Source organism: Myotis nattereri (genome assembly GCF_964212035.1).
Source record: "Myotis nattereri genome assembly, chromosome: 3".
NCBI lineage: Eukaryota > Metazoa > Chordata > Mammalia > Chiroptera > Vespertilionidae > Myotis > Myotis nattereri.
Genome location: NC_138077.1, coordinates 61656987 through 61729075, shown reverse-complemented (window position 1 = coordinate 61729075; position 72089 = coordinate 61656987).

Sequence of the window (72089 nt, the reverse complement as noted above, 5' to 3'; positions counted from 1 at the left end):
AGGCTGGGGGTGACTAAAGCTCCCAACCGCTCCTTTTTTTCTTTTTTTTTTTTTTTTATTCTGGGCCAGCTTTAGCTTTGAGGCTTGGCCCCAGCTCTTAGGCCTCCGCTGCTGAAAGTAGGTTTCTGGCCTTTGCTTACAATGTTGCGATCCTGCTGGCTGAAGCCCAGAGGACTAAAGCAGGTTTCTGTGGTTTTGTTTAGGTTCTATATTTGTTACATAGTTGCTTAGAGTTGCAGCTCAGAGGCCTGCAGCTTCAGGCAGGGAATGTTGGAGTCCTCCGTCACTGAAGCAAGCAAGCCTCATGTTAGTTTCAAGCTGCCTGGCTGCTGGCCGCCATTTGGCTGGCAGTTAATTTGCATATCTCCCTGATTAGCCAATGGAAAGGGTAGTGGTTGTATGCTAATTACCATGTTTCTCTTTTGTTAGATAGGATTTCCCTGATTCTTGATTCCTAGGTTTCCAAAGATTTAGATTTTTTAAAAATAAAAAATGGGTGTTGACTTTTGTCAAATGCTTTTTCTATATATATTGAAAATTAATAATTTTTCACCGTAATCTCTCAGCTTGAATATAATGTACATAATGTATTACCTTTTTATATAGTACTATATTCTTAGGTTTTGCTTTTGCTATTATTTTATTTGCCTTTCTAGTCCATGATTAGTGTTGAACTTTAAATTTATAGTCTAGTCCTCAGAAGTTTTCAAAAATTTAGTACAGTGTAAAATATATACACTAATAAGTACATTTTGTTCAATGCATGTAAATGTGTGTGTATATTTATACAGTGAAAGACACACACAGGCTATTGTACTGTCACTACAATTAAGTTTGTGAACATACCCATTACCCTGAAAATTACTCTCTTGTCCCTTCAAAATGTCTTTCTTCAACCCATCCTTAATCTCACTTTTAATTCCCTGGCAAACACTGAACTACTTTCTGTCACTATAGATTACTTTGCATTGTCTAAATTTTATATAATTTGAATTATAAAATCAGTATGTACTTTTCATGATCTGGATGCTTTCACTCAATAGTATTACTTTGATATTCATCAATGCTCTACATATCAATGTTTGATATTTATACTGCTGAAAAATATTTCATTATATTGATATGCCACAATTTGTTTATTCATTCACTTCTTGATGGGCATTTGGGTTGTGTAGAGTTTTTTACTATTACACATAAAGCTACTCTGAATATTGGTGCGTGTGTATGAATATAAATAAATATTTGAATTTCTCTAGGGTAAATACCTAAAACTCTAAAGTTGGGGTCATATGTAGGTATACATTAAATATCTAAGAAATTGCCAAATTAGTTTTCAAAATAGTTGTACAATTTGACTTTCCCACCAACAGTATACAAGAGTTCAGTTGTTTTATACTCTTGCCAATACTTGGTTATTGTTAGACTTTTTAGCATGTCATTATAATAGGTGTGAGTATATATCCTTGGTATATATTTTTTACAGAGAGAAGGGAGAGGGAGAGAGAGAAACAGCGATGTAAGAGCGAAACATTGATTGGCTGCCTCCTGCTTGCCTCCTATTGGGTATTGTACCTGCAACCCAGGCATGTACCTTGACAGGGAATCGAACCAACAAATTTTTGGTGTATGGGATGACAACCAACCAACTGAGCCACACTGGCCAGGGCTATTCTTGGTGTTTTAATTTGTCTTTCCCTAATGGCTAAAGATGATGAGCATATTTTCACGTGCTTATTTGCAATCTATATATCACTTTATAAAATATCTTTTCAAATATTCCTCCACTATTTTTATTGAGTTTATTAAATAAACTAGAGTGGAGGGGTCCCTCAGCCTGGCCTGTACCCTCTCCAATCTGGGGCCCTTCGGGGGATGTCCGACTGTCCGGCAGTCAGATATCCCTCTCACAATCCAAGACCATTGGCTCCTAACCGCTTACCTGCCGACGAGCCTGATCACCCATAACCACTCTGCTTGCCTGCCTGATCACCCCTCACCTCCTCTGCATGCCTGCCTGATACCCCTAACTGCTCCGCTGCCGGCCTGGTCATCCCTAACTGCTCTCCCATGCCAGCCTGATCGCTCCTCACTGCTCTTCCCTGCTGAACTGATTACCTCTAACCACCCTCCCCTGCTGGCCTGATCGCCCCTCACTACTCTCTCTTGCTGGCCTGATTGCCCCTAACTGCCTCTGCCTTGGCATCCAACACCATGGCTTTGTCTGGAAGGACATCCGAAACGACGTCCAGAAGACATTTGGTCTAATTAGCATATTACCCTTTTTATTAGTATAGACTAGAGACCCAGTGCATGAAATTTGTGCATGGGGGGTCCCCTCAGCCCTGCCTGAACCCTCTCCAATCTGGGACCCCTCAGAGGATATCTGACTGCTAGTTTAGGCCCGATCCCCAGGATTTGGCCTAAACTGGCAGTCAGACATCCCTCTCACAATCCAGGACTGCTGGCTCCTAACTGCTCACCCTGTCTGCCTGCCTGATCGCCCCTAACTGCTGCCTCCCCCATGCTAGCCTGATCACCCCTAACCACCTCTGCCTGTTGGCCTGATCACCCCTAACTGCCCCTCCCCTGCCTTCCTGGTCGCCGCACACAGCCTGCTGTTCAGTTGTTTGGTTGTCCCCAACTGTACCCCCTGCTGACCTGGTCGCCCCATGCAGCTTGCTGTTCAGTTGTTTGGCTGTCCCTCACTAACTCCCCTGACTGCCTTGTCGCCCATGCAGCTTGCTGTTTGGTTGTTATGGCATCCCAGACAATTTGCATATTCCTCTATTATTAGTATATATATTTATTAAATTAATATTTATGTATATATTTGCAGGTCTATTCTGTACTCAGTGAGTTTCTATTTATCTATTTGTTGATTTTCATCCCTAAACAATCTATCTTGATTACTATAGCTATAAAGTAAATCAGAATACAACTCTACTGCTTTATTTTCAATTTTGTTTTGTCTACTCTAGATACTTTACATCTCAATGTGAATGTTAAAATCAGCTTGTCAAAGAATTCCTTCTGAGATTTTGATTACTATGACACTGACTCCTTAGACTAATTTAAAGAAAAATGACAGGTTAACAATATTGAGTCATATAGTCTATGGACATTGTATCTTCATTGTTTTAGGGCTGAATTCCTCCCAGCATTTTATGTTTTTTCTTATAAAGGCTCTGTACATTTTTTGTTAAATTTATCTCTAAGTATTTAATATTATTGATGCTACTGCAAATAGTATTTTTAGTATTTCAATTACTGATTGCTAATACATAGCAAACAAATTAATTCTGTATGTTGATCTTATATCCCACAACTCTGCTAACCTTACATATTAGATTTAGTGGGTTATTTATTTTGGATTGCATAAGGTATTTTACATAAACAATTGTGCTTTCTGAAAATAAAGACAATTTCACTTCTTCCTTTCAATGTCATTTAACTTTTTTGTTTTGTTTTGTTTTGTTTTGTTTTGTTTTTACCTTAGTGGACTGATTGGAACCTCCACTAGAATGTGAAATAGAAATTGTGTGAGTGAATATCCTTACTTTGTTCATGATCTTAGGAGGAAATATTCTTTTTTTCCCAACCATTAAGAATGATGTCAGCTGAAAGTTTTTCATAGATGACATTTATCAGATTAAGGACATCTATTCCTTGCTTTCTGGGAACCTTTTATCAGTAATGGATGTTGGGTTTTGTTAAATGCTTTCCTTTTATCTGCTGAGACTATCACTTCATTTTGTTATTGTATGTGTGTGTGTATGTGTGTGTATGTGTGTGTGTGTGTGTGTGTGTTTAGTCTGTAAATAACATGAATTACATGAATTGGTATTTAAATGTCAAGCCAATATTGCTTTCCTGAGATAAATCCAAATTGGGCATAATATGTTATCTTTTTATATATCGTTGGGTATGATTTACTAAAATTCTGTTGAAAATATTTACATGTATGTTCATGAGAGATATTGTTTTATTGTTTTCTTTTCTGTTGGTCTGGTTTTGCTATCAGAGTAACGCCAGTCATATAAATTGTATTACAAAATAGTTTCTTTAATATTCTGGAAGAGTTTTTGTTTAGACATGTGCTAAATACTTATAAATGATCTGTGCATAGTTAAAATTAATGTACATTTTTCAGTTGTTGAGTCAATTTTGTTAATGATGCTTTTTAAAAAATTTATATCCTGATATTTTTAAATGCTTTTCTATCACTTTCTAAGATAAAACTGTTGAATTTTCTGACTTTAGAAGTTTATCAATTCTTCATTATATTTCTGTCAGTTTTTGGTTTGAATAATTTGAGGTTTTGCAAATAAAGACATACAATTTTAAAATTGCTATATCATTCTGGTCATTGTATATTTTATCATTTTTAATGATTCCTTTTAATTTTACTAATTCTATTTGCCTTAAAGTCTCTTTTTCTTCTTATGAATATAACTAGAAGCCCGGTGCACGAAATTTGTGCATGGGGGGGGGGGGAGTCTCCTCAGCTCAGCCTGCACCCTCTCCAATCCGGGACCCCTAGGGGTATGTCGGACTTCCAGTTTAGGCCCGATCCTGGAGATCCCTCTCACAATCCTGGACCATGGCTCCTAATTGTTCATCTGCCTGCCTGCCTGATCACCCCTAACTGCCCCCCACTACCAGCCTGGTTGCCCCTAATCCCCGCCCCCCCCCCCCCCCCGCTGGCCAGGTCCCCTCATATTGCCCCCCCGCTGGCCTGGTCGCCCCATGCAGCCTGTTGTTCAGTCGTTTGGTCATCCCTCACTAACACCCCTGCCAGCCTGGTCGTAGGCAGCCATCTTATGAGGGTGTGATGGTCAATTTGCATATTGCCTCTTTATTATATAGGATTATATCAAATTCTTAAAACTAGAACTTAATGACATCATTTTCATCCATTGACTTAACACTTTCTTTATCCATGTATTTTAGGCTTATTTCTTGTAAACAGTACAAACTTTTTGTTCCAAGTCAGATTCTCTCTGTTTTTGTAAACTAGAGCATTTACTCCATTTGTATTCAGAATACTGACTGGTATATTTGGATGCCTTTATACTATCATATAACACTTCCTGTTTGTCATCTTTGTTTTTATCTCTTTTCTTTTTTATTTATTGAATATTGAATATTTTAATAATGTTTTCATCCATTATTATTATAAAATTTCATCCCTCTGTCTCCACTCTTATTGTGGTAATATTAGAAGTTGTAACATGCACAATGATCTTATTAAAGTTCATAATTATTTAATTCTTTTAACCTCTTCCTTGAAAATGTATTTGAAATTTTACCCCATTAATTACACCCATTCCAATATATAGCTTATAGTTCTGTGATTTTTTTTTGTTATCTGAAATTTTAAATTATTTTTTCTATTTATATGACACCCCCAAGATGTTATTATTTTTATTTTATAGATTCAGTGCTCATTTATATTGACCCCACATTTGTACTTTCTTTGATCTTCATTTTTTTTCTTGCAATTCAACCATTTTATCAGAGATCACTATCTTTGACCTGAAAATTATTTTTTTTAGATTTTTCAAAAACTAATAGTCTTCTGGTGACTAATTATTCCAATATTTATTTTAGTAAGCATGTCTTTACTTAATCTTTTTTAAAATTGACATTTTGCTGAGCATAGAATTGTAATCTTGCAGTTATCCATGAGACTATATTCTCTTTCTTCATAGCATTTAAAATTTGTAACTCTGTATTTATTTTTTTCAATGTCTGTATTCCCAACTAGGATACTGGTCCATAAATTTTATGTGTATGAGGACTATGCCCACGTTAGACACTAATGGATATTTAAACCTAGTATATAGGGCCTGAAATATAAAGGTTAAACAATATAGATTTAAATCCTATATAATAAAAGCCTAATATGCTAAATGTCCAGTTGACTGGTTGGCCATTCAACCAATAAAGTGTAATATGCTAATGATATGCTAAGGCTGCTCAACCGCTCGCTATAACATCCACTGACCACCAGGGGGCAGGCACTCCAACCAGTAAGTTAGCTTGTTGATGGGGTTCAGCCAATTTGGACTGAGCGATATGGGCTGGACACACCCTGGAGCCCTCCCACAGTCCCTTCCTAGCTGGACAATCTCCTGCATCCCTCCTTGGCCCCGATCATGCACCAGTGAGGGTCCCTTGGCCTGGCCTGTGCTCTCTCGCCATCCAGGACCCCTGGAGGGATGTTGGAGAGCCAGTTTCAACCAGATCCCACAAGCCATGCTGAGGGAGGGACCCCACGGGTGCATGAATTCATGCACTGGGCCTCTAGTAAATGAATAATAGAATAAATTAATTAATAAGTATAATCCTTGCATTTGTAGTATTTAAAGGCTGGTGGATGTCTATCAAAAATCCAAATATTGTTCTTGGTGATCTGATAATTCAGGCCTGTTTGTCTGATTCCCACCATTAAAAAAAATAAATAAATAAAAACATGGACTCAGGAGGATCAAATTCAAGGTTGCCTATGATACTGCTAGACCCTTAATTGGCCTTAATGTCAGGTATCATATCCAAAGAACATAATGAAATCATGAAGATAACAGCAGATATTTAAGGTGAGATTTGAAGGGTCAACGTCTGGGTATATTTCTGAAGCTGACTAGTATACAATTATGACTTTTATGATCTTAAAGATGTAGGTGAATCTGGTCCTGAGAAATTTAACAGAACAACTTAAATGTAAACTTTCTCTTTGTCTAACTTGGACTTTGCTCATATATGCATATCATTGCCTACTCCCTCACCTACCTTAGGGCACATTAATACTTCTTAGTACAAGAATGGTATATCTCTATATTTCCCCAGCAAATGTCTCTTCATCCAAATTGCATTACTTGGTGAAAGTCAAGCTCACATGCATGATCCCTTTTGACATACTCATAGAGCAGATCTAGGAAACAGTGTTAGCAATGGTATTACTTGTATCCATCACAATTTTCACTGTGTACTGTATTTCTTCCAACTCATTGGGGTGAATTGATGGTTTATAGAGACAGTGGCATTCTCAGTGTGCTAAGCATATAAAAGAGTTATGAAAAAAGTTTGAGGGCACTTGGAAGGGGTGGTTGAATTTGAAACTCTGAAGCTTGATGGCCTTTTTCATCAGCAGCAATTACAAGATATATAACAACAGATACTGACATATGCATTTGACTTTTACTGGGGCAATGATTACATGTCACCTACCATTTGAGAATCACCCCCAGAGTTACTGTCTCTTCTTGCTATTTGGCATACCTCTGAATGTATTTTAGTCTATTTTTTCAGCAATAAGTCTTTTTTTATTAAATTTTTTAAAAGTCAACACTATTGCAGATGTCCCCATTCTTTCCCCTTTGCTTGCCTCCACCTATCCTTGCCTCCCCTTTCCTTGGCCTTCACCATACTATTGCCTGTGCCCAAAGGGTATGCATATATGTTCTTTAGCTAATACATTTATCTTCTTTATTCTGTCACCCGACCTGCCCTCCCTTTTGGCACCCAACAGTCTGGTCTACATGTCCATGCTTCTGTTTTCTTTTGTTCATCAGTTTATTTTGTTCATTAGATTTCACATATTAGTGAGATCACATAGTATTTGTCTTTCTCTGACTAGCTTATTTTGCTTAGCATAATACTCTTCAGGTCCATCCATCCTGTTGCAAAGGGTAAGAGTTGCTTCTTTATAACATCTGCATAGTATTCCATTATGTAAATGTACCACAGTTTTTTTATCCACTTATCTGGTTATGGCCATTTGGGCTGTCCCAAGATCTTGGCTATTGCAAATAATGTTGCTATAAACATAGGGGTGCATATGTTTTTTTTATGATTGGTGTTCTGGGATTCTTAAGATATATTCCCAGAAGTGGGATTGCTGGGTCAAAAACCAGTTCCAATTTAAATTTTTTGAGGAAATTCTATACTGTTTTCCAGAGTGGCTGCACCCGTCTGCATTCCCACCAACAGTCACTAGGATTCTCTTTTCTCCACATCTTCGCCAACACTTGTGGTTTATCTTATATAATAAAGAGGTAATATGCAAATTGACCATCATGACCTTGCACAAGATGGCCACCCCAATGTGGTCACAAGATGGCCTCCACAAGATGGCCAGCAGGGGATGGCAGTTAGGAGCGATCAGGCCAGCAGGGGAGGGGTTAGGGTTGACCGGGCCAGCAGGGGAGGGCAGTTGGGGGGAACCAGGCCTGCAGGGGAGGGCAGTTGGGAGTGACCATGCCAGCAGGGGAGGGCAGTTAGGGGCGATCAGGCCTGCAGGGGAGCAGTTAGGCATTGATCAGGCTGGCAAAGGAATAGTTAGGGGGTGATCAGGCAGGCAGGTGAGTGGTTGGGAGCCAGCAGTCCCAGATTGTGAGAGGAATGTCCGACTGCCGGTTTAGGGATCTGGCCTATATTGGCAGTTGGACATCCCCTGAGGGGTCCCAGATTAGAGACAGTGCAGGCTGGGCTGAGGGACTCTTCCACCCCCCCCCCCCCCCCCCTGCGCTCGGCACCAGTGCACAAATTTCATGCAGCAGGCCTCTAGTCAACAATAAGTCTTAAAATATGCAAGACACTTTGCTATTAGTTGGTTGTAGAATGTGAGTAAACACTGCCTTTATGAAAATCATGGAATATTCAAGGAGGCAAAGAAGTAAAATAACCAATTATACTACAATGTGACAAGTACCATAAATAGGAAAATGACAGACATTTAAGTGGAACTGGTGTTGAAATAATACAAAGGGGATCCCTTTGTATTTTTTCTGAGATACCTTCTCTGATCATCTACATCTTGGTTAGATATGACACTCCTAAGTAGTCAGTGTAAGTATCATATTGCTCAACTCCATCAGAGACATTCATATTACCATGCAAATGGTATCTCCTGGAATGTTCAGCGTATACTACATGCAGTTCAGCTATCATAGGGAAAAAGCATCCATGATTATTTTGAAAAGGCCATTTCTCAAGGAGAAGACTGAGTTGTTATAATTGACCTAAATTATGGGGAGAAATTTCATCAGTAGGAGGTAGTTTTCCAGCTTTTGGTGGGTAGCTGTCCCATCAATCAGAGAGTAATATCCTGGAGACAGGAACTCCAAAGGTCTTACGTAGTGCTGCCAAATCAAGACATAAAATGGTGCCAGACCATGATGACTTAGTAATCCTTTAAGGAAAGGGTGGTGATGGAATAACTTCTAGATATTCATGAGGTTGTAGACTTCTGAAGAATGCTATCCATAGGTCAGTACTTCAAATCTACTTCAGAAGATCAATAGAGGTAGGAACAAACAGTCATGGAGGTGACAATTTGAGGCCAAAGCAGTCCTGGCAGAAGTTATTTCTAATGAAGCTGGTGTCCTAGCAGTGGGAGTAAGGTCCTTAAAAAGCCCCACTTCAATGCGCCACCTGTCTATTGCACAGATGTCTGTATTTTGTATGCTAGAGAAAGCACCTCCTCACCTGAAAGCAACTCACTCTAGACAGCTCTGTGTCCATAATCCAGGACACAGGAGTGACAGACATGATAGCATATGGCAGGAGTTACAGAGATTACTGTAGAGCTGACGATAATATTCTCCAGTCAAAGTCAAGGGCACTTTGTACAACTGAGCTTATTACTCACAAGTTTCTCAAAATGTAATCAATGCATTGGCACCTCTTTTTTTTTTTAAATCCTCATCTGAGGATATAATTAAAAAACATTGATGTGAGAGAAATTCATGGATCAGTTGCCTCCCCTATGTGCCCCAACTGGGAATCTAACCCTCAACCTGAGTATGTGCCCTGACAGGAAATCAAACCCACAACACTTTGGTGCATGATGGGAGGATGTGCCATCTAACTAAGCCACACCAGCCAGGGCCATGGTGCCCCTCCATAATGCAGCCTAGAGGGCCAGCCTCCTAGCCGGAAGCCATGCCCTGAGGCACATGCCAGTGTGCAGCAGGACCACGGACTTTCCTCTGGTAAACCTACCCCTCTTGGATTCTCGTCTAGCTCTGATATTCGTACACTCTTTTAAGATAAGGAGTATTTGGAAATTTTATTAAGCAAAATATGCCATCTGTCAATCATTTTTTCTTTAATTTAGTTCCAAAATTTTTTGGAGAAAAAAAAAATTATAGTTTTTTAGCAAGAACTTAACACACATTGCAAAATAGCTATTTACCAGTTATGTGTCGTCAGTAAGTTTACCTATGAAAAATTAAATATGAATATAAGAGCTCTCACTGTTAGAGAGAGGTCATTTCTTTTGGAAAATCCACCATAAATTGTTCTGGGTGCTTAGTGTTTGCTTAATCATGAGTCATCTCCTTCTTTTGATGAAGTAATTCATATCTGAATGCTTTCATCACAAAAATAAGAGCCCACTCCAAATTCTCTTTATAAGAAAGTGTGCTTTGGACATGAGATGATCATTTCTTTTGAGGAAATAGCAGTAAGAAAATTAAAACTTGCATTTAGCACAGAAATTGCACTCTAAATTTGTTTAAATGTGTTGTTTTCGATTTCAATTTCTGTGTCAAATGCAATTGTGAGAAGAATTTTTAACGTTATAGGTGATCTGGGAAACAATGCTATCATACATTGGGACCACAACAAAATGGAAATGCTGTGCCTTTTTAAATGTACCTCTAATTTGAGTAAAAAATATATTTGAACTTAAAGACTTACAAAAAGCTATATTTTTAATATAAATTGTAAGATATGATTTAGAACATTCTAATATGAAGCCAATGAGTTGGAAACTTGGGAATTTAGACAAGAGCTGAAGAGATACTGAAGATGAGGCTTATTTCCTGGGCCAACTAACTTCATTTTTCCCCTCTTTTTTGATGTATGGATGCCTCTTCCCCCCTTTAAAAATGTTACCAAATGATATGTAAAATTCTGTTAACAATAGTTATCTTTGGAGGAGGGGCAGGTGAGCAGAAGAGGAAGGCTCTCATTATAAACTTTTTGAACATTTATTTAAATGTTGCAATAATGTGCATGGCTTACTTTTTAAATGTCAATAGGGCCTGGCTGGTGTGGCTCAGTTGTTGAGCATCAACTAGTGAACCAAGAGGTTGCCAATTTGATTTCTGGTCAGGGCACATACATGGGTTGCTGTCTCAATCCCCAGTAGGGGGCATGAGGAGGCAGCCAATCGATGCTTCTCTCCCATCAGTGCTTCTATCTTTGTATCCCTCTCTCTAAAGATCAATTAAAAATACTTAAAAAATATCAATAGGTATTTTCTACTGGGAGAGATTGTGAACCATATATGTTTTCTTTTTCATAGTTTGTATTCTAAAAGCACTAATACTGTTTTTCAGGTATACTCATATATTCATTCCTTGTTGAAAATTAGAAATTACTGGTAAACAAAATAATACTACTGAAACATTTTCAAAATCAGTGATCCATTCAAATACAATAGTTAGTTTTTAGTTGTTTAGTGTTTCAGGTTGTGTTCTCAACTAGATTATGCTCATTTAAGACCTAATATATCACTTTCTACATTACTTAATATATTTCTGTATCACTATTTTAAGGACCACATTTAATGTACCATAATTTATTTAATGAATTTATTATAGTTGGAATCATAGACTTTATGATTTGAATTCATCTATTCTCCCTTCATATTTGTGCATTTGCGTCATTATTTCTCAGGGTAAATTTCTAGAAGAACATTGCTGGCCCTCCCAAAAAGGCTTATATTTAAGGCATTTGATAGAGTTGCCAAATTGCCCTTCAGTAAAGTTGGACCAATTTAGATTACCATTAGCAGTGTAGCAGTGTTTCTTTTAACCCATGCTGACACTCAATTTGTCTGTTATTTTAGAATTTGTCAATGTAATAGACTAAAAATTAAATCTTATTAAATCTTCATTTATTTGAAGATTATATATATATATATATATATATATATATATATATATATATTACTGATATGTGTGAATTAGCTGTTATTACCCTGATTACTTTTTTATTGTGATGTTTAATAATTTGTTTATAAGTTAAAACTCTTTTTATGATAAGTATATTAGCATGTTATTATATGTCATCATATGTTTTATAATTATTTTTCACAGTCCAATATTCTTTTCAACTTTGTTTATTCTTTGTGTGTGTTGTTCCCATAGATAGGGGAGTTTTACATTTTGTTTCAAATCTATTGAGAGATTGAATATACAAACAGACAATGGTCTGACCATACATAAAAACAGAAGTTTGATCCACAACCTGCAGCAGCCTACTCAGGAAACCAACTGTAATCTATAATCAACAACCCAGGAAGTCAGCCTGCTATAAGTCAAACTTGTAGAAACAGAGATTGCTATCTCTAGTGGCAATCCTAGAAGCTAAACAAAGATTTCTGTAACAATTGGCCTAAAATGGCCAGGGCTTGAATAAAAACTGATAGCTTCCCTAATTTGTCTCCACGTTCAATTTAGACCCAACCAGAAAAAGCCAAAAAATGTAACCCTAGCCAATCACATAGGTTGTTCAACTTCTAGTTAGCCTGCTTATGTCATCCCTATGTCAACAGCTTCCAATCAGGCCAAACATAAAGCCTTCCCTTTTATCCATTATAAATATTTCTCACTCACATTATACATTTTGTGATCTCTTTCCTCCACCTTTTTCTACTCTCTGAAGTTGAAGTCAACTCCCACCCACCTGCACCTCACCCCCAACACTATCTGAAGAATATAACCCTATAACCAGACGAAATGCCTGAGCTAATATTGCAGAATATAGACTCTTGGTTCACACCCTTATTAGTTGTATAATCTTTCTATGATCCAGTTTTCCCAATATGTAAAATTGGGATAAAAGTAATATCTACCTTATAGGTAGATACATTGCAAACTCAACCAATTTATAGGTTGAGTTTAATTATATAAAGTATACTTGGTACAAGGAACATAAAAAGTGCTTAATAAATGTCAATTATTATCATTGTCATTCCAATTGAGACACCATGTTAAGATATCTCCACAGTTAACACAGTTGTTTTGTTCATTTACAAAATATACTAAAAATATTATTTAATTCAAAGTTCTAAGAATGATTTAATAATATCTCAGTTTTGTGAATAAGCAATCTTAGTATTGACATATTAATGTAATACCATCAAAGTAACAATGCTAACAAGTTGCACACAATTTTTTAAAGGAATACAGTATTAGCAAATATTTGTTAAACACATATGTGTTTAGTTTTTCATATTTATTCACTTCATTTATTCCTCAAAATAACCCTATAAGGTCAGTATCATCATCATTTAACAGAGAACTAAACAGGCTTAAAATGCTAAATAAATTGCTCAAATTCACAGCTCACAAATAATTGAACCAAGAATCAAATGCAGCTATTTTTGGACCTATACTCATCTTTCTCTTTTCGGAGAATAATCTAACCCCAAATCCAAGCCTCTTTGCATGATATCATACTGCAATATTATGTTGCAACTCAGTTTCTATTCTAAGGACATGAGTGAAATGTATACCTATCCTACCTAGGAAGGATAGTCTCCTGTCTGCCAAAAATAAGAGAAGTATACTAGCTTCAATGACCCCTGGCATGAGAGAAAAATACTATGATTTAAAATCAAATATTCCCAAGAGGATAAAACAGACTTGAAATGGTTACCTTTTATGTATAGAATTGATTCACTTACAAATATGTATGCCAGTTAAGGCACAGGCTGGAAATAAGATATTAATAATACAATCCCAAGTATTTGAGCTAACCCAACTAGACAACACTGTCTTGAAAGCTTTATGCCTCTATATTTCAAAAGCTAAAATTGTCATCGAATTTTAAAATGGGTAATGTCCAAAGGAAATATCAGTCTCTAAAGATTATGAAACCCAAGTAACACATAGTGATACTGAACAAGTCTAATTCAAACTCATTTTCTTTCATTCCTTTATATTATTAAAATTAATATTAGATTAAAAACTTTAATGAATAGCAAGAAGAATATAAATTCCTATGTCTGAAAATCTGTTACAAAAAAGAAGAGAGTAACCAGGTTATTGTGTGAAAGTAAAGGTCAAATTACCTACCAATTATTTAACTTCTTTCTACTATCACCATTCTAGGGCTATTCACACTCACTCTCATTTGGATTGTACTGTTGCCTTAGATGGAGAAAATTAAAATGTTAATGTTTTATAAGCATGAAAATCCATAACATTCGAAAGTGTATTTCTCTTTATAAAAATGTTAAATAAACATTGATCAGATTCCAGATCTGAATGAAAAAAAAAATAACATCATGAAGTCTAGAAAAGTAAAGCATGTTATTTGTTACTGATGTGTGTGTGTGTGTGTGTGTGTGTGTGTGTTAATATATTTTTATTGATTTTAGAGAGGAAGGAAAAGGAGAGAGAGAGAAACATCAATGAGAGAGATCATTGATTGGCTGCTTGCTGAAGGCCCCCCTACTGGAGACTGAGTCTGCAACCCAGGCATGTGCCCTTGATAGGAATCTAACCCAGAATCCTTCAATCCACAAGCCAATGCGTTATCCATTGAGCCAAATTGGCTTGGGCTATTCATGTCTGTTATAACAATTTCAGGGTCAGTGTGGTCATTTTATTTTCTAAAACCTTACCTGTTATTTCACATTCTGTTACTAGGTAGCAGCATGTATGTATTCATAGTTTTCCTCAAGAACAAAGCTTCTCTCCAGACATTGCACAAATACTGAAATATTTATGGTCATGGATTACCAATATCATTAAAGTTCAAATACAGTTTTCTCTGTAAAAAAAAAGCCAAACTTGAATGATGTTTAGCAAACCTTAAAATGGACAACACTTTTTTTGAAAATATATTTTAGAGCAAACCAGTAAATGAAGGGTTGCTGTTCTGAAAGGTATATAGTTTCAGTTACACAAGACAAATAAGTCCTAGAGATCTAGTATGCAGCATTGTGCCAACAAAATAGCTAATAACATAATATGGTTAATAATACCATATTGAGCAGTTAAAAGTTTGTCAAAAGAGTAGATCTTGTGTTAAGTGTTCTTATCACAATAAACACAAAAACAAATAAAATAAAATACGTGTGTTTTTCTAAATTATTTCCTAGTGACCTATAACTCATTATTCCTTCTTAAGGAAATCACATATTTACTTTCAAACTGAAATTCAAGAACTTGCTTATTTACCTATTTGATGCTGAGTTTAAAACACCTTTAGCAATTTACTTTAAACTATCCCTGTTTCAGCCTAACTGAGTATATGTTTCTCCAGCTTTGCTCCTGGTGGAAAATATTTTCTTTACTGATCATGCTTTTTCAGTCAGTTGGTAGAAAAAAAAAATAAACTTACAAAGTTTAAAAAAAAAGGAAAGAAAGATGACATATCTCTTCACCTTCAGACTCTGAGATCACCTCCACAGAGAAAGTATAAAATACATATTTTTAAAAAATTTTTTCTAATATGGTACCCTCCAGAGAGAGAGAACAAGTACATATTTCTGCTCTTTTTGGTAATCCCTTTAGTTATAGCTAATTGATAATGTAGTTTTATTTTTATATGGAAACATTCTGTAATGATTTAAAGTTAATTCTTTCTACTAACCTTCCAATATAAACCCAGAAACTTACTTCAAACTTAATTAGAAATCAACTGAAATTTAAAAAATGAAAAAAATCAAATACTTGGAGGCTAAAAAGAATGATATTAAACAATGATTGGGTTACCAAAGGGATCAAAGAACAAATAAAAAACATTCTGGAAACAAATAACAATGAAAACACAACAATCCAAAATCTATGGGACACAGTGAGAGCAGTCCTGAGAGGGAAGTTCATAGCTCTACAGGCCTATCTCAAAAGAAAAAGTGATAATAAATTATCTAACACCATAACTTAAAGAATTAAAAAAGAGAGCAACAAGAAAAGCCCAGAGTAAGCAGAAGAAAGGAAATCATAAAGATTTGAGCAGAAATAAACAACATAGAGACCAAAAATCAAAAACAAAAAACAATAATACAAAAGATCAATAACACCAAGAGCTGGTTCTTTGAAAGGACAAACAAGATTGATGAACCTCTAGCCAGTCTCACCAACAAACAAAAAGAGAGGACCCAAATAAACAAAATCAGAAATGAAAGAAGCAAAATAACAGACCCTACAGAAATACAAAGAATTATAAAAAAAAAAAAATACTATGAACAACTCTATTCCAACAAACTGGTCAACCTAGAAGAAATGAACATATTCCTAGAAAAATACGATCTTGCAAAACTCAATCAGGAAGAATAAAAAAATCTGAATAGGCCAATAACTATGGAAGAAATTAAAGCAGTAATCAAAAAAATTCCAGCAAACAAAAGCCCTAGACCAGATGGCTTCACAGGGGAGTTTTACCAAACATTCAAAGAAGAACAAAATCTATCCTCCTCAGACTATTCCAAAAAATTCAAGAGGAAGGCACACTTCCAAGCTCATTCTATGAATCTAGAATTACCCTGATCCCAAAACCAGATAAAGACACTACAAAGAAAAAGAATTACAGGCCAATATCTCTAATGAATACAGGTGCTAAAATCCTCAACAAATTCCTAGCAAATCAGATCTAGCATTACATTAGAAAGATCATACACCATGACCAAGTGAGATTATCCAGGGATGCAAGGATGGTACAATATCTGCAAAACAATAAACGTGATGTATCACATAAACAAATTGAGAGACAAAAACCAAATAATCATATTAATTGATGCAGAAAAAGCATTTCACAAAATCTAACACCCTTTCTTGATAAAAACTCTCAGCAAAATGGGACTTGAGGGGTCATAACTCAACATAATAAAAGCCTTATATGACATACCTATATCCAACATCATACTCAATGGGCAAAAACTAAAACCATTGCCCCTAAAAACAGGAAAAATACAGGGATGCCCACTTCCACCACTCCTGTTTGACACAGTACTAGAAGTGCTAGTCATAGCAATCAGAAAAGATGAAATAAAAGACATCTAAATTGGTAAAGGAGAAGAAAAACTGTCATTATTTGCAGATGACATAATATTGTACACAGAAAATCCTAAAGACTATGTCAGAAAAATACTAGAATTAATAAATGAATTTGGCAATGTAGTAGGATACAAAATTAACACCCAGAAATCTATGGCTTTTTTATATACCAATAATGAACTCACAGGAATAGAAAACAAAACCAAACAAAAAAAAATCAATCAATTTACCATTGCAATAAAAAAATCAAGATACCTAGGAATAAACTTAACTAAGGAGATAAAAGACCTGTACTCTGAAAACAACAGGACATTGAAAAAAGAGCTAGAGGAAGACATAAACAAATGGGAGAATATACCATATTCATGGACTGGTAGAATCAACATCATTAAAATATCCGTACTACCCAAAGCTATCTATAGATTCAATACAACCCCCATTAAAATACCAAGGGGATATTTCACAGACTCTCCAAAAACCCCTACGGAATAAAAAAGACCCTGAATAGCTGCAGCAGTCTTGAGAAAGAAGAACAAAGTTAGAGGGATCACAATATCAGATATCAAGCTATATTACAAAGCCACTGTTCTCAAAACTGCCTGGTATTGCCTAGCTGGTTTGGCTCAGTGGATGGAGCATCGGCCTGCAGACTTGGGGGTCCCGGGTTCGATTCCAGTCAGGGGCATGTGCCTTGGTTGCAGGCGCATCCCCGGTGGTGGGTGTGCAGGAGGCAGCTGGTCGATATTTTTCTCTCATCGATGTTTCTAGCTCTCTGTTCCTTTCCCTTCCTCTCTGTAGAAAGTCAATAGGGTATATTTTAAAAAAAAAACAACTGCCTGGTACTGGCACAAGAAAAGATATATAAACCAATGGAACAGAACAGAGAACCCAGAAATTGACCAAAGCCATGATGCGCAATTAATATTTGGCAAAGCAGACAAGAGCATACAATGGAGTCAAGACAGTCTCTTCAATAAATGGTGTTGGGAAAAAATAGACAGAGACAAGCAAAAAAAAAAAAATGAAACTAGACCACTAACTTACACCATACGCAAAAATAAACTAAGAAGGGATAAAGGACTTAAACGTCAGAAGGGAAACCATAAAAATCTTAGAAGAAGCCATAGGCAGTTAAGTAGCAGACATTTATCGTAACAATATCTTTACCAATATACCTCCTAGGACAATGGAAACTAATGAGAATCAACAAATAGGACTACATTAAAAAAAAAGCTTCTGCACAGCAAAAGAAACCATCAACAAAACAACAAGAGAGCCCACTGCATGGGAGAATATATTTGGCAATGTTATATCTGATAAGGGCCTAATCTCCAAAATTTGTAGGGAACTCATACATATTAACAAAAGGAAGATAAACAATCCAATCAAAAAATGGGCAAAGGGTTTAAATAGACACTTTTCAAAAGTGGACATACAGAAAGCCAAGAGACACATGCTCAAGGTCACTAATCATCCAAGAGATGCAAATCAAAATGACAATGAGATGCCATCTCACACCTGTCAGAATGGCTATCATCAACAAATTAACAAATGACAAGTGCTGGCGAGGATGTGGGGAAAAATGAACCCTCATACACTGCCAGTGATAATGCAGATTGGTGGTGCAGCCACTGTGGAAAAATAGTATAGTGTTTCCTCAAAAATTTAAAAATGGAACTCCCATTTGACTCAGTGATCCCACTTCTAGGAATATAGCCCAAGAAATCAGAAACACCAATCAGAAAGGACATATGCACCCTTATGTTCATAGCAGCACAATTTAAAATAGCTAAAATTTGGAAACAGCCTAAGTGCCCATCAACAGATAAGTGCATTAAAAAACAGTGGTACATCCACACAGTGGAATACTATGCTGCTGTAAAAAAGAAAGAACTCTTACCATTCACAACAGCATGGAGGGACCTGGAGAGCATTATGCTAAGCGAAATAAGCCAGTCAGAGAATGAGAAATATCATATGGTCTCACTCATTTGTGGAATATAATGAACATAAACTGATGAACAAAAATAGAGACAGAGACATAGACGCATCAAAGTGACCATCCAACCTCAGAGGGAAGGCGGGGGGGGGGGGGGAGCACTGTGCAGGCATGATGTAAGAGATATGCATGCATATAAACATGGGCACAGACAATAGGAGGGGTGAGGGCATGTGCTGGGAGGTGGAAACTGCTAGGGAGAGGTCAATGGGGGGAAAAGAAGATATATGTAATACTTTAAACAATAAAGAATTAAAAAAAAACCTTCTCAAACTTCTACAATGTATTACAGTAAAAAATATTTTTATATAGCTATATTCTGTCTTCCTTTTGTACTGTTATTGTTATACATATTGCATCTATGTATGTTACTAACACAAAAACATATTATTTTAATTATTACTTTACTAGAGGCCCGGTGCACAAATTCGTGCATCGGTGGGGTCCGGCTGGCCCACACCAATCAGGCCGGGCCAACCGGGGGGAGGGGCCATGGGCGGTTGGCCGACCAGCCCACCCCTGATAGGGGTTGGGGGGTCGATCGGGAGCAGTGCAGGATGGGGGAGGGGCCGCGGGTGGTTCCAGGCCGTCCCTGTCCCCTGGTCAAACTTCCAGTCAAACTCCCAGTCAATTTGCATATTAGCCTTTTATTATCCTATCTAATAAAAGAGAAACATGGTAATTGGCATACGACCGCTACCCTTCCCATGGCTAATTAGGGCAATATGCAAATTAACTGCCAGCCAAGATGGCGGCTGGCAGCCAGGCAGCTTGAAACTAACATGAGGCTTGCTTGCTTCAGTGACGGAGGACTCCAACGTTCCCCACCTGCCGCTGCAGGCAGGCCTCTGAGCTGCAACTCTAAGCAACTATGTAACAAATATAGAAGCTAAACAAAACCCCAGAAACCTACTTTCAGCAGTGGAGGCCTAAGAGCTGGAGCCAAGCCTCAAAGATAAAGCTGGCCCAGAATAAAAAAGAAAAAAAAAGAAAAAAAGGAGCGGTTGGGAGCTTCAGTCACCCCCAGCCTGAAAACAGCCCTCAGCTGTTCACCCAGACTGGCCAGGCACCCCAGTGGGGACCCCCACCCTGAAGGGTGTGTGACCAGCTGCAAACAGCCATCATCCCCTCACCCAGGCTGGCCAGGCACCCCAGTGGGGACCCCCACCCTGAAGGATGTGTGACCAGCTACAAACAGCCATCATCCCCTCACCCAGGCTGGCCAGGAACCCCAGTGGGGACCCCCACCCTGATCCAGGACACCCTTCAGGGCAAACCAGCCGGCACCCACCTGTGCACCAGGCCTCTACCCTATATAGTAAAAGGGTAATATGCCTCCTGGCACCAGAATCAGCGTGACAAGGGGCAGCGCCCAAACCCCCTGATCGCCCTGCAGCTCTGTGTGTGACAGGGTGCGGCGCCCCAACCCCCTCACCCCCACGGGCCCTGCTCTGTTTGTGACGGGGTAGAGCCATAACCTCCCCATCGGCCCTGCCCTGAGTGTGACAGTGGCAGCTCCCCAACCCCCTGATTGGCCCTGCTCTGTGAGTGAAAATAAATACAGATGTAACAAGACAACAGGACACAGAACCTAGAGACAGAACCTAGCGAGAGAACATTGAAAAAGATCCTAGAGACAGAACCTGGCTACAGAACCTGGATAGAACATGGCAAGAGAACCTGACTAGAACCTGGTGACTGAACCTGGCTGAAGAACCTGGACAGAACCTGGCTGGAGAACCCTAGCAAGAGAACATGGACACAGAACCTGGCTGGAGATCCTAACCAGAACTTCGCTGGAGATCCTAACCAGAACTTGGCTAGAGATCCTGGCTAGGCTGCTGATCAACTGAACGCTATCTCCGTGTCATTCCTCCTTTGCCGACTCCGTCCACACCTTTGGGGATCCCTGGACCTGCTGGGGTTGGACCCCAGCATGACAGGGGGCAGTGCCCCAACCCCCTGATTGGCCCTGCTCTGTGCATGACGGGGTGGCGCCGCAACCTCCCCATCGACCCTGCCTTGAGTGTGACAGGGGACGGTGCCCCAACCCCCCAATCGGCCCTACCCTGAGCGTGACTGAGGGCGGCATCACAACCTCCCGATCGGCCTGCTCTGTGCATGAGAGGGGGTGGCCCCCCAACTCCCCAATCGGCCCTGCTCTGAGCCCGACCAGGGGCTGCACCTAGGGATTGGGCCTTCCCTCTGCTGCCCGGGAGCAGGCCTAAGCCAGCAGGTCGTTATCTCCCGAGGGGTCCCAGACTGCGAGAGGGCACAGGCCGGGCTGAGGGACAAATTTTTGTGCACCGGGCCTCTAGTCCTATATAATAAAACCCTAATATGCAAATTGACTGAATGGTGGAAAGACCAGTTGCTATGATGCACACTGACCACCAGGAGGCAGACACTCAATGCAGGAGCTGCCCCCTGGTGGTCAGTGTGCTCCCACAGGGGGAGTGCCTCTCAGCTAGAAGCTGGGCTCACAGCTGGCAAGCGCAGCGGCGGGTCTGGGAGCCTCTTCCACCTCCACTGCAGGTGGGTGGTAAGGAGTGAGGGGTCCCAGACTGCGAGAGCCCCGAACTTCAGACTGCAAGAGGAGTCCTGGACTGTGAGAGGGTGCAGGCCAGGCTGAGGGCCGCCCCCTACCTCCACCCCCCCTCCCCCGCCTGCTCAGTGCACAAATCCGTGCACCAGGCCTCTAGTATAGGATATAATTTTATTTATTTTAAAGAAGCTGAGATTACAAAGGAAAGAAAATATAATGTTTTCATTATATTGACTTCTTTATTTACCTTTTGTGGTTTCCTTAATTAGTCCCTATGGATTCAATTTACTATCTCGTGTCATTTTCATACTCTAATACAGCTTTGATCCTGCCCACCTGCACTTCTTTTCTGATGTCATTTCATTTCTAAATGTTATAGGCTTAACACATTGTTTGCGGGTAGTTTTTATCGCGCGCTAACAGGTGGCGCGGGCCATTTTTGCAGTTGAATAGATTGATTACCATTATACCTGGAAGTACATACATAATTCACCATTGTATGTGTTAGAGACTCAAATTTTGTCCTTTGGAATTCGTATATCTGCATGTTAGCATCCCTTTAGAGCAATAAAAAAGTATAAAAATAAACGTATTTATACGTTACCCACATTCTACCGCTAGTCTATAAAAAAACATATTAATATGTGTCCCGCATACAATGTGTCAAAATACACTTATTTATTAATTATCCAATTACTTATAGCTACATATTATATACTAGAGGCCTGGTGCATGAATTTGTGCATGGGTGGGTCCATCCAGCCAACAGGGGGGGGGGGACTTAGGGGGGTGGCGAGCCAGCCCTACCCCTGATCCAGGTTAGGGGAGCTGATCTGGGGTGGTCCTGCCAGGGGGAGGGGCTGTGGGTGTGGCCAGTCACCCCCCACCCCTTGGTGGAACTCCCAGTAAAAATCCCAGCTGAGGGGACAATTTGCATATTAGCTTTTTATTATATAGGATATGATCTTATACAATTGCTTTCTAAATAAATTTGTACTAGTATATAATTATATAAATTGCCTTTATTGATGTTCTTTGTTTTATCATGTTGATTCAACATAGTCTGGGTCACTTGTTTTCAGCCTAAAGAACATCTTTTAGTGTTTCTTGTAATGGTTATCTACTGGAAACAAATTCTTGCTCTTTTTCTTTATCTTCATTTTTAAAAGACAATTTCCTGGATATATGATTCTTAGTTGACAGGGTTTATCATTATTTTATTCACATTCAGTGCTCTAAATATATAATCCCATTCTCTTCTCCATTGTTTCAGATAAAAAATTGTTAATCCTATAGAATTTCCTTATGTCTTTTCAAGATTTTCCATTTGTCTTTCAATATTTTTACTATAAAGTATCTCCATGTGGATCTTTTTATCTATATCCTACTTGGAGTATGTTGATCTTCATGATGTGTAAATTGATATTTGTCATCAAATTCCAAAAGTTTTAAGACATTATTTCTTTAAAGAATTTTTCTTCTCCTTTCTCATTCTCCTCTCCTTGCATGTATATTGGTTTGTTTAATGGTGTCTGTAGAAACTCAGTTCCTTCATCCTGCTCCACTATGCCAACTGTGGAGTCCAAGCCCCTCTGCCAGAGACTGGACCTTCTTTAACACCAGGTATTTGACGAAGGGGAAGTCATGGAAAGTTGTGAGTATATAAGAGAATCTTTATTGTAGAAGCCATGTAGCCATTGCTAACAAGGAGCTACTAGCCAAAACAGCTCTTCAAAGCGAAGTCCCATACAGTAGTAGCACACCAGCTTAGTAACAATACATCTTTCCCACACAGCAGTAATAGCCTCTGTACCCACAGTAGCAGCCTGCTGGTCAGTAATACATCTTCTCCATAATGCAGCCCTGCATAACAGCAGCCTGCCTTACATAGGAGCAGCCTCACCAAGCAGCCATGTACAGCCAGCTGGTCATTAACAACTTTATCCTACTTAGACAAAAGAGGCTATTTTCCAAAAGAGTGACATCAGTCTTTGGGGTTATAGAAGGGCATGCTTGCACAGTGTGCATACAGATTACTGTGGCCTTGCTCTTGCACCTGTGTATTGTCCTTGGACACTATGATTAAGATTCCCACACTCAGAATGGCCTTGAACATCCGGTGTACTCTGAACAGGGCCTCTATACTCCAATTGGACTTGAGCATCCTGTGTACTCTGAATAGGGTCCCCACAGTGTCCCACATTTTTTGAGGCTCTTTCAATTTTTGTTAATTCTTTTTCCTCTCAATTCTTTGAATTATATATAATCTCTATAAGTTCCCCTACTCTTTATCCTGCCTGTTCGTATATACTGTCTACAAGTTCCCCTACTCTTTATTCTGCCTATTCAAATATACTGTCCATCCTCTCTAGTAAATTCTTTATTTCAGTTATTTCCAAATCCAGAATTTTTATTTGTAATATTTTTGTAATTTCTAACTCTTTATTGATATTGTCTATTTAATGAAGCAATGTGATCATAAATTACTTTTCTATTATAAAAAAAATTACTTTGCCTTTTTAAACTATTTATAATCACTGCATTACATTTTTATCTCTTCAGTCCAACATCTGGCTCCTTTCACTGGCTGTTTTTGTTGCCTATATTTATTTTTGTGCTTATCACCTTTTCCTGCTTACTTGCATATCTCATAATTTCTTGCTGACAACTAGACATTTTGGATAATAAAATATAGCAACTGTGGATACAACAAATTCCCGTGAGTTCTTATTATTTTCTTTTTATACTAGAGGTCTGGTGCACAAAATCCATGCATGTGGGGGGGGGGAGGTGTCCCTCAGCCCAGCCTGCACCTTCTCCAATCTGGGACCCCTTGGGGGATGTCTGACTGCCAGTTTAGGCCATCGGCAGTCAGACATCCCTCTCACAATTCGGGACTGCTGACTCCTAAGTGCTCGCCTACCTGCCTGCCTGATTGCCCCTAACCGCTTCTGCCTGCCAGCCTGATTGCTCCCTAACCACTCCCCTGACAGCCTGATTGATGCCTAACTGCTCCCCTGCTGACTTGATCACTCCCTGCCCTCCCCTGCTGACCTGATTGCCCCCAACTGCCCTCCCCTGCTTGCCCAATCATCTGCAACTGCCCTCCCCTGCTGGCCTGGTTGCCCCCAACTGCCCTCCCCTGCTGGCTTGTTCACCTCCAACTGCCCTCTCCTGACAGCCTGATCACCCACAACTGCCTCCCCTGCTGGCCATCTGGTGGTGGCCATCTGGTGGTGGCCATCTTCCGATGACATGAGGGCATCGTGTGAGGGCATGAGGACCACCTAGGCTTTTATTGGTATAGATGTTTACTGAGTAGACTAGATTTAAGTCTATTTCTCCTATACAGTGGAGTCTCTAACGTCACTCTACAAAGGATGCAGGCTTGGACAAGTGTGCAGTCAACCTGATAAGACAGGGATTTTTACTCAACTCTCTTTGTCTCTTTCTCTGATCTCTTATTTAAACTGTCTGCCTCTGTTTGTATCACACCCTAATGTTAGTCTCCACTAGTTTTCAGCTGATCGCTCTATTGTTTTCATTAGTGCCCTGGGAAAATGTTCTACAGTCTGCTTTAATTAAATTGGGCTCCTTAACAGGGATGTTTTGAGGCCATTCTTTGAAGTTTGTTCTGACCCTAGGATATATTCTTAGTTGTCTCTTTCCATGGTTATTTCTAGTAAACTAACTGTCCTTTGTTTGGCTGTGGTGGTCATGAAGTTACAAGACTCCTCTAAATTGTTTACTACAAAAATCTCCACTGTTTTTGAGAGCATCCTTAGGCTTAAACATCCCTGACCTTTGTTTCACAGGAAGACATTTCTTTAGAGAGAGCTTCAGAGTTCGCTGTTCCTGTGAATTGTCTCTTGCTGGGCAAAATCTCTAACCCACTATTCCAGACCTGGGACAGGGATGGTGGCCAGATTTTCTCAGAGTGACAGTTCTGTTTAATAAGCACAGTGCTTGGAAAGAGTAATAGCCTCTGCTCTTCTTGGAGTGACTCTCCTGTGATAAAACCTTCACCTTATAAGTGAGCTTGGGCAAGGGCTCCTGAGGCCTCAGTAGAATTTCTGTCCTATGACTGTGGATTGGGTGGAGGAAGGGAAATTGTGACTGATTTGTGGGTTATTTTTCACCTATAATTTAACTTTTGCAATTCAGAGCTGATGAAGGGGAGAAATGCTGATGGCTTGCTCTTCCTGTGGAAATACCAGGGCCCTTGACTGGGAGCTAGAGGGAGATCAACTTCTTGGCTAAACCTGCTCAGAGTGGAGGTCTCATAGTGATTAGCTGGGAGGTAGAGGGAACAGTTTTAGGGTTAAGTGAACTGAACTTCATTGTTCTTACCAATATTTGGTAGATTGTCTTGAATAAATATTTCTTCATTTGTTCTGTCGCCTTAGGACAATTTCCAGAGACTTTAAATTCTTCTTTATTTTTAAACAATTTCACCAGTGATACTTTTACCATAATTTCTTCCAAGTTTCACTGGGCAGAGTGTCTGCAAAGGTCTTTATGTTGCAATTCCAGAGTTTGAGTATTGTCATTCTATAATTATGGTTTTAAATTTGTTTTCATGATGACTAATGATACTGTATACATTTTTCAAATCCAGGAATATTGTTTATCACTTACTACAAAAAATATATTTCACCCTGGCTGGGTGGCTCAGTTGATGGGGGCATCATCCTGTACAACAAAAAGTTGTTTTTGTTGCTTCTCCGTCAGAGCACATACCTGGGTTTCAGGGTCAATCCTCAGTCAGGGTGTATTTGGGAGGCAACCAATTGATGTGTCTCACATTGATCTTTCTCTTTTTCTCTCTCTCCCTCCCTCCCTCCCTTTCTCTCTCTCTCTCTTTCTCTCTCTCTCTCTCTCTCTCTCTCTCTCTCTCTCTCTCTCAGTAGATATACTTCAGTGAAGATTATAGCTGAAATTATTTTAACAACTTTCTCAAAATGGCTGAAATTATTTTAACAACTTTATTGGATGTATAATTGACCTATAATAAATTGTACACATTTAGAGTATACAAATTGGTGCTTTGAAATATGTACTGCAATGAAACCATCACCACAGTTAAGATAATTAAACTATGCATCACTCCCCCAATTTTTCTCATCTTCTTTTGTAATTCATCCACATTTCCCCAACTCTATTCTTCATAAAAATTGATCTGCTTTCCATCAATATAGTTCACATTTTTCTAGAACTTAATATTAATAAGACCATAAAGTATGTAATCTTATTTGGTCTAACTTCTTCCATTCAATGCAATTGTTTTGAGAGTCATTCATTTTGCATTCATGTAACAATAGTTTATTTCTTTTTATTTCTGAATGCTATTACATCATATTCATTCATCTATTGATAGAAACTGAATTTTTTTCCTGTTTTAGGCTACTACAAATAAAGCTGCTATGAATATTCATGTACAAGTCTATGTATAAACATAGTCTTTCACTTCTCTTGGATAAATATCTTGGAGCGAAATAACTATATCATATGGTAGAAGTATGTTTAATTCTTTCCTCAGAAACTGCCAGCTGTTTTCCAAAGTAGTTGTTCTCTTTTACATTTTCACTAGCAGTATGAGAGTTCCAGTTTCTCCAAATCCTTCCCAATAAAGGTATAGTCGGTGTTTTTATTTTTAACAGTTCTAAGAATGTAGTGATATTGCATTATAGTTTTTATTTTTATTTATCTTATAGTGAAATGTCTGTTCAGATCAGATTTTTTACTAATTTGCTTTTTACCCTGTTATTTAGTTTTAAAAGTACACTTTTTTAAAAAAATCCTCACCTGAGGACATGCTTAGAGAGAGGGAGGGAGAGAGAGATAGGGAGAGAGAGAAAATGTTGATGTGAGAAACATCAATCTGTTGCCTTTGTACCAGCCCCAACTAGGGATTGAACCACAATCCAGGTATATGTCCTGACCAGGAATCAAACTGGCAACCTTTCAGTGCACAGGACAATGCTCAACCACCTGAGCTACTCTGGCTGGGCTTAAATGTTCTTTATATATTCTGGATATAAGTACTTTATTATATACTAGAGGCCCAGTGCACAAAATTTGTACACTCGCGGGGGAGGGGGGGAGGTTGGTCCCTCAGCCTGGCCTGCACCCTCTTGCAGTCTTGGAGCCCTCAGGGGGATGTCCTCAGGGAAGCCACCTGTTGGACATCCTTAGCACAGCCATAGGAGCAGGAGGGGCTCCCGCCACTGCCACTGCGCTTGCCAGCCCTGAACCCAGCTCAGGGCTTCTGGCTGAGTGGTGTTCCCCCTGTTGGAGCTCACTGACCACCAGGGGACAGCTCCTGCACTGAGTATCTACCCCCTGGTGGTCAGTGTGTGTCATAGTGACTGGTCGTTCCACTGTTCGGTTGATTTGCATATTAGCCTTTTATTGTATAGGACAGTGATGGCGAACCTTTTGAGCTCAGCGTGTCAGCATTTTGAAAAACCCTAACTTAACTCTGGTGCCATGTCACATATAGAATTTTTTTGATATTTTCAACCATAGTAAAACAAATACTTATATTTTTGATATTTATTTTATATATTTAAATGCCATTTAACAAAGAAAAATCAACCAAAAAAATGAGTTCGCGTGTCACCTCTGACACACGTGTCATACATTTGTCATCACCGGTGTAGGATATGATTACACAAAAAGTTTCCAATTTATATGAAGTTCAAATTTCTAATTTCTTTTTATATGGATTATGCTTTTAGTGTTACATTTCAGAAATCTCCTAAACTCAAATCACAGAAATTTTCCTATATTTTTAGAACTTTAGTTTTAGAATTTTACATTTAGGTTCAAGACCGTTTTTTGTACTAGCTTTTTTTATATGGAGTGAAGGTAAATTGAAGTTTTTAGTTTTTTTAGTATGAATATTAAATATTGAAAATACTACTGTTTCTTCACTGATATGGCTTTACAACTGTGTCAAAAAGCAGTTGTCCATATAGGTGTATAATTATTTCTTAACTCTCCATTCTGCTTCATTTACCTACATGTCTATTTGAAAGCAATACCATTCAGAGTTCATCACTATTGCTTTAGTATAAGTTTTACATTTTGGCATTGCTAGTCTTCCAGTTCTTTCTCAAAATTTTTGGCTATTCAAGTTCCTTTATATTTCCAAATAAAGTTTAGAATCCATTTGTCAATTTCTATATTTTAAATTTAGATAAAGGGATAGATTTCCGAAATGACACACTCTAAACCTCTGTGAATCATTTCCTCAATAAAAATCAATAAAAGTTTTAGAAAAAACATAGTCAAAACCAACTTTCTCAAGACTCTGGATATCATCCATAGGCTTGTGACAATGAGAGGAGTGTTTTGTTTTGTTTTTTTAAAATAAAAGAAAAATTGTTGTACCTTGGAAACCAAACCAGGATTTTTTTAAAAAAATATATTTTATTGATTTTCTACAGAGAAGAAGGGAGAGAGATAGAGAGTCAGAAACATCGATGAGAGAGAAACATCGATCCAGCTGCTTCCTGCACATCTCCTACTGGGGATGTGCCCGCAACCCAGGTACATGCCCCTGACCGGAATCGAACCTGGGACCCTTCAGTCCGCAGGCCAACGCTCCATCCACTGAGCCAAACTGGTCTCGGCCAAACCAGGATTTTTAACTTTTATGCTTGGCCTATTTTAATTCCCCTCTCTATAGATATATTTAATAATGTAAATTAGAATTTTCATAGTAACCTTAAAAACAGGTAACCTCACAACCAAAATAGTGGTAAAAAAACAGGGCGCTTAGAACACAGACAATAAAGATAAACAAAAAAGTGACACTTTTCCAGATTATTATCAATATTAGATTTATATCGCAGCTATCTAGAAAAGCCTGATTTACAGGACATTGTCATTATTTAACCTGACTTATAGTTCACTGCATTATAAAATCTCTAGCCTCATGGCCTTTGCTGAAAAAAAAAAACAATCAATGGCAATTTTTTATCAATGCAGCCTCTTAAGTCTGCAATACCAATTGAGGCAAATAGGAGATTGACAACAACTTTAAAAGAGACTTGCAAAACAAAATGTCCATAGGAATCTTTGAAAATCTCTAACATAGCTGTAGCTGAAGTTGTAGAATTCTATGAGTTTGTGCACATGCCCACGAAAGACCCCAAAATCTAGATGTGGCACTATATAAACAGGCAGAGAAGGATAAGGTAGGGTTGTCAATAGCCTAAATGTTGAAGGCATGTTTAAGCCACAACATTCACAGAGCTCCTCTTTAACATATAGAAAATTTATTGGTTCAAGGTATTTAAAGAAATCTCTATTAGCTGAGCACTAAGTCAATCAAGTAAAAATTTCAGTGGCAGTACATGATAGGGAATATAGACTTCATAAAATTAGTCTAGAAAAATCACTAAACAGCAAAACAATGATAAATCTGAGTAAGAGGAAGAATGAAATTTTAAGAGTTACCATATTATCCCAAATATTCAGTTTTAAACAACAATAAAAAATTACAAGACACATGACAGTATTGCCCATTCACATAAAGAAATTCAATCAATAGAAACTATATCTAAGGGTATTCAAATGTTAGACTAACTAGACAGAGACTTAAATCAGCTAGTATACCTGTATTAAAAAACAAACAAACAAAAAAACTAGAAAAACATGTTTAAAGAATTAAAGCATGGAGGGACATGGAGAGCATTATGCTAAGTGAAATAGGCCAGTCGGAGAAAGATAACTATCACATGATCTCACTCACGTGTGGCATATACCAGTAATGAACAACATAAACTGATGAACAAAAATAGATCCAGAGACAGAGAAGCATTGAACAGACTGTCAGACCTCAGAGGGAAGGCAGGGGAGGGAGGGGTGGGCAAGAGATCAACCAAAGGCCTTCTATGCATGCATATAAGCATAACCAATGGACACAGACACTACAGGGGTGAGGGTATGTGCGGGGGGTGGGGGAGGCCAGGGAGAGGTCAATGGGGGGAAAAAGGAGACATATGTAATACTATATGTGATACTTTAAACAATACAGAATATAAAAATAAGAATAATTCTTATCATTGATAAGAAAGAATATCAACAAAGAGATACAAATTATAAAGAAGAACCAAATAGGAATCTGGAATTGAAAAGTACAATAACTAAAATCTGAAAATTCACTAGATGGGTTCTAGAGTAAACATAAAGTGGCAGAGAAATAATGAGCAAACTTGAAGAGAGAACAATTGATATAGTCCAGAAGATGGGACAGAAAAAAAAAATAATTAAGAAAAATGAACAGTACCTCTGAGACCTGTAGTGCAACATCAAGTTGTACTAACAAATGCATAATGACTGTCCTAAATGAGGTAAGAGGAAGAAAGGGCAGAAATAATATTTGAAAATATAATATCTAAAAACATCCCAAACTTGGTGAAAAATATTAATATACAGATCCAAAATGGTCTATAAACTCCAACCTGGACAAATTCAAAGAAGTCCACACATAGACACAGCCTGAACTGCCACTTTCTGCCAATTTCCCAAACACAGACCCCCTAATACTGATTAGAAACCTCTTATGCTGACATATCTTAAGGCAAGATGACTTGAAGAAGGAGGCAGAGGACAACTGTACATTCACTGAAAATGGACCAGAGATTTACATCTAGGAGCAAAAATGATAAAAATTTTAGAATAAAACATAGGAGTAAATCTTTGTAACCTTGAGTTAGGTCATGATTTATTAGACATGATAACAAAAGAACAAGTGACAAAAAATAGGTAAAAAATAATAAAATTGGATTTTATTAAAATTAGAACCTTTGTGTTGAAAATTGTATCATCAAGTGAGCTACAACATTAATACCTGGAGAGTATTATGCTAAGTGAAATAAGCTAGTCAGAGAAAGACGAGTACCATATAATTTTACTTATATGTGAAATATAATGAACAAAATAAGCTAACAAAATAGAGACAGACCCATAGATACAGAGAACAGATTGACAGCTGTCAGAGTAGAGAGGGGTTGGGAGTCTGGGTGAAAAAAGTGAAGGGATTAAGCAAAAAATAAACAAACAAAAAACTTTATAGACAGACAACACTGTGATGATTACCAGAGAGAAAGGGAGGTGGGGGAAGGTAGAAGATGGTAAAGGGGAAATAAATGGTGATGGATGGTGACTTGACTTTGGATGGTGAACACAAAATACAATATACAGATAATGTATTATAGAATTGTACACTTGAAACCAATATAATGGTATTAACCAATGTTGCCCCAATAAATTCAATAACATTTTTTGAAAATAGATAAATAAAATTTAACAATGACCTCTTAAGACCAGCAAGAAGAAAAAGAAAGCCTAGCTGGTTTGGTTCAGTGGATAGAGCGTCAGCCTGCAGACTGAAGGGTCCTGGTTTCGATTTCAGTCAAGCGCATATGCAACAGGTTGCAGGCTCGATTCCCAGTGCCGGGGGGGTGGGAGATGTGCAGGAGGCAGCCCATCAATGATTCTCTCTCATCATTGATGTTTCCATTTCTCTCTCCCTTTCCCTTCCTCTCTGAAATTAATAAAAATATATATTAAAAAAGAAGTAAAATAAAAAAAGAAATTTATATCAAGCATAAAGACATCCAAAGAATTAAAGAAAATATTTGCAAATTATATGTCCGACAAAAGATTATATCCAGAAAATATGAAGAAATCTTACAACTCAACAATAAAAGACAAATAACCCAACTTAAAAAAATAGACCAAAGCTTTGAATCAATATTTTTTCAAATAAGATAGATAAATCTTGCCATTTGAGACAACATGGATACATGGATGGACTTTGAGAATATTTTTGCTAATTGAAATAAATCAGACAGAAAAGGACAAATTTTAAATGATCTCAAATATATATGGAAACTAAACAAAGTAAAACTCACACTCATAGATACAGAGAACAGGTTAGTGTTTGCTAGAGACTAGAGATAGAGGAATGGGTGAAATGAGTGAAAATGGTCAAAAGACACAAATTTCCATTTATTCAATAATAACTCATGAGGATATTATGTAAAGTATAGTAATACTAGTAATAATACTGTATTGTATATCAGAGATGCTAAGAGAATAGATTTTAAAAAATCTTTTCATCACAAGAAAAAAATTATAGTTATGGTTATGTTTAACTATACTTATATTTTATAACATGTACAAATATTGAATTATTATTTTGTAATTATTTTTTGAACAATTGAAAGACTTTGGTTGAACAGTATTGTACACCTAAAACCAATATAGTAATGTATATCAACTAGAGGCCCAGTGCATGAAATTCATGTTCTCGAGGGGGGGATCCCTCAGCCAGGCCTGTGCCCTCTCACACTCCAGGAGCCCTCGGGGGGAGCAGGCCAAAGTCATCAGTTGGATATACTTTAGCGCTCCCACAGAGTTGGGAGAGGCTCCCACCACTGCTGCTCGCCAGCCGTGAACCTGGCTTCTGGCTGAGCAGCGCTCCCCTAGTGGGAGAACACTGACCACTTGGGGCAGCTCCTGCATTGAGCATTTGCCCCCTGGTGGTCAGTGCGCGTCATAGCGACTGGTCATTCCACTGTTCAGTCAATTTGCATATTAGCCTTTTATTATATAAGATAATATCTCAATTAAAAAACATGGTATAATACAAAAAGGCTCTGCTTATATTTGTAAATGTTAGAAAAATTTTTGTTGTGAGAAAAGAGCAAAGGACCAATAATACCAAGAAAATAATAAAACAAAACAATACAAACTGCAGCCAAATTACATACATGCAACAATATAAGAAGCCCATTGATTTAGAAGACAAAATAAGATTCTTCCTGTAAGAACCAGAGTTCTCCAGTAACATGGGCAGTAGTCTCAAAAAGTTAAAGAAAACCTTACTGAAAAGAACAGAGTCAAAATAATTCCACTCAGGAGCAGTCCTCAAGGAATTATTCTCTACTTCCTCCATCTCTGACAACTACATACCATTATTTTAGATATTCCCACATAATAAGTAAAGAGAGTTATATCTCACTTCGGTATACATATTAACATTTCAGTTTGCATATCATTACCTAGAGTTAAATATTTATTTATAGGTATCTTTAGAATACAAATATGCAGAAACCTCAATTTACCATTCATTAAGTTTTGCCAAATGTGTTCACCTGTGGAATCCAAATCTCTACCCAAACAGAACATTACTATCACTCCAGATAGTTCACTCATATTCCTTCCACATCAGCCAGACCCCCAGATGCAAATACTCTCCTGCTTTTGTGTTTACCATAAGGTAGTTCTGCCTACTCTAGAAGTTCAGATAATGGAATCATAGAATATGAACTCCTTTACATTTTCATTCACTCAACACAATGTTTTTGAGATTCATCTATGTTGTTGGATATATCAGTAGTTAGGTGTTTTTATTGCTGAGGTGGACAATTAGGATGACCAATGCCTCAAAAAACAGGTAAAGACCTTTAATAGACATTTTCCCAAAGAACATACATAAGCATATAAAATATGCTCAGCATCATTAGTCAGTAGGGAAATACAAATCAAAACAATAGCCCAGTTGGCGTGGCTCAGTGGTTGAGCATGACCTATGAACCAGGAAGACATGGTGCAATTCCTAGTCAGGGTACATGCCTGGGTTGCAGACTCTGATAGGCAGCAGATCAATGATTCTCTCTCATCATTGATGTTTCTATATCTCTCTCTCCCTCTCTCTCTTCTCTCTGAGAGCAATATATACACACATACACTGAGTGGCCAGATTATTATGACCAGCCAGATTATTATGACAACCCCATCAGTACTTCATTGACACTTCCAAAAATACTGAATATTGAAAACTTCCTAAGCAAATACTCTCAAGGTTTTATTATTATTATTATTATTATTATTATTATTTGCATAACTAATTCACTTCATTGTACTGATGAGGTGGTCATAATAATCTGGCCACTCAGTGTGTGTTTATGTGTGTATGTATATATATATATATACACAACCTCACTTCATACCCACAAGGATAAAAAAAATCAAAAAGTCAGATAATAAGAGGTGTTGGTGAGAATACAGAGAAATTGGAACCCTGAAGCATTGTGAGTGGGAGTGCAAAGTTATGCAGTCACTTCAGAAAAGTTAAATGCTAAACATGTTGTTACAATATGATTGAGGAATTCCACTCTTAGATATACATCCAAGAGAAATAAAACCATATGGACATGCAAAATTTTTTTAAATGTTCATACAGCATTATTCATAGTAGTCAAAAAGTGAAAATAACTCAAATGCTCATCAACTGATTGATAAATAAAATATGGTATATTCATACAACAGAATATTATTAGCAATAAAAAGAATGAAGTACTGATATATGCTATAATATGGATGAAACTTGAAAACATTCTGCTAAGTTAAAGAAGCCAATCATAAAGGACCATATATTGCATGATTCATTTTTAGGAAATGCTCAGAATAGTCAAATCTATAGAAACAAGAAGCATATCAATGTTTTCTAGGGCTGGTGATGGAAGAAATTTTGTGACTGCTAGTGGGTAGAGTTACTTTCTGTGGTGACGAAAATGCTCTAAAATTTGTCTTGGTGACAGTGGCCCAATTCTGTAATATACTAAAAATCTCTGAATTATACACTTTAATTGGGTTAATTTTATCTATAATAATAAAAGCATAATATGCTAATTAGACCAGACAGCCGAGCGACCTTCCAGACGTCCTTCCAGACGAAACTGGGGCTGTGATGGCTGAGGCAAGCCGCCATGGCTGTGAGGGCTGAGCCCCTTGCATGAATTTCATGCTTCAGGCCTCCAGTGTTATAATGAATATCTCAATAAAGCTACTAATCCACTTGGTTTTTTACAATGATTATACTTACTATGTAAAGCAATTTGAAGAGAAATTATATCTGAACAATATTGAGTCTTCTTACCAATCTCCATTTATTTAAAGTTCTTTAATTTAGTTTGGCAATGTTTTGTGGTTTTCAATGTATATGAATGACAGATATTTCTTTATGTTGTCATATTGTTCGGGCTGGGGCCTCTATTATAATGTTGAATTAAAAAATACAGAACAGCCTTGGCTGGTTTGGCTCAGTGGATAGAGCGTCTGCCTGCGGACTGAAGGGTCCCAGATTCGATTCCGGTCAAGGGCATGTACCTTGGTTGTGGGCATATCCCCAGTGGGGAGTGTGCAGGAGGCAGCTGATCGATGTTTCTCTCTCATCGATGTTTCTAACTCTCTATCCCTCTCCCCTCCTCTCTGTAAAAAATCAATAAAATATATTTAAAGAAAAAAAATGCAGAACAGATTTTTTTTCCCTTTTTTTTATCATCTTATAGGGAAAGCATGTAGTCTGTCACATTAAGTACATTGGTCCCTCTAGATTTTTGTAGATTTTCTTGACCATGGTAATAACCTTCCACGCCAGTTTGATGAGTGTTTTTATAATGAATGTTGAGTTTTTGCAAATATCATTTGCACTCAATGGGCTCATCATATGCTTTTGATTTTTAAATGATGAATCAAATTTATATTCTGTCCATAGACCCCATTTGCTCATAATGTATGATTTGTCTTATATATTGTTAATTTGTCTGTTGCTAAAATCTTATTAAGAATGTTTGTGACTACATACATGAGGATTGCTCATCTGTAGTTTTATTTATCTGTAATATCTTTGACTGTTTTTTATATCAGAATAGCATACACCTCATAAAATAAACTAAATAACATGTTTTCTCTCTTCTGTTTTCTAGAAGAGCTTGTGCAGACAGGAATTATGTTTTTATTTTTCCCAAAGCATTTAGTTGAATTCCACCAGTGGAAGGAACCATGTGGGTTTGGAGTTTTCCATTTTGGAATTTATATATTATATGCAATGTAATACAATGGTGAGTATTTGTATCTAAACATATCTAAACTAGAAAAAGTACAGTAAAACTATGATATCAAATATAAACATGGGACAGCTGTGTGGTGCACTTAGCATGAAAGGAGCTTGCAGGACTGGAAGTTGCTCTGGATGAGGCAGTGAGTGAGTGGTAAGTGAATATGAAGGTCTAAGATGTTGCTGTACACTATGCAGGCTTTATAAACTGGACTTTATGAATATTGTAATGTATACTTAGTCTACATTAAATTTATAAAACAATATGAGATTAAATCAAGCACAAGAGAAAATGATGCTGTCTAGAGATGTGGTGAGTACAAATGGTATGAGGCTGCTGCTGGTGTAACACAGCGTGCTTTTTTGCAGCAAACTTTCTTTTTACATATAAGTAGAAAGAGTACACTCTAAAATAATAATCAAATAGTATAGTCTAGTAAAGACATAAACCAGTAACATAGTTGTTTAGTATCATTGTCAAGTATAATGTGCTGTACTTTTATATGAATGGCAATGCAGTAGGTTTGTTTACACCAGCATCACCACAACCACGTGAGTAATGAATTCATTGAGCTATGCTGTTAAAATGGCTATGACATCACTAGGTGATAGGAATTTTCAGCTCCATTATAATCTCATGGGACCACCATCATATATGCGGTCCATCACTGACCAAATCGTCATTATGTGGCATATGACTGTCCTCCATAATTATCCTTTTAATGATCTTCAAGAATGATCTAAATCAGCGGTTCTTAATTTGGGGGTCGAATGACCCTTTCACAGGGGTCGCCTAAGACCATCCTGCATATCAGATATTTACATTACAATTCATAACAGTAGCAACATTACAGTTATGAAGTAGCAACTAAAATAATTTTATGGTTGGGTCACAACATGAGGAACTGTATTTAAAGGGCCAGAAGGTTGAGAACCACTGATCTAAAAGATCTTCAAGAATGTCACCTGTCTCACTTTAATTACTGGAATGTCTTCTCTCATTTTATTTCCTAATCAGTCTTGCAATAATTTTTCTTTACCTCTTCCATTTTATTTAACTTCTCAAAGAACAAACTTCTGACTCCACTGATTTTTCCTTATTATTTTTCTGACTATACTTTAATCAATCTATGTTCTTTATGATTTATTTTCCTCTGCTTGCTTTGTGTTTAATTTGCCATCACCTTCTAGTTTCTAAGATGAAGGCATAGGCTATTGATTTGAGACTTTTCTACTTTTCCCTATGGGTATTTGTACTAGATCTCTAATGCTGTGTAACAAATTACCAGAAAACACAGCAGTTTGAGAACATTAATTTTTTCACAGGGTCTGTGGGTCAGGAATGCAGAAATGGCATAGGTAGGTGGCTTTGCCTCAAGGTCCTTCATGAAATGGCTGGAACTGTAGTCTCACTTGGAGGTTCAGCTCAGACAGAATATAGTTCCAAGCTCTCTTACATGGTTCACAGGCTCTGATGCTTTGCTGGCTGTTGGCCAGAGACTTGTTTTTCACCATGTGACACTTACTCTCCATAGGCTGCCCAAGTGAACTTATGGCAAGGCTCTGGCTTCTCACAGAGCAAGTGAACTGAAAGTGAGAATGTCCATGCCAGATGGCAATTGCAATCTTTTCATTATCTAATCTCATACATAATACGACACATCATAGTTTCTGTCATGTTCTGTTTACTAAGTCTATCATACCCTCAACAGCAAGAGAATGAAGATCTTTCCCTTTAAAGAGAGGAGCATAAAGCATTTTGTGAAATTTTTATAACAACCACAGTCCAAATTTTTAAAAAATCTTTACTTTCCTTCTACATGCAAAACACATTCTTCCTCTCCCCACCTCCCAGATGCCCCATTTCTTTGTCAAATCAGCTCTAAATTCAGAATCTTGTCACTTACATCAGGGCAAATTGTGGATATTCAGACTTGGTTACAGAAGGTGTAACTGGATTTGAGTGTATGGTGGCCAAGTTTATTTGGTTGCCTGCACCAGAGCCAGTCTACCATTGCCCAGCCAGTAAGAAATACTTCTCTGGAGCACAGGTAGGCCCAGGTTGGCAGATAGATGCTCAGAGGGCATCGAGACCTTAGGAACCTGCTTATAAGTACAGTAATGAAAGGCCTGAGGTACAGTGCTCATTTCAGGAATGCTCAGTGAGGTGTTCACTGGGCCTGGGCGAAGGCTACCAGTTTACTAAGGCGTTATATGCTCCAGTGGTCGGCAAACTCATTAGTCAACAGAGCCAAATATCAACAGTACAACGACTGAAATTTCTTTTGAGAGCCAAATTTTTTAAACTTAAGCTATATAGGTAGGTACATTGTTATTAACTTAATTAGGGTACTCCTAAGGCTTAGGAAGAGCCACACTCAAGGGGCCAAAGAGCTGCATGTGGCTCGCGAGTCAGTTTGCTGACCATGGCTAGGCGAATGGTTTGGGCAGTGTCATAAACATCCCTACCTACCTGTGCCACAGGAGTAATGCAGTAGGAGCAAGAAGAAACAAAATCAAAAGCACATTGGATGAGAAAGATAGTGTCCTTTCTCTTGCAATGGCCCTCCAGCACCCTCTACTCTTAAAATTCAACATCTTGCTTTCTACATAGGAGAAATGCTTAAAGGATCAATCTCCATTATTGTAGGTTATTAAAGGTGAATTTTTATCCAAGAGGCAATAAATTGACAACTGGCACAAATAATATATGCAACTTATGTTGGAATTATGCTAAAATAAAAATATCAGTGTGGTTGGTCTTAAGAAGAGCCTGATTTCTAGGAACTGAACTCTAAACACAGTTTCCTCTGTTATATCTGGTCAGGTTGGGTAAGGTCCTAATCATATCAACTATCCTAAAGAAAATAGTTATTCACTCTGAAAAATACAAAAACAGTTATCTAAGAGTTTTGGAGAGGAAAAATTTGGAGTCACATTCAGAAAAGGAGTTAAAACTTGGCAGAAGGTATCATCACAGTGTTATTTTTCAAGAGCAGATCTTATTTTGGCCTGAGAGCAGATCACAGTCACATCCCCACTAAGGACAGTTATAGAATGTCTAATACTTCTGGCTTGAAGAAAGAGAACAGAGTTTGGAGCAACCATAGAAGATCTGAGAAACACAGTCAATAATTTAGATTGAATTGCTATTTATAAGAATAGTATAATGAACAACTTCAGAATATACATTTTTTTTGGAGTTTACATGGTACATATGATCAAGATAGAGCATATCCTGGGGCATGACACAAGTCTCTATAAATTGAAATGAGCTAATATCATACAAAGTATGATATTACCACATTGTGTTCTATTACCACAATGGCATTAAATTAGAAGTCAATAACGATAAGATTCTATCCCAAAAGAAATTGAATGACACACATCTAAATAATCTATCTAGTCAAAAAGCAAATCACAGGCAAACTAGAAAATATTCCCCACTGAATTATAATGAAATTAAAACATACCATAATTTATGAGATGCAGCAAAAGGAGTTCTTACAGGAAAATGTATTAATCTTGCATGCTTATAATAGAAAAGAAAAAGGGTAGAAAAATCAATGACCTAAGTTTTCACCTTAAGAAGCTAGAAAAGTAGAGCAAAATAATATCACAGTAAGTAGAAGGAGAGCAATAATAAAGAAATTAACAAAAGAAAAAAACAATATAAAATAATATATTGTTTCCCTTGTTGCCTCTGCAGCTGAAATCTTTAAGTTCCTTTGGTCTTTTATTTGTTTTCCCTTTGGCAATCTGGAGTTTCAATGCCTATGGTAATCTTTTAGAAATCAGCCTAGATTTTGAGGATTTTTTTTTTATCAATATTTTTATCAGCCTCCTTCTATAGTTCCCTACTTTGTGGAATTTATTAATTTCCAGCTATGGTGGCATCTCTAAACTCCTTAGGATTTCAGTTTTCTGCCTGACCTCTATTGCCATCACACTGTGTTGATTGAATAGTACCTTCAGAGCAAAGTTGTATAAATGCAGTGGTTCTCTTCAATTAAGAATCTCATTACCCAAGAAAGGGGCGGGGCCTGACTGAGATGGGTGAAGGGATTAAGCAGAGAGGAAAAACAAAGAAAGACTCATGGACACAGACAACAGTATGGTGATTGCCAGAAGAAGCAGGTAGAGAGGGTAAATGGGAGATAAATGGTGATGGAAGACTAGACTTGGGATGACAAACACACAATACAATATGCAGATGATGTATTGTAGAACTGTATACCTGAAGCCTGTATAATTTTATTAACCAATGCCATCCCAATAAGTTCAATTAAAAAGAAAGAATCTAATTGCTTTAGTATCTCCCTGTGTCTCCAGACTTTTCAGTCACCATATCACCTTAAAACAGTTTTCCAACGTTTATTATTGTTTTAAGCATGAGAATTATTCTCATTCAAGATCCTCTGCCATTAACCAGAAGCTGGAAGTCCTCCACATAATTTTTATCTTCAGACAAACTAACATTATAGATAAATGCTTCTCAAATTTTAGTGCCCAAATGAATTATCTGGAAATTATGCTAACATGCATGGTTTTTTTAATTTCAGTAAGTCTGGGTTGGGCCTAAGATGCTCCCTTTTTAACTAAGTGATATGGATGCTCTGTCCACAGACAACACTTTGAGTAGTGAGACTCTAGACTACTAACATAGTGAAGTATTGGCAGTAACTTTTAGTGTGATATCAGAATTTTAGAGTTTGAAACCACTGGGGTTAACACTGTTGTTAATGAAGAAGCATTGTGATTGGAAATTCTTATTTTCCTGGGCCAAGGGATCTGAACAAGTGTCAGTATTGATAAAACCTACCTCTATCTTGTTAATGCTAATGGATTAAACAGCACTATAAGCCTGATTATCTGTTAGCCAATTAAGATAGGCATTGAACTTGTCTTTATAGCATATTTATTGTGATTGGAAATATTGATGTATTCCATGTTAAATACTGGCCAATATATCAAGAACACAATTTTGCCCTGGGCAGATTCCAAAAACAACCACTACAAACACATTTTTAAAAGGACAGTTGCTAACTTTTCTTCATAAAAAAAACAAATGGACATATATCTGAATGGGTGATAATGAAACTTCATCCAGGGATCTGAAAGGAAGTTATCTCTAGTCTTATAATAACCATTGTTAGTCACTACCACAGGCAGTTATCTTTAGATAACCCCTCCCTTGGCTCACCAAACCCAGCCATTAAATTGTACAGATTTTTTTATCTTCTAAGTAATACCCCAATCCAAATCCTACCATCTTCACCCTTGCTATCACTGCCCTAATTTAAATGTTGAACACATCTCATGTCTGCTATATCTTTTCCTCTGATCTATGGCTAACTCTGCCACCTAAGTAATCTAATTAGTCCCCTCCTTAAAGTATCTGCAGTATAATGGTCAAGATACTCATGGTGACCTAGGAGGCACTCCATGAGCTAATCTCTGCCTATCACTATGGTTTCTTTTCCCATGAGTCCTTTCCTCCAAAATTATATTTCAGTGACAGAAAGCATTTTTACATATAGAGTTTAGTTTTATAGTTATACTTCAGATAAATCAAACATTAGAGATGATTTGTATACTGGTTTGGGACTAAGAAGCACCACTATGAAATAAAGACATGACACTCTTAAGATCAAATACTTCACTATGTTAGTAGTCTAGAGCCTCACTACTCAAAGTAGTACAGCATGGCTGTACTTATACTGGCCATGCTGTTTCTCCCCTTTACTGGCTCTATTTGGAATATTTTTTTCATATCCCTACCAAAACCTTGCACCTCTTCCTCTGGATAAATCTTAATTTCCTTTTACACTTAACTCAGTTGTTACCTTCTCCAGGAAGCCAACTAGATGCTGCTGCCAAGTTCCCTGGTGTACACACATAATGCCCTGGGGATATTTTTACCACCAGTGTATCATATATAAATAAACTATCTCTTTTTCTTTTTGCCTTTTTTCTTAAAGTATAACTTGTAGGTCAGTCTTAACATCTTTTTCATCTTTGTATGCTAAGAGTTCAGCCTAATGACTGGCGTTAAGTTAGAGGTCACAAATGCTTGATAAATATATTAATGAAGAAGTTCTCTTAATTATTTAAACAGTGGTATCAGAGTTTTTCTGGTTTTAATTTGAGAAATTGCCTTGATCAACTCTATTGAGTGTGCAAGGAGTAAAATGATAAGGGCATGGTCTAATAAGAGAGGAGATAATTAAACTACTCTTCAAGAGAAGTAAAAAAGAATTTGTGGCACAATGAGCAGAAAAGGAGGAAAAGAGGAATGAGAGAAGGCTGAATAATGTGATGGGAGGCTAGAGTCCAAAGCCTGGGGGCACAGATAGAGAGAAATTCCAAAAGGAGCTGGGGGGAGGGAAGGGACAACCAGGCAAAAAAGCTAAAGACAAAGAAATTGTTTATGAGCCCTCGTGCTTTTGCAGTTCTTGAGCTTCATGAGCGTCTAACATTGAAATCCCCCAACTTGCATGCTTATTCTATTTGTGCTTCTCTCCATTCCCAGTTTATTGATTAACCAATATTTATTTATTCTGTATTTCTATGTGCTAGTTATTGTGGTTGGAACTATGGATACCATTGTGACCTGAATAGTCTTGCTCTAAAATGCTCAGTACACTAGGAAATAGAGAGGTAAATACATAGGCAGTTAAATATGCTATTATAAATATTACCAGTGGACTAAAAATGAACTTTCTTGCCCTGGCCTGTTCCCCTTCCACAGGTCAGGAATTTATACAAAAGCCAGATTCTAGTGCATTTGTATTTGGAAAGCACCCAACAGAGCTTCCCAGAGAAAGTTGTTGATTTTCATTTTGTTTATAGATTCATTATAGTCATAAACACAACTCATAATCTCTTCTTGGTGGACTTCTCTCATCATACTACCCACCAAACAGATGATTAGGAAGGTAAGTCAGTCATTTCCACTGTGTTATACATGAGAAGGGTTCTTGACATCTTTTTTTAATGTGAAATTTTATTTGTATTTATTTATTTATAAATGTATCTTTATTGTTGAAAGTATTACAGATGTTCCCCTTCCCCCCATTCACCCCCTTAACCCAGCTCCTTTACATCCTAAAAATGAAGCTCAGAAAATTTTTTCTCATAAAGCATTTTTACATATAAAGTTTAGTTTTATAGTTATACCAGGTATTTCAGATAAATTAAACATTAGAGATGATTTGTATACTGGTTTGGGGTCTAAGAAGCACCACTATGAAATAAAGACATGGCCCTCTAAAGTCCAAGGAAATGGTTTATAATGCATTTATAGTCAGATACTTGTATATCTCAGTTTTACATAGTGAGAAAACTTACAATCAAAGTTACCGAGTAAATTTTGATATTTTTTATACTCTTTATTTAAAAATACTATTTTAAATGGCTTATATTAATGACTGGGTAAAAGTAAAATAACTTAACAAATAAGAGGTAAAATAAAACATTTGTTCCATAAATTACCTAAAGCTATCTAAACAAAGCAAGATTATTTCACAGTCCATGACTCAGTATACCTTTAGGGTAGGAACACAGAAATCTCAGCAGCTCTGGCTCATGTTGATGAGAAAGTTAAGCCACTGGAATATGAACGTAAGATAAAAAGAAGAGTTAATGAGCTACTCTAAAAAGACCCAATAATTTTTTTAAAAGATTATGAAATTGTGAACCCTTAGACAAGAATGCTCATGTTAATGCTAATGAAAATTAAAGTCTTCTTCAAACTACTTCTCGGCCAGGGCCATAGTTAACTAGTGGCAACTGGAGAAAGATATATATATATATATATATATATATATACTCAAACATAGAAATAGGGATCTCCTCAAGGTGACCAAGAGTTCAATTTGTCATGCATGGGATTTAAAGTGAAGCTGTATCTGCAAAGCTAAAATTCATGACTCATGTACAAGTACTTAGTCCTCTGTCTTTAGGGACCCAGATTTCCACCATTTCAGAGCACGAGCTGCCATGTCACTCTTGTTTTTACTCATTTATTTTTCATTCTGCTTCATATGGCTTATTGGAAAAAGAAGGAAAATTAACTATAATGTAATGTAAATTCTGGGAGAACAAAGCATTGGGGGTATATCCTACTGTATCCACTATTACTGCTATCAAGGTATACCTCTCTAGACTAAGTTCTTTGAGAGAGTAACTCAGAAGAAATAATTTATAAAGAAATACTGAAAATAATGCTGCTTCTCTGGTTTTGCCTCCTCATAACATACACTAGAATCGCTTCTCTGAATATCAAATGTGCTCCAGATATTTATATACAGAAACAATAAAGTTGCGTGTGGTTTGTTTGTTTTTTACTCAGAGTTTTAGGAGGATGAGAAATTTGATGAAAATGCTTGCACCCATAATCTGAAATGAGAACTGTGCAATTCCTTACATTCACTTCCAAAGAAAGTGAGTGTATAATGCTTTCTGAGAGTTCTTTTCATTCTCTACATTAAGAAACTGGGAATGCCCCTTAAATAGTTTAGCGGAAGGACTGCATGGTCCAGCTGCAAGGCTCCCAAGTATGACAGTCTGCAGTGACCCTTTCCTTAATTCTGAGCTTCAATTATGACTTATCTCTTCAATAGCTAAAATATAAAATTTGAAGACTAAATATTTATTAAGTTATTTTACAGAAGGCTTTGTTTGCCTCACTTCAATATGCTCCTCAAAAGAACAAGATGTGAGAAAAATGCTGCCTTTTTCCCATGTACATTAAAAAATTAAATCTGTGCTCTCTTTAACCATAATTTGTATTTTTGTGTGATCTGTGGTGATTAGATATATATTTTGTATCCACTTTGGAGGAAAAGTCCCTTCTGCTTGGAATCAATGACCTAAAATTTATGCCACAACATATAACCATGAATATCATTGGCTACCCCTGTGGTAGGAGTGGCTCAAGGAGTAGCTTGGTATCATTACTGTCTATTTTGGCAAGTCTATGTATATTAGGTTATAGAAAAATGAAAACAGAACATTCTGTAGAAGCAGAGGGGAATCAAGAGGAATGTCTAATATCTGAGATCATTAAAATGTGATGTAGATGTGCAGCCACTGTGGAGAACAGTATGGAGCTACCTCAAAAAACTAAAAATGGAACTCCCATTTGACCCAGTGATCCCACTACTAGGAATATATCCCAAGAAACCAGAAACGCCAATCAGAAAGGATATATGCACCCCTATGTTCATAGCAGCACAATTCACCATAGCTAAGATTTAGAAACAGCCTAAGTGCCCATCAGCAGATGAATGGATTAGAAAACTGTGGTACATCTACACAATGGAATACTATGCTGCGGTAAAAAAAAAAAAAAAAAAAAAGGAACTCTTGCCTTTTGCAACAGCATGTTTGGAACTGGAGAGCATTATGCTAAGTGAAATAAGCCAGTCAGAGAAAGATAAATACCACATGATCTCACTCATTTGTGGATTATAGAGAACAACATAGACTGATGAAAAGGGACAGACCCAAAGACTGAGAAACAGCGATCAGGCTATCAATCCCCAGAAGGAAAGTAGGGGAGGGCGGGGGTAAGGGGAAGAGATCAACCGAAGGACTTGTATACATGTATATAAGCCAAACCAATGGACATGGACAACAGGGGGATGGGAGCATGAGTGTGAGGGGCGGGGGGGTGGGGAGGGGGATATTGGGGGTTAATGGGGGGGATGAGGACACATTTGTAATACCTTAACTAATAATAAAAAAGAGGAATGTCTAATATCTGAGATCATTAAAATGCGATGTAGATGTAAAAGATAACGACAAGAAATCTGATCTTGGAGCCTTAAGTTTCTTTGCCAAAAAGTTAAATGTAATCCTTATAAGGAGCCTACATTATGCCACATTTCATGGACCAGATGAGAGAGCCACAGGTAGAATAAATAAGTATTATAAATCTTTCTACAGATTCTAAGAATCAGAGATATGTCATGGTGGTAGTTAGTGAGACCCTGCTTCAATAGAACAGATTTGTCTAGTACTGATCTATTTTTGTTGCTTTTTGTTGGTTTATTTGCTTTCCCGTAATCCCTTCTCTTTTCCTTTGATAATAATAACTGTGTCTTCTACTGGTGAACCACTCCCCTCCCTCTCTTAGATCAGTTGTTCAGGTGGGACTAAAATTATCGCCTGCTTCCAAGGACGCTCATGCAACCTAGATATGGGCAAACAGAGCATGACATCTCCTGGCTACAGTATCACTTTGGGGGACTTTTACTAGACTTCTGAGGAAAGAGGCACTCTCTCTTGCTTTAAGAAACCCCTGGAGACATATTGGCTCCCATATGGAGAGAGCCTGCTGAGCAAATCCAAGGAGTGGGGAGAGAGTGAGATCTGAAAATACCATTTGGCCTGAAGCCAGATGTGCTGCAAAATTTTTCAGCAGTAAATAAATTCCATTTATTTTGTTTTTAACTTGAACTAGCTGAGTTGATTTCTGTACTTTGAATCTGAAAGAGTCATGGTTAGGACATTATGAGGCAAACATAGTTTTCTCCATTTCACTTCATCTTTGGAAGTTTAAATAAGTTACTCAAAACTATGCAACTAGGAAGTGGTTAGGAAAAATCAGAATAAAAAAATAATTGTAAAGTATGCTCTCTTTTAGGAACATATATCTGCTATACTATGAGGAGCTTCCCTACATTTATTGACTATTACTCACTTCTGCTGACATGTGCAGGGAATAACAAACAAGGTTACCATTTTTATACTATAGCACTTTCACAATCATTAATTTATTTTGGTCTTCAATCTCACCACTCTATTCAATATTAAACTGGAGATCCGCCGAAACCGGTTTGGCTCAGTGGATAGAGCGTCGGCCTGCGGACTGAAAGGTCCCAGGTTCGATTCCGGTCAAGGGCATGTACCTGGGTTGCGGGCACATCCCCAGTAGGAGATGTGCAGGAGGCGGCTGATCGATGTTTCTCTCCCATCGATGTTTCTAACTCTCTATCTCTCTCCTTTCCTCTCTGTAAAAAATCAATAAAATATATTTAAAAAAAAACAAAAACTGGAGATCCTTGTCATTAAAATAGGACAGGAAAATAAACATGCAAATCATAAAATTGGGGAAAAAAGTAAAATTACCTTTATTCACAGATGACATAATCATATATGTAGAAAACTATAAGGAATTTTAAAATAGCTATTACTACTAATAATTAGCAGTAAAGATTTTAAAAAAAACACACACAAATTTTGTGGAAACAAGCTGTTTTCTACTTACTAGCTACAAATAATCAGATAATTAATATTAAAATGACCACATACAATAACATCCAAAAACATGAAATACTTAGAATAAATTTAATTAAATATGCACAAGACCTGTAAAGTGAAAGCTATTGCTAAAATAATTTAAATACCTTAGTAAACGGAGAGATCCATGGGTGAGAACACTAAATAGTAAGATGTCATTTTCTTTCAGGTTGATATCTAGATTTACTGCAATCTCTATCAAATTTCCAGGAGACCTTATTTTTGTAGAAATTAACAAGCTGTTTCTAATATTTGTTTGGAAATACATAGACCTGGAATAGCCAAATTAATTTTTGAAAAGAAGAAAGAATTTTGAGGACTTTTACTACCTATTTTCAAGAATTACCATAAGACAATAGTAATTAAGAAAGTGTAATATTGGCATAAAAAATACACATGTAGAGCAACGGGACATAATAGAGAGTCCAGATACAAACCTATGCATGCATGAAGAACCGTTTTTGGACAAAGACACTATAATAATTCAACAAGTAAAGAATAGTCTTTTCAATACATTTTCAATAAATGTTATTGAAAGAACTAGTTATCCATATGGAAAAAATGAATCATATGCTTACCTCATACCTTACACAAAACTAACCAGAAATGGATGATGGTTCTCAATACAAAAGCTAAAACTATTAAAAGCGTAGAAGAAAATATAGCCGAAAACCTTTTCAACCTTTGGAAAACAAATATCTCTTACAGACTACACTAAAAAGTTAAACCATTTTTTTTAAAAAAAAAAGGTTAAATTGGACTTCATCACAATTAAAAATGTATGCTCTTTGAAAGTCACCATCAGGTAATTGAAAAGACAAGCCACAAAATGGGAGAAAACATTTGCAATAACCACAGCCCCAATACACATTAAAAACCTTCCTATGTAGCCTTCAGAAAGTGCTTTTTCCCATTCTTTCCCACAAAGTTGTCAGACCTAATATCTAAGATATGTGCCCCCTTTTCACTCTGTCTGCTATTTGAATGTAGTTAAGTACTGTTTCATATTTCAGATCAGAAAGAAAAGGTTGAGAAGTGTTGTCTTAGAGGCATATCTTAAATAGTCCTTTGTTTTCGAAGGTGTAGCTCAAATTGAAAAAAAAAAAATTAGTTGGATAGTCTAAGAGTTGCACACATGCTTCTGAGGATTAGTTCTAGCTCTGACACTGGTTAGAGAACCCCTAAGGACAATATCGGCAAAGAAGGCACGGAACCTTCAATAGGTCACCACAACCTTAAATGACCTCTGCAGACAAGCATGTTCTATAATTTACAGGCACAAACTAGAGTTGTTTATGTAAGCACAGAACCCTATAACCTATATTTAACCTCCGTTGAGAGAAAGTAACCAATATTATACTTCTTACCAACCTTGGAAAGTGATTTTGCAACCAAGATTTGATTTGATTTAGAAAAAAAATAAATTTGGCACTTAATACTCAAAGTGCTAAGAAAAAGATAAAACTTGTGCCATTCTTTGATGAGTTCTTCAGAAAGTGTTAAATGTGATCATTTAAAAATTAAATCTAGAACATGACTTTTCCTTGCTGAAACTCTTTCAATCACTTTAACGCAATTGCCCAAATCGATAACTTTGACTTATAACACCCTGTAAGTTCTGGCACCTGCTTATTTCATTATGCTTGTCTCACCACCCTCTTTCTCTTAATCTCTGCCCTTCAAAACATAGCATTTTTAAAATATTTTATTTCTTCAAATGAGTTACACTTCCTTCCACTTTGGGAAGATCTAACATTCTGCTACCTGAACCTACGGAGTTTCCCATTTTCCACATCTTTTCCAACTTAACTCCCAGTTATCCTTTAGACATCAACCGACTGTCTCTTCCTTACAGAATCCCAGGGTATGACATGCACGTGCTCAATAAATATATGAGTAAATGAATGAATGAATGAATGAATGAATGAATGAATGAATAAAATTTCCCCAGGAACTCTCATTCCATTAAAGTCTTCCTGTATTTGTTTTTCATGTATTTTATTCTTTTCCTTTATGACAATGATCACAACAATAATTAATCAAATGTGAAGTTAGCTGTTTAATATCTGCATCCCCTGCTAGATTATAAGCTCTGTGGGGGTAGAGACTATGTCTGTGTTGTGTCATTTACCATATTATCACCAGTGTTAATACATATTTGTTCCATGAAAATGTACCCATGATAGGATAGATATAAAGCTTTCATAATAAAGACTCTAACTTGACAGCCACAATTTGGCCAAGCTGGATAAACTTGAACTATCTTGACATTTGGTAGAAGTGTTATTTTACCAATGGGAAAACATCTGATAAAGTTTTGACTTATTTTTAATATAATTTATTATTTCAAAAGATAAAATCTGTAGTGAGAAGAATAGTTAACTGAACCTAATGATAACACAGAAGTCTGATTGGTAAACTAGAAACAGTGTGAATCAAAGATGAAAATGGCCATGTGAGGACTGACCTTTTTTTTCTACCCTGACATGCTGAACATCCTTCATAAAATTGGATGTTAAATGAGAGTTTTTCCTTTATTTTATTTTTAATATGTTTTTATTTATTTTTTTAGAGATAGAGGAAGGGAGGGGTAGAGAGATAGAAGCACTGATGAGAGTGAATCATCAATCAGCTGTCTCCTGCATGTTCCCTATTGGGGATCGAGCCCATAACCTGAGCATGTGCCCTAACCAGGAATTGAACCAGCCACCTCTTGGTTCATGGGTCAATGCTCAACCATTGAGCCACACTGGCTGGCAGAACTTTTCCTTTTGAGAATAACAGATGACAATATAGATACCTGCTAGACATATTTACAGGACTGTTTTGAGTTCACAAATGTTCTGTGATCCTTAGCCCTTAACTTCTAGTCTATATGTAAGAAAATGCCAGAAATATTTTATTTCTTAAAATGCGTTACACTTCCTTCTACCATGGGAAGATCTGGAGTGTTTTGATGTTTGTATATTTTTAAAAGAGGATTGTTATTGTGTGCATTTCTTCATTCAAGCAAAATAAGAGAATCTTGTAGATATCATAGAGTGGGAACGAGAACGCTGGCCTGAAGTAGAGCTTGGCATCTGACTCTGTTGGTAGAAATCTGCTCGTGTAGAATCAAAATAGACAGAGAGAGTATTCCTAAAAGACATTAACCTATTGCCCCGGAGTTTGATGGTATGGGATAGCAAAAGAAAAAAGATGCTATTTCCTAGAGAATCTAAAGAAATATAGTTAGCTGGAGTGGCCAGAGGCAGAAGAATGGAGAAAAACAGCTACGAAGGGAATAGTCAGGGCTTAGAGAACTGAGGGAGCAAAGATACTTTCCTTCATGCCTATAAAAGCAGCCATGTTGCAGACATCTTGTGAAGGCCCCCATCCCAAGCAGATGGCCTGCTATGACAATGTGACCCCATGAGAAGGTTATGGGCCTGCTTTCTCCCCAAAATAGAAGCTGAAGGGAAGTTAAAAAATAAATAATTAATGAACTGGAGCATTTATCACCTGTGCCAGGTGTGAGCAATGTGGTTTCAATTGTAACCTGGGCAGAGTGCTGAACTCACAACAGCACTCCAAGGAGAGAAACAGCATTTGGGCTGTTTGTCCCAGAGGGAGAACCAATGCCAGATGTCAATAGCACTAGTCATGTATGATCTTCAGTGCCCTTTTCTCTTCCCTTCGTCTACCCTGAACCTGGAGTAAAACCGAAGCAGCTTCATGAGCGGAGATATTTTTAAAGATCAAGGTGCAGACCCTTTCTTCATAGGTTTCTAAGACTGAATTTTTGTATTAGATTGACTAACGCTTTCATAACCCAAAAAGCTCAATTTTGACACGTGAAAGTGACTGAGAAAACTATTTGATCGTGCCACCCTAGCATACAGGTGTGTGGAATAAAGTTCTAATTGGGCTGAACTGAAGTTACTCTTTGATAGCACCTCACTCAATACAGACAGTTAGATAATATGTTACTGAAGAAGTTTGCAATTTGCAGGCAAGGTGCTGTACAGAATACACTCTGGTGCAAGGGCAAGAGAGACATGTATTCAGAGGCAGCAGTGGCCAAGATCCTAGAGACCCAGTTCCCAGTATCAGGTATGCAGGACAGCCAGATTCTGTGCCCATCAGTCTTGGTTCTGTATTTTTTCCCACTAGAACAGTCTTAGAAAATCATATCTGGTATCTAGTCTCTGAATATATATATATATATATTTCTAGAGCCTGAGACTTAAAAGGGAAAAGGATTGAAGGGGATTTAGTGGACCCTTGAAACCAATTTAATAATTACTATGATAGTAATAGAAAGCCAACAATGATCTCAACATTGGAAATGATCTAATGGACACCTGGCTATTACCCTGGTTATTATGAGAGCTTGAATTTATAAGGAGACTATAACTTTCCCCTCAAATACATAGAAATGCTAGATAAAGGGGGAAAACAAGTAGTTAAAATGTTACATACAGATCTTGAAAGAAGGGAGGGAGGGAAGAAATGTTGATTGTGAGATCCACTCTCATAATATTGCATTGCTTGTTTTCAAGTAACCCCTATATTATTTAATAATGGCCTCTAAGCACAAGAGTAGTGATGTTGCCAATTCAGATATGCCAAAGAGAAGCCATTGAGTGTTTACTTTAAGTGTAAAGGTGAAAGTTCTCCACTTAGGAAAAAATCTATGCTGAGGTTACTAAGAGCTACAGTAGGAACAAATTTATCTGTGAAATTGTGAAGAAGGAAAAAGAAGTTTATGTTAGTTTGCATTGCATCTTACACTGCAAATAATATGTTACTGAAGAAGTTTGCAAAAGTGGCAGCCACAGTACAGGATAGGTACTTAGTTAAGACGGAAAAGGCATTACAGTTGTGGGTAGAAGATATGAACATATATATACATACATACATATGTATATCTGCTGTTTCAGCCATCCACTGGGGATCTTGGAACATATGCCCCATGGATAAGGGGTAACTACTATATAAAACTGAAGATTCTAGCACTTAGAGATATCCAAGAGTGGATAGAGCTAGTTCTACGTTCATGCAGAAACTACAGAACCCATTACAAGAGATAATGTTGAGGAATCTTATACATTAGACTGGAGGCTAACCTAAATTATTTATGAGAAAATCTAAGTATGCAAAAGAGAATAAAATGAATGGAGATAGTTCATGAAAAAGAATAGAGTATCCATTGGGTTCTGAGTGTAGGAAGAAAGGTTAAGTAAGAATAGTTGCTTTGAAGTTGCTAGACTTGAAAATTTTTTGATAATAAATTGATCAAATCCAGAAGAGCTTGTAAATCAAGTGAAAAACTGGAGGTTAATATGACATTTAAAGTTTTTAAATGAAATAATTCAATTAGCAAGTACAACCCTCCACCCCCCCCCAAAAAAAAGATATGACTAATAAAAATACAACATGACCTACAAAGCTGACATATGCAAATTTTTGTACTGATGATTACAATCTGGCTTCACAAGTTAAAATTTTTGATAAGTATAATAATTAGAAATGGCAAAACTGGAGTTCAGTGCACTCAGGTAACTTGCCTATGTCAATATATCCAGTAAGACTCAGAGCTGCCCTTCAGCCTTGTGAGACTAAACTACTTTCTTCTCTATGCTATAAATGGTTTGAACTACATCCCAGGTGACCATATACATTTTCATGCAAAGTGGGACCTTTCGTTAGTGAAATAGCCTAACTATACTAATAATAGAGGAATATGCAAGTTGTTCAGGATGCCGTCACAGTAACAGTAATGACCGAACAGCAGGTTGGCGGGTTGCATGGGGGACCAGGCTGGCAGTGGGGTTAGTGAGGGACGACCAAACAACTGAACAGCTGGCTACGTGGGGCGACCAGGCCAGCGGGGCAGAGAAGGGCAGTTGGGGGCAACCAGGCCAGGGGGGTGAGGCAGTTGGGGGTGACCAGGCTGGCAAGGGGGAAGTTAGGGGAGATCAGGCAGGCAGGCAGGTGAGCAGTTAGGAGCCAGTGGTCCCAGATTGTGAGATAGATGTCCGACTGCCGGTTTAGGCCTGATTCCGAGGATCGGCCCTAAACCAGCAGTCGGACATCCCCCAAGGGGTCCCAGATTGAAGAAGGTGCAGGCTGGGCTGAGGGGATCCCCTCCCGTGCACGAATTTCATGCACTGGGCCTCTAGTTATTAATAATGCCGGGAAACATACTGGGTGCTTTTTGCCCAGGACTATGAGACTGTGTTCTGTATCCCAGCAGGCAGGAGCAGATGAAGCACCTGCATCTGCCACATGATTCTATTCTGATACCCATACTCTGAGCTACTCACATATACCTGGAAGCAACACAATCGAACTTTTATATTTACCATTCACATACATTTGTTCTCTTGTATTCCAAAACTGCATCATCCTTTTTCTCTCTTCAAGTGCCTGAAACCCACATTTTCTTGCCCTGCTTTTTGTGTCATTTGCCACAGTCATTTTGAAACATTCTCCTTCATCGCCTGCCAGCTGGAACTATCCTTCAATGTGTAACCCTTCAGATCTCTATTTCTTTGTGAAACACATTGCATAGTATAATTAAAGTGGGTTCTGTTCTGCTGTATGTCGGCTAACATTTTGTTTAGTGCCTGAGAGAGCTATTTATTTTAGCGGCCACAGAATCTTTGGGAATTGGTAGCTCCCAATGAGGGTCAGTAGGCAGCATGAAGAACAGATGACAGCCTGCAATACCTCCTTCGCATTTCTGTAAAGAGATTTGACATTTACAAAATACTGCATGTTGCCTTTCCCCACAAATCTCTGAAGACTTCATAAAAATAAAGGGCTTAATGATTATTCCTTCACATTTGATATGCTTTCAAAAGTGCAGGATAAGCTATTCTTGATTGAACTGGAAGAGGCCTTACCATTGCGGGCATGGTGGAGCCATCTCTAAGAATGTCTGAATGCAGGAATAATGCACTTCAGAGAAACCTTTCCTACGACCTGCAGTGCCAGTTCTGGAGCTGACAACTGCTATTCAGGGCTGGTCTTTGTGTTCAGAGGAATCAATATACCTCTTCCTACAGTGCACTTAAATTTAGATCTGGTGGAATCGGGTAGCATTTAAACCACCTAGGACTTAATTAATCTTGCATTTTCTCTGTTCATGAAAGAAAATTTGAAAGCACCTGACGTCCACCCTTAAATAACAGATAAATTTCCTTTAATGATAGATAACACCTTAGAGTGAAGATTCCAACAAACCCCCAAAGTTAATCTACACTGGGATCTTTTAAATTGCATATAAAAACCTGCATGCATTAATAAGAAATGACTTAAGTTTATTAATGCTTTATTTGAAATTTTCTGGTAGAAGTACAGATGACCAGAAAAAAAGACATTTTCAGTAATATTTCCTTCATGCAAAATTTAGGGAAGTGCTTAGATTACTAATCCTTTCTATGGTCAATAATTTAAGTGGGGGAAAAGTTCATCAATAAAAAGTAAAAGAGCTTTAGTGACATTTTAAAGCAAAACCCAAGAACAATTGTAATTTGAATGGATCAAATCTCATATCTCCCTCAGGGTCACATACAAAGTAAGGGAAACCTGGTGAATAAATCAGTATTGGATTTGGTAGGACAGGGAAGAAAGGACTCCCTGTGCATGAGTGGAAGAAATAGCCATTTCCAAAGAATATTTATCCACAGTGGATATTGCCACAATGAGTTTAAGGGAAAGAAAGGTGATTGCTTAACCATGTTTCATTCTCCTACTCTCTGCCCCAGCCAGTCTCCCTCTGAACAATTATCAGTACAGTTAATGGCCAGGAAAGTGAAGAATATGAGCACTCTTCTTTAAAATAATGGCTCTAGCTAATCAAACCTCATAAATCACATTTTCTATTTCAATTATTATGTCTCCTAAACTTCATGAAATTCCTGAAGTTTTATAAATTATTGTGAATTATATCCTACCTATAAAAGTATATTAAACAAATAGTTTAGAATAAAAGTAGCATGAACACCTATATACCCCCTATATAGCAGAATGCTGCCCAGCTGGCATGGCTCAGTGGTTGAACCAGGAGGTCATGGGTTTGGTTCCCAGTCAGGGCACATGCCCCGGGTTGCAGGCTTGGTCCCCAGTGGGGGGCATGCAGGAGAGAGCCAATCCATTATTCTCTCTCTTCATTGATCTTTCTGTCTCTCTCTCCTTCTCCCTTCCTCTCTGAAATATATATATATTTCATATATATATATATATATATATATATATATATATATGAAATAGAATGCTACCTGTACCTTAGATGCTTTCTACATAGCTCTGCATGATTGCATGGCATTGCCCTTCTCTCTTTTTTTGTAGTTCTGTTATGTAAAAATTAGTATATAGCTTACTTGCTTTTGAATTGTAGAGTAGTAAGCTCATGATGTGCATATTGTTTTGTGACTTTTTCCATGTTTTAGTAATTTATCTATGTTGATGCATATACCTATTGATTTATTTTTACTGCTGTATATCATTAGATGATATATCATAATTTATTTATCCATTCTACTGTTAGCAGATATTTAGAATGTTTTAAGTTTCTAAAATTGAATTATTTTTTCTATTAAATTTTATTTCTTAAAAAGTTAAATGTCCCTCAAAGTTGCAAGAGAAGTACAATATACCCTCACCTAAATTAATCCAATGTTTAACATTTAGCCACATATGTGTGGACTGAGTCTCTGACTTTCTCCACATTAAAAAATAATTGGATATAGAAAAATATGTATTTGAAGGTAAATTTATACCTCAAAAATTTCACCAAGAATCTCAATAAAGTTGTCATGTACTGTCAGTCTCTTTGAATCTAGAATAGTTTCTTAGCATTTTGGAGAATGTCACAATTTTGATTTGGTTGACGGTTTCCTCATATTTGTATTTAGGTTAAAAATCTTGGTAAGAAATACTACATATGTGAAGCTGTGTCCCATCTAGTGCATCACATAAATAGGCATATTTTATCAACTTATCCCAATATTAGTGATGCTAATTTTGATTATTCAGTCAAAATATGCCCACCAAATTTTTCTACTATAAGAGTACCCCCCACTTCACAATTAATAACTAATGTGAGGTAATAGTTGAGACTCTATAAGTATCTTTTCCCCCAACATTTAACCCAATGATTTTAGCATCCATTGATAATTAGCATCCATTGATAATTCTTGCTTTATTCAATCACTACCATGCTGTTTGTAAAATGATGATTTTTAAATTACCATCATTACTTCTGCATTTAGGAGTTGGGATTATTTTACAATATATATATATATATATATATATATATATATATATATATATATATATTTTTTTTTTTTCCTTTTCTACCCCGCCTCTTTTTAATGTGTTTAATTGTATAAAATTTACATATTAATCATGATAAAATTGCCATAACCATAAAGATATTCTATAAAGTAGAATCAAAGGCAATAAAACAAAAAAGTTCTAAGGTATGATATCTTAAGGGTAAAAAAGTAAATTTACTGGGAATATTTAATAATTATAAATGTGTATGCACCTAAGAACATAGTTTCAACATATATAAATACAAAACACATAGAACTAAAAGGAGAAATTCATAATCTCTGGATAACTAATAGGATAACCAGACAAAGATGCCAGTAAAGATCAGGAAGATCTGACAACATCACAGCAAATTTGATTTAATTCAACCCACTAAATCTCATTTAACCTCATCCATTGATCGACTGTAGAATATACATTATTTTGAAGTGAACCTAAAATATTTACCAAAATTGGGCAATATGCAGGGTAATAACTCTACAAACCTCAAAAAAATTATTAATAAATGTCAAAGGACTGAAGTCAACTTGTACTATCTGATCACAATAAAATTAAGGCATACATGATAAATAAAGGAGTTAGAACAAGGAAGTTCTTAAATATTCAAATTAAAAAAAAACACACACACTTTTAAATAACAGCTAGCCTAAGCAAAGTATTTATTAAAAAATAAGAAAGGCTGAAAATCAATGAGCTACATACCCATCTCAAGAAGTTAAAAAATATAGCAAAAAATTTCTACATAAAATTGAATAAAGAAAATAACAAAGATAAGAACTGCAATGCAGGAAATGGAAATCAAAGGGAAAAGCAACAAAGTCCAATGATTTGTAGTTAGAATGACTATTAAAATTTATATAACCCTAGCAACACAAAAGTGTACACAAATATCTGATATAAGGAATGAAGAAAGTGTGACCACAAAAATTGTTTTTATTGCTAAAAGATAAGAGGAAATTTAAATAACTTTATACCAAAACCTGTGAAAATTTATATGAAATGGACAAAATCCTTATAAATACAAATGATCAAACTTAAGCCATGAAAAAATCAAAATATATATTCATATATATGATTTTTTGGAGATTGCTCTCAGAAAAAGATGAGTGAAAAAAACTAAGGTAGACTAGGAAAAAGGCAATACAAGAATATGGTCTCAATTGAGACTTGCTTCAATCTGATCTGACAGAGCGGTCCTGGCTCAGAAATTACACCATCTAGTCTCACCATGAGCAAGGAGAGGCTGACCTTTTGTACTTGTGTCACTTCGTTCTTGGCCAGTGTCTGTCCCTAAGGGAATGGAATTGGAAATGTACTCTACCAAGCAAGGTGGCTTGTATTGAGCTGAGAGCAACCCTCTGACAGCTGTAAATAGTGACCAATCACAGTAGATGAGGAATGGGTACACCAGCCAATAAGGGGGATCTGAGCATTGATCCACCTACTATGGTCTAGCTCTAGCCCATGCACTATTCAGATTCACTTGTTCATCACAAGATGCTCACCCTGTACAGTCAAAGCTTCTTCATGATTCTAATTGGAGACAATTTCTGCAAATACAAGGTATCCTTAAAAAAAGCTATCACTTAAACAGCTGATAGCTCAATTTTGAAAATGAAGTGTTTTTTAATAAATACTGCCTTTATAACTATTCAAAGTGTATGTACACATTTTGAGGTGAACACCCTATATTATAAGAGTAGATTTAATAGGACAAGTTACAGTTCTGCTGGTATAGTTGTTCCTGAGGACATACTTTATAATCATCTTCTCCCTCTTCTGCAGCCCATTCTAGGTTTTCCTGAACTTTGGCTACCATTATGTTGAACTAGATAGCTTGACCAAAAAGATGGACCTAGATCAGTGAGTCCCCAAAGGAACTGGCAGTCTCTAGAGTCATGTTTGGTTGTCAAAACTGGAGAAGGTGCTATTGCCACCAGAGGGCAGAGGGCAGGGAGGCTGCTAAACCTCTCACAATACGTAGGACAGTGCCCACCAACAAAGACTAAATGTCAATAATGCTGAAGTTGAGGTTTAAGGTTCTCCAATTCTGCAACATGCTAGTTGTACCTTGAGCTTTTTCCAGGCAGGCAACTTAGGAAGCATACACCCAAGATGGCCTACCAAAATGCCCCTTTACCTCAAGTAAAGCCCCAATGGGAAATAAATCAGAAGAATTCATTTGAGAAATGGCTTTTCTCTAACTAATCCTGTATTTTTAGAGAAGTCTCTTCAATTATGGGTTAGGTTTTCTCATTTATAAAATTAGGTAATTATCTGATCTTCATATGGTCCTTTCAGTTCTGACCTTCAGTTAGTGTGGCTAAGTACTTCTTGGAGGAGGGAGATTAACATGGAAAAATCACAACCATTTCTTTGCATCTGAGCCTGAGTTTGTTTATCAGCTCCATTTATAAAAGACAGTTGCACAGGAGAGCCAGTAATAATGGGTGTTGTGAGAGGGGAAGGCATAACCCTGGTAAACTGGAAGTCAGCTGGACAGGAAAATTATGAAGGGAGGGGAAAACAATGAACATGAAGGTAAGAAGGTTCAGAAGTCAAACCACAGTTAATCTAGAGCTGATCTGGTAACCACTACAACCACAGCAGAAAACGTTTGCACAGGGTTGTCTTAAAGTGTCTTAAGGTATTACACAGGAAGATACTGAGGCTAGTAAAGACATGTGGGTGCGTGAGTTCATGTGTTGTGTAAGAGGCAGAGTCAGGGCTTAAATTTGCATCTTCGGATACTAAATCCTTCAGACTATCAGAAAAAAAAAATTGGAACGAGTGTCTGGAGACTGGTTTGAGTATAATTCTGGCCTTTTCTGGCTATGTAAGAGCTTGTTTCTCCATATACTTTTTTTTTTTATTCCAATGTTGAGGGAGGCTTTTCCATCTTCTCTGCACTCATTAGTTACATCCCCCTGAATTTGAAAGGCATGATTCTCTTTCAGCATTTCTGAAAAATAAATGAATAAAGTCTTGCCAAAGCACAAATATTCTGCCACATTATTCTTCAGGTCCATAGGCCATGTCTCAGAAACCTAAGAGAATAATGCTTATAAATTAACTCTGGCTGTGAAAGGTTTGAAGGAATTATTTTCTCATAAAAGCTTTAGAAACCATGGGTTCTATGTCAGTATATTTGTGTGACCCTTACTGTGCACTAATTATCAGTTATTTTAAAAGTCATTTTATACTGAGTTTCACCAAACAGCAGCTTAAAGAACGATTCTTGGAAAATATCCCGGATTTCTATCTGTAAAATCCTGTAAAATTCTGCAACACATTTAGTGTTATTATAAATATTATGGTTTTAAATTTACCCAAACTAAATAAGAGATTTGGAGATATAAGAGTTTTGGGGTCCAAATTTTGGCTTGGGTCATTGGAGATATGTATTATATACAAGAGTCTGATGTCTCAGCTCTAAAGCCAAACAAAGCTATGCTGGAATCCTCTACCAGAGGCCTCTTGTGCCCCCATTGTATACCCTTAAGTCCTTACCACTAATTCTAGCCCCAGCTATGACACACTTTTCTGGGTAGGCTTGGACTCATTTTGAAGTTACAGCATTTCATCTTCACAACAGGCCATGCATCTTTATTTATTGCCCATGACTTGTCCATTGCCAGAGCACAGGCCTACGGTGGGAGGTTTTTCAGCACAACTCTCACACAGATGCACAATGTGGGGGATTTACCTCTGGGATAATGCTCAATCAGTCTGGGATGGGAGCCAATGGATGAATACTCTTCATTGCCAATCCTTAGAGTCACAGTTCTCTGAGCCCTTTTATTTGACTTTAGAAGATCCCAGCAATACTGAACTTTAGTTCTCCATGATGGTAATCGACGCAATAATGCTCTTGTATATTGACTTTTTGTCCTTCCCTCTTGCTTTCATCACCTCCCAAATAAACTACCTATTTTTAAGTCTTTGTTTTAGACCAGTGGTTCTCAACCTGTGGGTCGAGACCCCTTTGGCGGAGAAATGACTCTTTCACAGGGGTTGCCTAAGACCATCCTGCATATTTACATTACAATTCATAACGGTAGCAACATTACAGTTATGAAGTAGCAATTGAAATAATTTTATGGTTGGGTCACAACATGAGGAACTGTATTTAAAGTGCCAGAAGGTTGAGAACCACTGTTTTAGACTTTTTCTGGAGAGAGAAGTGGGAGGGGGTGGGGCTAAATGGTTAGAACCCAGGCTAAGACAATTCATATTAGAATTAGCCCTGACCACCAAGATGATTCCTGACCTGAATCACTCACTAACTGCTGGAGACCAGTGGGGTGGTGATAATACCAGGCATCCTGTAACATCACAATTAGAAATAATACCACCTATATTGTGTTGGAATGATATGAAGGTGGAAAGTGAAGTGGGTAATGTGCTATCAAGAAGAATAGGTGGCAGTGATAATTACAAGGCAGGGTTCTATTGGCTGCGTTGGAAACACTGAAAAAATAAAATGATTGGTCTGGCAAACCAATTACTAATTCAGAGCGAGCTGAGAAAGCCATAAAGGCCTTCCTAGAAGAGTTTAAAGCAAACCACTTCTCCAGCAAACACAGGGCACTGATTTGAAGATCAGATTCAAGATTTATTTAAGAGTGAGAGAACTTCAAAGGAGACTGATGTGAAGACTCAACATGACTCCTATATAAAAGGAGTTAGGATAGAGGAGGGATACAACCCAGGAATGGGAATATTTGGATGGACAAGTCTAAAAAGGCTGAACTCCAAAATGTTCCTAAATCTTCTAGGCCAGAAAAAACAAATTCCCCAATGCCTCCTTAGAGAAGACAGCAGCCTCCCTTTGCTGAAGATTATGCAAAGAACTTAACCAAGGCAAATGCTTTGCAAGGTTATGTTTGCATTCCTCAAATCCAGCTCATCTCTACTCATTTCCACAAATCAGTAACTACAGTCCAATCGCCAAAACCTAAGTAAGGAAGCAAAGTTTCTGCTCCAGAAGGTAATAGCTTACTCCCTAAAAGAATTGCAGATTTGGGTTAATATAAATCATGAGAGCTTTCCTTGGATTGAAGGACATAATATAATAAGACTGGATGGAGAGAAGTTATTCACATAGATGCACTCTCCATGACACAGATTTAATACAGTGGGGCCTTGACTTACGAGTGTCCCAACTAACGAGTTTTTCGAGATACGAACTGTCTCTCGGCCGATTTTTTGCTTTGAGTTGAGAGCTACAATTCGGGTTATGAGCCAGCTTCAGATACCCCACCGCTAGTTGGTGCAGCGAACGTCACAGTGAATGCCACAACATCAACCCAGCATCACGTGTCTCACTCGTTCACTTTTTGATTTGACATACGAGTAATTTGAGTTATGAGCTCTGTCACAGAACGAATTAAACTCGTAAGTCAAGGCCCCACTGTATTCTAGCCTGAATAACTAGAGTCAATTCTAGTACACTGCTGAAATGGTTCTTTAAGTCTCTAATGTACTTATAGTCTACAGTAATTTAAGCAAAATGTGGGAATTGTGAAAGTTTTAATCAACTTTATTAAGGTACAATTTACATACAATAAATGCACACATTGTAAGTGTATAGTTCCAGGAATTTTAATAAATTCAGACACCACATCAACCTGATTTGTCACTATAAGAAGTTCTCTTGTGCCCTTTGCAGTAAATTATCCCCACCCTGAACTCAGGCAACTGTGAATCTATCTATCTCTATAAACCAGTTTTCCCTATATGAGAAGATCACACAAACAAAATTCACATTTTATGCGCTCTCATGTGTGTGTGTTTTAACTCAGCATAGTACTTTGAGTTTCAAACATGTCATCCCAGGTAAGAGTAACTCATGCTTTTTATTACTGCTATTACCTCATTTTTCAAACTTATCACAATTTATTTACATAGTCACCTGCTGATAAACATTTATGCTGTTTCTAAATCTGAACTAATTTGAACAAGTTACTAAGAATATTACTGTCAAGTCTTTATATGCAAGTATATTTTCATTTCTATTGGAGAAAATACTTAAGAGTAAAATTACTGGGTGTGAAATGTACCTATATAGAAATAGGTGCATGTTTCTTTTTAAGAACTTTCAATTTTATTTTTAAATTACAATTTACATTGAATATTATTTTGTATTAGTTTCAGGAGTACAGCATAGTGTTTAGATAATCATATACTACACAGCAAGAGGAGAGAAGTGACGTAAATTAACATGACGGACCATACTACTCAAGTCCTGGGTTATTAATGTACATTTGTCTTGTCTATCTCTCAGTTCTATCAGCTTCTTGCTTTTTGGTGTCACTATAAGATCCAGAGTTGAAGTTAGAGCTACGGGGTTTATAGACAGAAGGTGTCTTGGGCCAATGAATTATGCTTACTCTATCAGAAAAACACAGGAAGAAGAACACCTGGCTATAGCAGGAAGTTGCCAGTTAGCCTGTTGAGCAACCTTGAGTTTTATTTGCATTTCTTCCATAGAGTGCATATGGTGCTGTCAATTCAAATGAGGCTCTTTCTATCCCTTTTTATCTACAAATAGTACTTATATTTATTCCTTCATTTTGGCTATGTATTCTATGCTTGGCATATCTTTCAGGTTACTAATTCATTTGCAGGCTATATTTAACGTGTCTCATAAATGTTGCCTAGCTTCACATGCTCCTTATTTACTCACTATGTATATTTAACATATCCTAGGAGCTTTACCTATGTATCATAAGCTCCCAGTTTACTTACAATATTAAACACTTAGAAGTTTCATCATCCCAGTAATTATCTTGCTTTGTACTGCAGAATGAATATTCTCAAACAATACAGAGCCCTCACTTTTTATTTGTGCATGTGCAGCTCAATCCTCAGCAAAGCACTCATCAAGTTCCTCTATCCTATCCAGAGCCCACTGATTGAAAGAGAGATATGTCCCCTTGAAGAATGTCCCTGGAATGCCACTGAGATATACATGATAAATATTCACCTAATCCTTCCCCCAAAAGTACTATGGTCATTTACCAGAGTAACTGTGTATTAGTGAAAGGAGTACACCCCAAACACTTTGAGGGCTATTGGAAACAAGGCCCGAGCTAACATTAATACAAGGGAACCAAATACCAGTAAAGGAGGTTAATGGAGAACAGGTGATTGATGGTATGTGACAATGGGTACAAACTAATCTTGCCCACTACCTAGAGAAGTTAGAGTAATAGAATAATGGAATAGGCTATTGCAAGCTCAGCTAGGGTACCATCTCAGAGTCAATACCTTATAGGATTTGATAACTATCCTCTTGCAGGAAATATAAAAGTAAACCAATAACCATTATATAGTGACTCAACCTCCAAAACCTAGAATAAATAATTGGGCCTGAAAACCAAAGGGTGGAATGTTGGTGCTTATCACCACCATTTTTAATTATCCCTTTGAGAAATGTACATTTTTCATTGCTAAAACACTAGGTTTGATGGATCAAAGATCCTGGTTCCAAAATGGGGAAAAAGTCAACAGAGGGGCACAATAAGAGTTTCACTAAACAAATGCTATAAATACCACCTAGTTACAGGGGCCAGAAGCTGAGCAGACAGCTACTATAGCCACCCTATTGGGCAAGCAACCTAGACTAGCTGAAGTGCTAATTGAAGATAGAGACATCTAGAAAGAGTGATGGAGGAAGAAAGATAAATATCAGTTATGGCCTTGGGACACTAGCAAGTAGCTTGTTCTGTTAATCATTGAATACTTTTTTTCTAAATTAATTTTGAGGTATAATTTACATATAACGTATTCATTTCAGTGAATATTAAGTCTTTTGCAAATTATAATTAGCCACTACCCTGAAGAAGTCATGATTTTAGGTTTTTATGTAAGGGACAAGCTCTTAGCTAAGCAAGTGTGAACTATATTAAATGTGTCCTCTGGCTTCATACCCTCTCAACCTCATCTCTGATTCTAACGCTAGCTTGATAAACAAATTCTGTGTGGGCTCTGACTTGTCCTTCCACTTTTTTTCTTTGACCTGGGCCTTTTTCAATGTTAAAACATGGGAATCCAGTTGGAACTCAGTAGCATGAAACTTGTGCAGTCCAGAAGTGGGTGTGTTTGTGTGAATGTGTGTTGGGGTGAGGATTAAAGGTCGCTGGGGTATACTCAATGAAGAGTGATGGGAGCCAGTGAGTAAATGCTTGCCTCTGTCCATCCTTTGGAAGACAGTTTTAAGGATTGCCTGACCACCTCTCTGTTGGTAAGGAGCTCCTAATGGGATATAGCTTGACTGTGGCAGTGACTTGATATTAGACTCTTAAATTGACTTGTCGTCCTTCCCAGGTTTATTCTCCCCAGTCCCTCATCCTTGATCCTCACAAATCATCATCCTGAAATCTGCTTTACCTAAAAGAGGAAACAAGACTAAGATAAATACCATTCCTGTAACCTTCTCACTGGGTGATGATGAGAAAATTACTTAACTTTTCTTTGTCTCATTTGTATTAATGTACAATAGCAATATTAATGGTATATAATAGTCATGAGGCTTAAGTAAAGTATAATGACTGGAATATAATACAAAATAAATATTAGCAGTTTTATTACTGTTATTATTGTTACTAAGCTTTTCCTGAAACACAAAATTAGGGTCTTAGAAATAATTTAGGACAAATTCAGTGCTAGAATAAAAACAGTCTGATTTGAAAATAAGATCAAGATATCCCTAATTTTTTTTTTCCTTTAATATGTAAAGCCTCAAGAAATAATAGGGTCACTAACGAAGTCCCACTGTCTGCATACATTTTAAGAGACCTACATAAAGTTGAGGTTCCAACAGCTTTAAATCTTCTTTTTAAGCCTTTAAAACTTCTTATCATGAAAAAAATGCAAACATACAGAACAGTAGAAAGAATAATAGTGTATCATCAATCTACCACACAGATTCAATAATCATTAACTTTTTCCACATTTGCATCATCTCTCTCTTTTTTTATTGCTGAACCATTTTAAATTATAGATGTTATAACACATTACCTCCAACTACCTCAGTATGCATCTCTAAGGATGTTTTCCTACTTTTAATGATATTATCACATATAATAAAATTGACAATATTTTCTTTTTTAATATGGAATCACAATATGGAAAGGTGAGGTAGGGGAGACAGAAAAGAGTAAAGGGGGAGTAAATATTGGTTGGAGGAGACTTGACTTGGGGTGGTGAACACACAATAAACAGATAACGTATTATAGAATTACACCTGAAACTATATAATTTCATTAACCAATGTCACCCAATAAATTTAATAAAAAAGAAAATAATTATTATTCTGAGTGAAAGAAGCCAGACAAAATATTGAAAGCAGCTTTAACTCTTAAAAGTACAAATGCTCTAGTCTCATTAGCTTGCTCAAAATGCTAATCTTAGCACAAGTTTAATTTATAGAAGATTCATATACATTATACCTATAAATATACATGTTTATGGCATATATACATGTATATAACATATACATATGTATGTATGTGTACATCTTCTATTTCTAGTTTCAATTTGAAATTTTAAAGTAAAATTATAATATTCATAAAACTTTTACTTCAAAACACAAGATTATTTTATTTTTTTAAATCCTCACCTGAGTATATTTTTCCATTGATTTTTTCGAGAGCGTGGAAGAGAAAGGAAAGATAGAGAGAAATATCAATTCGTTGCTTCCTTCCAGGGCCCAGGGCCATGGGGAGCCTGTAACCGAGGTGCATGCCCTTGACTGGAATTGAACGAGGGACCCTTCGGTCCGCAGGTAGTATGCTCTATCAACTGAGCCAAACCGCTAGGGCTCAAAGCACGAGATATATTAAAAAATTCTGCTTTGAGGTTCTATTGCAGTGCATTCTATATAATCTTAGATCATTTAACCTCTCTAAATAACACACTATTCATTTTTTTAAATGGATATAGAAGTAACACTTCCTCCACAGAGGTGTTATTATGATGAAAGAAGATGTATATGAAAGCTTTGTGAGTTGAAATTTTTTACAAATATTAAGCACTAATCCTAACAATTTTACCTGCACATAAACTTGCAAGTACCTCCTGTTTGGATTTATGTACCCATGAAGTGAATTTCAAAATGGAAGAGCTTCCTTTCCCTCCCCTCCCAAATCCTCTGGTGATTTTGAGTTCACGTTTACAGGATGGAAACTGCAGCCATCTTGACTATAAGCAAGGTCTGCTCTCTCTTCTATTCAGCCAAAAGTGTGGCTGCCAGAGATTGAGAACCATCTCTGTTTTAGTGCCTCGTGCATACTTATCCTCCTAGACACCTTATCTCTCTGCATAGTGTGAGAGACCTACTGCTCGTAGCAACAGTCACCAGTAAGTACCTGGTACTCTTCCCCACTACCTTAATGTTCCTTCTCTGAGCTTAGACACTTATAGGACCCATGCTTATTCTGAATCAATACAGTCTCACACATTGAGAACATTCAGGAGGGGACTGATTCTTTGCAGGCAGAATCAGAGACAGTGTTGGAGCTGGGCTGTGTAGAACTCAGAAGATAAAAGTGGTATAAAGGCATTCTGGACAGTGAAAAGAGCATGAGTAAAAACACAAGGGCATGAAATAATATTCAGGAAGATTGATTTAAGTATGATGTGCATTGAGTGTTGAGGCCAAGAGAGATTAACAAGCAAGCGGTATATATAGGTTAAGATCAGCTAATGAAGGTCAAATATGAGCAGCACTTTCTATGCAATACAGAGCCATTTGGAGTTTAAATTGGTTTGGGATGGTGTAATTAGAGCTGAATTCTAAATAATTAGGGTCTGAATGGGACAGTGTCATTGAGAAGGGCAAGTAAGGAAGACCGTTTGAGACATTGTAGAGGAAAAAGATGGTCTTAGGTGTATTTTCATAATGTATTTAAGAAAAATTTTTTAAAAATGACTGAGGCCCTAACCGGTTTGGCTCAGTGGATGGAGCATCAGCCTGCGGACCGAAGAGTCCCAGGTTCGATTCCGGTCAAGGGCATGTACCTTGGTTGCCGGCACATCCCCAGTGGGGGGTGTGCAGAAGGCAGCTGATCAATGTTTCGCTCTCATCGATGCTTCTAACTCTCTACCTCTCCCTTCCTCTCTGTAAAAAATCAATAAAATATATTTATTTAAAAAATGACTGAGGAGTTAAGCCTTTTGGCTAGAGAGGTGGATTGACCAAGATAAGGAAGACTGGAGAGAAAACCTACTTTGGGCATAGAAATGAGGAGAAGCAAAATGCTGGGCTCAATTCATTGATTCATTGAGTCATTTTTTCTTTCATATGGAGGTATAACATATGTCTAGTTAACTGCATAAAAATGCATTAATCTTAAGTGAATTTTCACATTTACATAAATACATGAAGTCATAACTCAGATCAATATAGAATATTCCCAGCACACCATAAAGTTTCATCATGCCTGCTTCTAGTCAACAAACAACCCCTTTGGTGTATATTGAATCAGGCTCACTTTATATATTATATATTAAACAAATATTTACTGAGTTCATAGTAGTGCCAGGAAAATATGGGGAATGCACACAGGAAGAATAGACACAGTTGCTTTCTTGGCCCCAAAGTCTGTCTTTTTTCATGGTCTAGTGGAGTGGTTCTGATTTTACTACATGCAAAAGTCACCTGGGACTATTATTTAAAACTAGAGGCCCAATGCACGAAATTCATGCAAGAGTAGGCCTTCCTTCCCCAAGCTGCTGGTACTGGCTTCCTCAGGCACCCGGAACCGGGGCTTCCCTCCGGCCTCAGCTTCATCTGGAATGATGTCCAGAAGGATGTCCAGTCTAATTAACATATTATCCTTTTATTATTATTGATGTGGATTTGGTAGACCACTCCCCCAAAATCATAATTCAATGCTTTTAGGGTGAAACCCTTCAGTGCTCCTTTTAAATAAACAATCAGATTTACTTTGAAGCAGATGATCTTAGGGTCAGCCTTGAGAAATGCAGGCCTATTGATTGGAACAATACAGCCTTGTAGTCTGTGCTAAAGCATGGGACATAATCCTGTGGGTTTCAGGGAAGCACTGGAGCATTAACAAAGGAATAACAAAGTCATGGCTTATGTATTTGGAGATGACTCTGGGAGCAGAGTAAAGATGGATTGGAGGGTGGATGACTGCTGCCAGAAGGTCAATTGCATGAAGGTTATTGCAATGGTTCTGATGAGGCAAGAAAAAAGTCTTTCTTCTAGAAAGAAGACAGATTAAAAAGGCATTTAAGAGGAACATTTATCGTAAAAGCATATGCGACCAATTAGAGGCATGTGCATGTGTGTGTGTGTGTGTGTGTGTATGTGTGTGTGTGTGTAAGGGCGGGGATGGACAGGGAAGCTAGGAGAGATGACAAGATGACTAGTGATCTGTAATAATGTAGATAAAAGGATTCATCCAGATTTAGGAACCATACTGACCTCATGACTAATTACCCATATTGGAATGCTGAAGAAATAATACAAGTCCATTTGTCCTGACTCACAGAGCAGGTTTTCAGTGCCTAGAGCTGACTGGCATTTATCATAATACCTAGGGAAGTGTCAAAACAGGAGACTGTTGAGTGTCCACTTAATGAGGCCTTCTTGGACTCCCAAAGATCTGGTCCTAAAGGCTTTCAGCAATGCGGTTCCAAGAATGCTCTTCCTGCTGGGTAATTGGTATGTTCTCAACTAAGTGGAAACACTTCGAGTTGGGATCTAGGGGGAAATAAAAACAAAGAAAACCTGGTGTTTGACATCGGGAAGAAAGCCTGGGAGGGGAGTGGGATAAAGATTAATTGCCAAGTATCCTCTCGACTGGTTTTGCCACAAAATCTTTAGTGGTAACAGCTGAGAAGTGATGCGGATGGGATATGACAAACAAGCTGTGTCTCAGCCCCTGCTGCCCAACCCATCAACTTCCTAGGACAACCTTGGAGAGTAAAACCAATCTGCACACAGGAACCCCATGCCTCTTCAACCCCACGTCCCCCTTAGAGGGACTTAAACCCGCGGTTAGGTTATGATACCAAAGGAGAGTTCTATGGCAGCACTATGGTTCATTACAGATCACTAAGAACTTTCTTCAAGCCACACAATTTGAGTCTGACTGCAGTCCTGGAAGTAAGAAAGTGAAGATGTTTATCTTCCTTTTGCAGGTGATACTGAAAGAAATATAAACTGGAGACAAAGGGACACAAGGCAGGATTTTCTTTTTTCATTAGAGAGAGAGAGGAAGCAGGCTTTTTCCCATTTGGGGGCCTCTTCCCCAAGGAGTCCCCTCCGGGAACACCCCTGCCCAGATGGAGTTTGTATATGCTTCCAATAAACATCTACATTTTTATTAAAGAAATATGTTAGTCCACGAATTTATTCTTCATCTTTGTCGGAGAAGAACCCACAAAAAGAAGTCTGTACCCCGAACCCCATGTTTCAATACCGCTGGGGCTTAGGAAGATAAAGTACCCTCCCCAACCCCCAAGGTCATGCATACAAATCGTGCTAGAACTGGGACTAAAGCACTGCATATCAAAAGACCTGAGTTACCAGTATTTCTCACAAATGAGCAGTCTCCTGAGGACCAATGGCAGCCTGCTAGCCTATACTGGGTCTACTTTTCCCTTCTCCTGAAATAGCAGCGTTTCTCCACTGAGGATGTGCTTCGCCACAGGGACCCTTGGCCCGGAGCATAGTAGAGTGAGAGCACAGCATAGCCAAGGGATGGACACCACAATCCTCTTCCCTGCCTCGTGTACATAGAGAGCATGTCTCCCAGACACCATAAACAGACATGGAAGTTGAATACTGGAAACCTCTTTTTGTGTGTGCCTAATAGTGATGGTAGTGCCTAATAAAACAACCACAGGGGAATCCAGGTAACACACTGTTTATTATTTTTCTTTAGGAGTTCTTCACATCTGATTTCAAAGACGCTCTTAGCATTTACATGGAATTGGAAAAAGATGACAATACAGATTCCTGAAAAATGCTTCCTGTGTCAAATATATAGCTGCCATAGCTGTCAGCATTTGGCTTTGCCATCTGTCGTTTGTCATAGAAATCCAAACCTCGCTAAACTGAAATTCATTGAAAATAATTCCAACTATGAAGAATTATTTAATTTAGCAGCAAACTCAGCCTATGGGCCAGAAAAATTCAAAATTAAAAACCTGGAGAATTCGAATTATCATGCCTGCCATCTTGATACTGCTGCATTCCCTTACTGTATGAGTTTGGGCAAACTCCAGAAATGAGCAAATGTTTAAGAAAAAAGAAATCATCACCAAAACCATATGCTGATATTTTAACATCTAACAATTAAACAAACCATTAGGTATTGACGTTCCTGTCATGAACCACACCAGTCATGGCCCTGAACCCGGTGGAAAAGGAGCAGACTCAGAGGATTTGCCTCTTATGACAGGTCAGGCACAGCTGGGGCAGATACAACAGCAGGACTGGGGGTCATTGTGTCTGGCAAGCAGGACTGAGAAGTGGAAGGGGTGGCAAGGGACTCCATGGATACCCAAGCAAGCAGACAGTGCTGTTGGAGGGGGTGAAGGGATCCAGTGTAGACACAGATGCATGGATGAGCAGACCTTACATTAGCCTTCTGGCAGAAAAGTAGAACTTGATCACAGGGAGCCCAGGAAAAGGCCACTTTACCTAACCGGGGCTTTCTTCAGTTGTCTTTCTGGTTTTATCTTTTATTTGGGGGGGGGGGGGGCGGGCAATTATAAGCAGTTTTGCCTTTTACCATTTCCTTCCTACTCCAGTTATTTGCCTAAAACTTGCAATCAGTTTTCAAGTCAACATACTACTTGTAGCTTTAAGATAATCACGCCTGGTACAAAGCTTTCTTTTCATAAAGAAATTATGCCTATTTGACTTCCCCTTCTGGGCATGCAGCTACCTTTCTGGAAAATGGTGAGTGCAGAGAAAATAGGACTCAGCAG